This window comes from Python bivittatus, unplaced genomic scaffold (genome assembly GCF_059951505.1).
Source record: "Python bivittatus isolate LINGU-HERP-01145 unplaced genomic scaffold, Pbiv_v1 ctg000220_np1212, whole genome shotgun sequence".
Lineage (NCBI taxonomy): Eukaryota > Metazoa > Chordata > Lepidosauria > Squamata > Pythonidae > Python > Python bivittatus.
In genome coordinates this window covers 24434318-24506406 of record NW_028277048.1, presented here as the reverse complement: position 1 = coordinate 24506406, position 72089 = coordinate 24434318, and the positions used below count along the sequence as shown (strand labels likewise).

The 72089-nt window shown below is 41.9% G+C and overlaps 1 protein-coding gene across 1 annotated transcript; it reads right to left on the bottom strand.

The window, feature by feature from the left end:
- Positions 1-52262: 52262 nt before the first annotated feature.
- LOC103062046 (aquaporin-6) lies at positions 52263-63588 on the bottom strand. Its single transcript, XM_088138536.1, has 4 exons — positions 63201-63588; positions 58336-58494; positions 57381-57461; positions 52263-54480 (listed from the first exon to the last, which is right to left on the bottom strand). Exons 1-4 carry the CDS (start codon positions 63558-63560, stop codon positions 54286-54288), a joined length of 795 nt encoding a protein of 264 aa, XP_087994662.1. The 5' UTR covers positions 63561-63588; the 3' UTR covers positions 52263-54285.
- Between the last annotated feature and the right edge of the window lie 8501 nt (positions 63589-72089).

The window sequence follows — 72089 nt, the reverse complement described above, 5'->3', positions numbered from 1 at the left end:
GCAGAATGTTCACTCTTCTCTTTGTTGTTTTTCCTTACGGAGAAAAAAACATCCAAGGAATCCATTATTGCTGAAATACATCTTATTTAATGCTCCTTGCCTTGAGTCAGCCCTAATTGTGGGAAGTAACAAGGTCACAGAAAATGGGAAAAGGGATGAAAAGAGAGATATCTGATGAAGAACATTTGGATTGAAGAAGGCCAGATGCTTTTGATGTGATGACATTATTAAGAACCCTGCACTTCTGGTGCCCCAGGAAACAAAAATGAATAGATTTTTCCCACTCAGAAAAGAGAACTCAGGGAAGCTCAAACCATTTAAGCTGCTCTCTCTCTGTGTGTATCTGTTTTTAAGCTATCATCAAGTATAATAATAATTATTAATAATAGTAATAATAGCAAGAAAACAAACTAAAACCATCCACACAAGACAAAACAGGTTGGAATAAAGAGGAGAAAACATGAATGCTACAGCTCACAGACAACTGGCATTTAGTGAACTTTCCATTGCTGATGTTATTTGCATCACTACTATGTCTGAACCTGACCCTTCAAGAATGAAACCAAGAGGGACTTCTAGGGGAGAAATAGCAGATTGAGGACAGCTCCATTTTTTGCAGAGCCGACGGCCACAGCAGTTAAGAGGAGCTGACGAAAGGTCTGGCTCTTCAGAATCATCTCTGGTAAAGGGGACGTCTGGATCACCCACAAGTACTTCTTACAGAGGCTCCCTATGAAGAGATCACAATTTTGCAATCCCCAGCGACTTGACTGTTCTGGGAGTTGTGGGAAACACTGAACCCAAGCAACAGCGAGGAGCCTTCAAAAGGACATTAGATTTGCTTTCACTTCCTCTTTTAATTACTATTGAAAACTATCTATTTGTGCTTTATTTGGAAATTAAAAACCTTCTGAAAGGCAAGTTGCTGCACACCAGAAGAATTTCCTTCTCTCCTGGAAGAAAGAAGATTTAAGTAAGTCTTAAGATTAAAACGAATAACTTTTAGAAAACAGCGAAAGTGAGCTAAGAATATTGACTGTGAATAGTTAAGGGGCCAGATGGATTTAAAAGACTAGTTTCTATGGACTGTCCTGAATTTTATAAAAATATGGCTGATGATTTTGGATGTAACTAAGAAATTTTATGGTGGGAAAGTCTCCATTCTGAAAATAAACAAAAGATAAGACTGGGCTTTGAAGGTTAACTAGAGGGAAATAGAGAACAATTAAAGGAAAACATAATTTTTAATATAATGGAGGAATATTGTCTTACTACAGAAGAATTTAAATCTGGGGACAATGTGTTCAGGACTTATTCTAAAACTGGATCTAACAGAGGTTATAGAAGAAGAAAAGATTCCACTGGAAAAAACAGAAGCTGATGATGATTTGAATAAGGATTTTAAAATAGACTTTAAAAAATTGCCAGACTATAAAAGAGATATGGAAGATATGCAAAAAGTTGTGGTGGATGTGAAAATCAATTTAAAAATGCTTAACTACAAGGAAAAAGAAGTGGTAATAGATATACAAGCTTTCCTGACTGATGTTTTAATAATTAAAGGGGGATATCCAGATCATAAATAAAAAAGTGACTTTGAGAATTATTTTACTTTGCATCCACAGAAGGGAAACACTAAATCTCTGGAGTTGTTTCTGAAAACAGGGAGAAAATGATAAGAGATTATTTGATAATTATTTGATAATTATTATTATAAGATCTTAGAGATAATAAGAGAGTCACCCTCTGGGGGAGATGGGCAGCATACAAATTTAATAAATAAATAAATCTGGGACCTTATTTGAAGAAACGATTGAAGATTGAGCTTCCTACAAAGAAGACAAAGAAATTCAAAGTGGACTTATTGGATCAGGTTTAAATTGTATAAGTTCTGACTTTGGGTTGTTATTATTGGAATCTTTTTTTTTTTTCCTGACCAGGACTGTAAGACATTGATTTACAGATGTAAATGGAATGTATCTAAGTTTAAAATACACATGTTATTATGATTAGTGTTCCTTATGCCTATATAAGTTAAAATGCAAAATAGATTTATTTGTCTAAGCTTAAACTACATAGTTTACTATTACTGGTATTCTTAATGCTTTTGCTGAACAAGATTAATTGATGAATATTTTTTATACATTGGCAATTGTTTAGGGATGAGAAATGGGAAGAAAAGATTCTTTTTCTGTAATATTAGAGAAGGTACTAAGTGCTTTGTATGAAGGTACTAATGCTAAGGTACTAATGCTTTGTATGAAGGGAAGGGGAAGTCACTTTATATGTCTTTCTCTTTTCTCTCTCTCTTTCTCTTAATATTTCTCTTTTTGGTTTTGTATTAGCTTTTCTATATTTAAAATTTCAATAAAAAATATTATTTAAAAGATGAAATGAAGAGAGGCAAGGCAAATGTGCATTAGTGGCCACATTTTTGCTTGTGAATAACCAGGAAGTTTAATCAGAGTCTGACTTGGATTAAGTTGGTGGCAATTCCCGCTTATAAAACATGCAACCCACATAGAAGTGTGATTGAGAAGCATTTGGAGGAAGGAGGAGGATAAACACCATTGCAATAATGTTTGTTTTCCAGGAATTATTAACAGTTTGGGCTAAGGAGGACCTTGCCAGTTCAGGCACTCTGCCATGATGGAAAAGTATTATTAAACAGGAGGAAGCAAAACCAAAGGCGTGCTTTAATTAAGCTGCTTTAATAGGCTTTTGTTCCTCCCTTGGAAATTTGGGGAATTACAATTCTGAAACAAAAAGTACTGATTTCTGAGGGAGAAGCCCTCCACTATAATCAGATGATCGTTCCCTATGAATCTTGAAGCAAAGAATGAGAGCTTATGATAAAGCAAGGGTGCAAAACGTGCAGCATCCCGTAACCCTTGGACGCAACTCTCAGAGCCGCTCCAAACATGGCCATTGATTTGTAAACACTGTGACCGTATGCAGAAATTATTTAATAATGGGGATCAATCATTAATGGTTGATTATTATATCTGCGTTGAATTAGATCTAACTTTGTCGCAGACCCATCCACTTTGTTGGAACCCTGCTACTTTCTGAAGCACATTCCCCAGCACGCCGTTCAAAACCCCTTTCTTGACCCAAAGAGGTTTCACTTTCCTGCTGTGGAACAGGAGTGTAGGGATGCCTTGAGATCATGTGGGTTAACTGGAGGTGAAAAAGCAAACCAACTCAATCAAGTGAAGGAATATCATTTCCCACACTTAATCCAGACTCCAAAATGAGTCATTCCAAGGCTATATTCAGCAAATCCTTAGGCCAGGAGCACTCCCTGCCTGGGTCATCAATTGACAGGAAAGCTAAATCTGTCTCTGTTTTAAAAGACCGTCTCTCAGGTCTTAATCAGTGATTCTGGATAAAAATGTAAGATCAGAAAATACCTTCACGGACAGGTTCCATGGGCACGCATGCTCTGCTCGGCTCTCAGGGTTACTATAGCCTCTGACAATGGCAATCTGGTCTGCTGTGCTTCTGCCCTGAGAGCAAAGTGGCTGCAGTGGCACCAGCCAGTGGCCTAATCCAAAAAACTATGGATACAGAAAGAAAAGACACCTTAGTAAGGCCTAGTCAGAATAATGCTTTACACCCAGGAAGCTGCACAGCTACATACCCTGCCTAAGCTGCTGGATGCTGTGGTCAAGTTGATGGTGGAGTTCCCAGAATCTTCTTTGGATCTGGAATCAGAGGTGGCTCAGGATTTCATGGCCATCATGGCAACCACAAACTTGATTCAAGTTTTTGATGGTCCAACTCACAGTGGGATCACACATTATTTCTGGTGTCTGTCTCACAGTTGCGATGATGTGATCTGGAGTTGGAGGATGACTTGGGGATGCTACCATCAGACCTTTGTCATGGGCAGATAATGCCCTGTTAATCTTGGAGTTCTTGGCGGCTGCTTCCTGCTGCAGGGAGGAAGGAACTATTTGATCCATTTGTTCCAGGTGCCTGATGGAGCTGGTTGGGTTTCAGATGGAACTTGGGATTGTTCCTGAAATCTGTTGCACAGTTTGACCAAGGCTTAGTCCCTGCCTGAAATAAGCGGATGGCAGCAAACCTGGATTGGATTGTGCCTGTGCAGACCCTCTGTGGTCACAGATCACAGAGGGTCTGCTGGTTTTCAAAGGAATTCTGGGAGATGAAATGGCACAAGAGACGCCTAGAGCACTGCTGGAGGAAAATGAAGAGAATCCAACTTAGCACAGGGAAGAATCTTTATTAAAGATTACCTTGTGGCAATAAGAGTGGCAAAACATACTTATTATTCTATTCTTACCACATCCACAGATATTTAAGGTGACTCGGTCCCTTCTGGGTAAGGAAGGGCCAAGGGAACCTTTGCAGGAACATCTGTCAGATAACATCATTCATATTTGGACTTTAGGTGTTCAGGTTCCATGGGGGTAACTGAGACACTGTCTTGCTTGCTTGTCTGGGAAGAGGTTGTGCCTGTTGGCCTGAGGAAGCTGATATTGTTCTTGAAGTTCTGTCCACACCCAATAAGTGGAGGAAGCCAACAGGTAAACAAAAAAGTTTATCCAGCAACGATCGTTGGTCCTGTCCTGCAGGAGCAGATACTAGCCCAGGGATGGCTACAGTACCTATAAACCCACAGGCACAGTGTGACCATTTCTCATTAGTTGAATGTCTGCTTTTGCTTTCTATGGTTCAGCTTTTCATTTTTTGCACATACAAAAGCACTTTGTTGCCTAGATGGTTTTTTCAAACATTGACAAGTCACTTCCCCATCCTAGAATATCCTGACATGCGTACTGATTTAGTACCTTGGTTAGCTTGTACATTACCTGTCCATTTAGAGATAATGGAGAAGGATCTTTATTTGTCCTGGCATGACTGGGTTGCTGGCCAGAGCAAGGCTTTAATCTTAATAAAGGACTTTTCTCATCACTGCTGAGTCTGCCATCCTTATTTGCAAGTGTCTCATTTTGTGACAGAATTTCCCCTGTGTTCCTCACCCTCTCCCCTGTTCAGATCCAAGGCAACTTCTTTTCTTGCCTACTGTAGTGGTTAGGGAGGTACCCCATGACCTGAGCTGGATCTGGCTGGATTCATGGAACAACTGGTGGAATAGACCTAAGGAAATGCAAAGAGGCAAATGAGGCAAGTCGGGTAGTTTTCACAGTATGACATTAATTTTATTTTGCACTAGAATATTCTGCTCCAGCTGTGAAGGAGGATTGTACTGAACATATTTCTATTTGTCCATGACAGCATGAAATATACATCTGCCATGATCTAATAACCCTTGTAGTTTAGGAACAGAAAGATCCCTTTCCACTAATATATGTAGTGCCCACTGTATTCCATGTTTTTCCTCTGAGGCTTACATAGTTAGGCTTCCTCCCTTTCACTCAAACATTTTGAGAAATGTTTATTGATATGGCCCCTTTTCTTCACGCAACATTTTTTTTCTCTGCCTGTGTACCTACTTTTAGGAAAAGTTGATTTTGTTATTTTTGTTTATTTGATTTATTTTTTTCAAAGTTTATTTTGTTATTTTTGTAAAAGAGTCAGTGTATTCTAGCGGTCAAGGTGCTGGCCTAGGAACCAGGGGATGGTGAGTTCTGGTCCCGCCTTAGGCACGAAAGCTAGCTGGGGGACTTTGGGCCAGCCCTTCTCTCTCAGCCCAACTCACCTCACAAGGCTGCTGTTGTGGGGAAAAGAGGAGGAAGAAGAAGCATCAGGTACTGTATGTTCACCATCTTATTTATAAAAATAATAAAGGTGGGAAGAAAAAAAATCTAAAAAAAAAAAAAGGAATTGGAGATGCTTTTTCAAAGAGGACCCAAGCAATCTCTTTTAAGGTGACTAGGATACATTTTACTAGAAGGAACTTTCAAACTTTGTAGGATAGGAATTATGACCTTCCCCCTCCTTCTGCATCAAGGGTTCTTTTTGCAATCTCTGTTTTCGCTCTTTCTGGGCCTTCTCACACTGTGAAGTATTATTTACCGCTCCTTGAGCCAGCACAGAGTTTGCTGCCTCCGCTGCCAATCCATTTTCTGATCCTAAGCATCTCCTCTGGCTTGCCATTAGATGCGTAAGACATGATTTGCACGTTAAGCAAAGTAATTAGTTAAGCTCTCTGGCTTTGCTCCCTCCCCTTTTTTGAGTGTCACCAGCCAGTGGGAAATCATCTGTGAATCCCAAGCAGAGTAGCAGATCGTTTTGACAGCTGGCCAGACCTGAGGGCTTAGCCATCTGCAAAACCTGGTACATCTCCATGTTTGCCAGTCAGTTGATTCACTGAATGGATGGACTATCCAGTAAAGTTTCCTGAATGAAGAAGCCCTCTTTGCAATCACTCATGCCTTGGTCACCTCACAGATGGATTAGTGTAGTGTGTTCTACATGGGGCTGCCCTTGAAGACCATTCAGAAACTGCAGTGATGAGCAAGCCTCGCTAAGGCCATGTAACACCTCTGCTCCATGAGTGGCAATGGTTACCAGGAAGCTTCTGGATGCAATTTAAGGTGTTAACTATTATCTTTAAAACTCAACATGGGATAGGGCCGGGTTATCTGAGGGACTGTCAGTCTCCTGTAGAATCAGCTTGCTTCAGGCCCCATTAATTAAGCAGTGTCATCTAGCAGGATCTGGGAAAGAAGCCTTCTCTGTTGTTGCACTTGCGACAGCATTCCCACCCCTCTGAGATTCATAGGACTCCAACACTACCTGCCTTAAAACAAGCCTAAAAACCTGGCTGTTTTCCCAGGCCTTGGGTTACTGTGTGGTCAGGCCCTTTAAGTTTGGGGTGGGCTGAGTGATCTTTCGGATTTGGTCCTGAGTGACTGCTGTTATTTTCTTACTTGAAAATTTTAATCTATTTCATTGTGAAGTCATCCAGAGCTGTTCTGGAATCAGAACCTGGCCTAGAAATTGGATGGATGGATGGATGGATGGATGGATGGATGGATGGATGGATGGATGGATGGATGAATTACTCTAGTGCTTCACCTGGCAGCACCCTCCCATTTGCAGATCAGCTGCCAGCATGCCAGCTGCAGATTTTCAGAGCTGCAGAGTTTCCTGTTGTATCACACAAGTCACCTATCCTGCAATGAGCTGTCCAGAAGACTTGATTTGACAGTGGGTTTTGCACCCTTTCAAAAATGCAAAGTTTTGCTCCTCCAACCACTAATCAGTGTTTGATGGGCTTTGCAGAATGGCAGCTGGCACTCTTGTCCCGCTTCTTTCTCCTGGAAAAAAAGCAAAAAGAATATGATGGGAGTATTGTCCAAGACCATACGTACACCAACTTGAAGCAGCCATTAGGCACTGGGTTAACCCAATCCCTAGAGCAGTGTTTCTCAACCTTGGCAACTTAAAGATGTGTGGACTTCAACTCCCAGAATTCCCCAACCGGCTGATAGAATAGTTAGCAAAGCAAATCAGAAACTATTCATTTTGGCATTACTGAAGGTTACTGCCAGCTTAAGAGGCAAAACACAAATTTAACATCTTTATAGCTGAAGACAACTTCAGCCTGTCTCACTCATGGGCTGGAGACAACTTGAAGGCAACAACATAAGGAAATGGCAGAATAAAGAGATGGTTTGAGGCAAGTGGGGAAAGGCCCCCAGTTTCTCCCCTTGAATGAAACACCCAGAGGGTGGTAATGAAAGGAAAAGCTCAGTCTTGTCTCATGGCTTGGTTTTGAGAGGCATTTGTAATTCAACTGAGGGCCACTTGTGAATTGCAGATTGTTGGTGGTTGAGTGAGCTTATAATTAAAAAGGTGCTTAAAAATGGAGGGTTTTTTTGTGTATACAAAATCACAGATCTTGTCCTGTATGATGCAAGGAAAGGCCTCCTACGGTGTTAGAAAATGTTTAATACAAAGAGAAGAATTTGGCAGTAAAGTCCCCCCATCCCCAAGATTGTACCCATTCAGGTAGCATGTAGATAGATATACCTGACTTGCTGCTCATGCACAGCTATCCTGCATTGTGATAATCTTGTTTTAGGGTTATGCTGAGATTTCCCCCCTTTTTTAATGTGAGTATGAAATGAGTAAGAATACTTGATTTTCCTTTCAGTAACAATAAACAACTCTTAATATTAGACTAAGTAGGGATACTTTTGGCCTTTGGTGTTGGATAAGACTGAAGTTTTGATAAGGCCAGGAAAGTATCTGGAGCCCACCGAAACATGTTGCATGACCTGCCTTTTGTACCAGCTTCAGTGCCACTTGAGTCTTTGTATAGCTCGTATAGAATCTCTCCACCCAGTGGCCTCTCTCTGTGCCATTCTGCACAAAATGTATTGTAAGATCCTTTGGAAAGTGTTTGCAGGGCAACGTATCTCTGAGGAATATCGAATGAAGGGGGGAAAGTGTGTTGTCATGTTCTTTCCCTTTTTATAGCAATTTTATTAAAAGTTACGATGAAAAAGATACAATAAAAACGAATACAAACTTAAAAAAGAAAAGAAAGAAAAGAAAAGAAAGAAAGAAAGAAAGAATAGAAAGTCCAGAAATGAAAAAAGTAAAAATAGAAAAGAAAGGAAAAAATAAGAAGACAGTAAAGAAAAAGAAAAGAAATATATAAAGAAATGGCTTCCCCCTTCATCACAACAAGTATAAACAATTTTAGTGACTTAGCACCTTCTCTTAAAATACAGCAAATGATCTCTTCTTCCCATAACCCATCTCTTAGCTATAAATAAATCCTTAAAGCCTCGTTGTTCAGTCCTGATCAACAAAAGTCCTTTAAGGGTTACCAGAGATAACAACATATCTATTTTAACTGTGATCAAATAAATCAACTTTATATTACTTCCTTTTACTTTTAACAGTCTTGATCTTTAGTTCCTTTAAATAGTCCTGGAATTTGATTTCTTTACATTTTTTCTTTGTCCCTTCTCACAAAATTCTTCAAAGCTTTAATAAGCCTCTTTTGTAAATCCAATATAGGAAAATTATACAGGTCACTCTCTTGGTTTGTTATTTGTATATCCCTTTTAAATATTAAGACATTAGCCAGTTTCTTTTGTATGTCCAGTGTAACATTTTTTTCCATGTCATTCTTGTAGCCTGTCATTTGAAATCCACTTTCAAATCAGTTTCAATCTTTTCAGATAAAACTTGTTCCTCTTTCATAACATTTTTGAAACACAGTCTATCTATAGAGGCAGACATCCTTAAAATTAACTTCTGGGTCCATTGTCCAAAAATATCTTTCAGTATGTCCAGTGTTAAAATATTTTGCTTCATTCTTTATTAGTAAGTTGAGTTAGAGTGTTATTCTCCTTTAATTGTAATCTTTAGTTCCTTCTAGTTCCCTCCTGGATCCAACCTTCAAAATCTCTTCCTATTGTCAGATTCAGCCTAGTACAGCCAGCACCACTGTTCAGTTTCACCACTGCTAGTCAGTTTCACCGCCTCAGGCATAGGCAGGCAGGGAAGGGAAACAAGGCAAACCGCAAGCTAATTGCCGGCAGGTGGTGGCAATTAACACATCTCCGAGAGTAAATTGAAACTGGCAACATGTAGCTCCGGCGGCTCCCTAGATGCCCCAGGCAACGCCGATTACAATGCTTCAGGAATACAGCAATCCAGAGGCAATCAGCGACCAGTTGGAACACAACTTAAGAAACCCCATTTCATCTGCATGTGAAAAGCCCCGCGAGCACACCGACAACACGGACAAAAGATAATGATCATGAGGGCAATGAAACTTGACTGAATCTGCCATTAAGGAGAGGGGAGGGAGATCATGACAAGCAGAAGGGTGACCCGGGACAAGGGCAAGGGCGGAACCCAGGGGTACTACGGGTCAAGGGGGGACCCCTATAAAACACTGCAAGAAACCGTGCCAAGCCAATCTTGGCTTTGTCTGTAACCGTTACGCATTATGTCTGAGTAAACTAACTTTCGTCTGAGCCTGTGTCTCACAAGGGTTTTGTTCAACGCTGAATGCAGCGATCCTTACACCTATCATGTTTTTTTTTAAAGAGAATTCAAAACAAAAGTATTTTCCCATGGGAAGGATTCTTATAATTAATTCCGAAATCTTATTTCAAATCCATCTGGACCATTAGTCCATTTATAACTTTCCAGAATCAAAGTTCTAATCATCTTTTTGTTGTTTATTCCAAAAGAAAAAAAAATTAAGTCCTTAAACTTGTATTTAAAATTTCTTTCTCTACAGATTGAAGGAAACTCGCCCGGTGCTGTAAAACTTGTCGATCTAAAGGTTCCTAATAGCTGAAAAGCAGTTAACAAGCAATTTCAGAAAGTGATTAGAAAAGTAAGTATGGGAACCCAGTGCCCTTTTGAAGGTGCTGACCATGGTTTGAGTAAACCCTCATCCCCCAGAGCTCTAAACCTGCTGGAGACCACTGTCTTGCAGTCTCCTCAGCAAGGAGGAGCAGCAACTATATGGAGCACTTGTGGGTGATCTGAAGCCCTCTCCTTTTCTGGAGGAATTATGAAGAGCTGGTCTACTAACCAATTCTTCATTCTCCTGCGGTTGTCAGCTCCGCTTTTAGCAAAATCGTCTTCAGTTTGCCATTTCTTCCCCGGAAGTCCCCATGATCAGATTTCTCAGGGAAGTTCATCATCTCTCCCTTTTAAACCTAGTCCAAAGAAGTGTCTCTGGTGGCTGAACAGCCAATGGACAGAATCAGGAAGCCCACAGTGCCAGTCCTGCAGCTGTTTGTGGAGCTGCAAAGGCATAGAGGACCATCTGGTGAGTGAAGAACAGCTCATTGATCATAACCTGTCCTGCTGAGGTGCTGTTTTGGGGCTGGAAAACAAGAGCATATTGATGAGGGGAAATATCTCCTGTGCTGTAAGTTTCCTGTTGAAAGCACTCTAGTTTCAAAGTACCACACAAACAGTGTAAGTTGCATGAAGAAACAACATGGTAACCATTTCCTGCAGTGCAGAGCATCACAGCATGCAACACATGTGCTATCACCAACATTTTCATAAGCATCAAATGTTAAATTTTGCATTGCCAATCTTGACTGAGTTTGAATTCGTATGACCTATGTTTCATTTCTAGAAAAATAGGGACAGGATTCAAGAAGGAAAGAAGCCTATTTGAAATAGGTAGCATGTAGCTTTATCTGATGTCCACTATCATAGACTGAGGAAGGGAGTTCTGCTGGAATTCTCTTCCCTTTATCTTCTGTTCTAGCAACACTTGAATTATGTCTTGTCAATAATCTTGTTTGAATTGAACTGAACAGGAGAAACAACAAAGCAAAACAAAAATCACTTCCTCTTCCTCTTCCTCTTCCTCTTGCTTCTTCTTCTTCTTCTTCTCCTCCTCCTCCTCCTCCTCCTCCTCCTCCTCCTCCTTTCTTCTTCTTCTTCTTCTTCTTCTTCTTCTTCTTCTTCTTCTTCTTCTTCTTCTTCTTCTCCTCCTCCTCCTCCTCCTTTCTTCTTCTTCTTCTTCTTCTTCTTCTTCTTCTTCTTCTTCTTCTTCTTCTTCTTCTTCTTCTTCTTCTTCTTCTTCTTCTGTTGTTGTTGTTGTTGTTTTCATATTGATGGTCAGATTTTTTTCCAAAGGCTTTCACGTGACCTGGAATTTACCTAGGAGAGTCTTCCTCCACTGTGTGTTATCTATGTCTTGGATTGCAAATCCCAGGCAATATGCTAATCCAATATTGGATTGGAGATCTAGGAAGTGTTATTCTGTATGTATCAAGAAGACATCCAGTTAGGGATGTCTGCCATTGTCTCCAAACAGAAACCTGCTTTTAATGCAACAGTGCAGCCCTAGAATCACTGAAACTACAATGAATGTTTCATATTCATCAATCAGTTATCACAACCCAAAGTATAATGGTGGTTGTGTGTGTGTGTGTGTGAGTGATAAGAGACTGGTTGCCTTTCAGACTGGAAATTTAGGTCATTTACTGTACTCCTCACTTCAGATCTCTCCCAAATTCAGGCATTCAAATATATATGCTTTCTTCTCCTCTTACAGACTGACAGTAGCATTCAATGAAGCTACTCTTTCCTATTGTTATAAATGGAGAGAAACATCTCTGCAAAACTGCCATCATAAAAATAAAATACAGCTTTCCTCTGTGAACATGACTTCTCAGCAATATCCAGAGCCCTGCTGCATATACCTAACCTATCAAATTACAAAATGTCCTTCAAAATCTGTAGAAGAAAATCACTTCTCTTATTTTAGATAACAATTGTAGAAGTGTCGGAAAGAGAGGGAGAGCAGATTCAGTCCTACCAACACATCCAGTAAATTTTTCCTGTCCAGAGATTTCTGAAATTCAAAGGACTACAAGGGACAAGGTCATAGTCAAGGTAACCAGGAGACATGCAGCCCCTTCAGCATGAACCAGTTTATTACAGCATAAGATTTGGTGGATAACAGTCTGCTTGATCCGATGCGCAGAGTTTGATCTGTAAAAAAGGCGTATAATACTCCATGCATTTGATAAAATTGTTAGTCTTGAAAGAGCCACAATATTCTTGGCATGAATCTCGCTATGTTTTGCTACAACTCTGGACTAACATAGAGATGGCTGCAGAGAACAAATGGGCGAACTCCAGTTTACAAGGCAGATAGTAATTATTGAGTCAGCCAAATGTGTACAAAGGGCATGTGGACTCCAGATTATTTATTGATTGTTTAGATTTCTCTCTGGCCCTTGCTCCAGGAGCAATAGATGGGATAGGGAGCATCTCCTTTTCATTTTTCCCCACAACCACTACTCTGTGCTGTAGGTTGGCCTAAGAGAGAGCACCTGACCCAAACTCACTCAGGGATCTTCCGTGGCCAAGGATGGGTTTGAATCTGGATCTCCCCAGTGCCAGTCCCACCCCTTCACCCCTACACCACAATGGGTATCATTAGTTCACTAAGTGGGCACCATGCCTAATTGCCTTTCTCACAAAAACAATCATTTTCCACTTTTTAAAATTACAGATGCAGGAGGCAGCAAAAGAAAGAGAGAGAAGGGCGTTTGGCCCAATGATTCTCTTTTGACCTAGGCCTATGCATAGGAGGATTTTAGCCATAAGTTACAGTTTGCTTAAAAACAAATGAATAAAACAGATACATGACATGTGTATGTATACCTATATATCTATAAAGAATTCTATTTTCTCTTTCTTAATAACTGCCAGTTATTGCTGTAAAGCATAGGTTAAAATAATAAAATTAAATATAATGACTCATCGGTAAAATATCATAAATTAAAACACATTAAAAAGTCCAGGAAAATGAAAATATTTTTTACCTGGCACTAGGTCAGCATAGCAATGTATGGCTGTGAGAGCTGGACCATAAAGAAGGCTGAGCGCCGAAGAATTGATGCCTTTGAACTGGGATGCTGGAGAAGACTCTTAAGAGTCCCCTGGACTTCTAGGAGGTCAAACCAGTCAATCTTAAAGGAAATCAGTCCTGATTGCTCATTGGAAGGATTGATAATGAAGCTCAAGCTCAGATACTTTGGTCACCTAATGCGAAGAGAGGACTCTTTGGAAAAGACCCTGATGCTGGGAAAGATTGAAGGCAAAAGGAGAAGAGGACGGCAGAGGATGAGATGGTTAGATAGCATCACTGAAGCAATGAGCATGAAACTGAGCAAACTCAGGGAGGCAGTGAAGGACAGGAAGGCCTGGCGCGATATGGTTCATGGGGTCCCAAAGAGTCGGACACGACTTAACGACTGAACAACAAAGGCCAGCAGTTGGGAAAGAGAATGACAAAAATGAGTCTCCATCTCTGAGAAGATCCCCCCCAACCGATGATCCCAATATTTATAAAGTACTTTTCAAGCTTCCAAATTCATCAGCCCAAACATCTCCTGATTATTATCTCTATTCCACTGGGCAAATCGAGGCTGGGAAAAATCATGGGTTGCTGAAGGCCAGCTATTTAGAGCTGAGAAAGTCCTTTGTGCAAGATCATAGTTTACACACATTTTGCTGTCACTAGGCTCTGCCTGCCTGCTGGCCACTGCACTTTTCATCTTCTTATCACCGAGTTGGTATTTATCCCATTGAAAATGCCCCATGGCTATTCTCCCAAGCTTTGGGGCAGAGTAAATGCTGAGCCTAGCTGGATGGTGAGGTGGTAGTGGTGTTGCTGGTTTTGATTATATGTTGTCTTTGGGCTGCCCATGGGTTTTCTTTTTCTTTTGTAATTTTTTTTTTTACTGTTTAACTGTAAGCCATCCAGAGTCATTGGGAATTGGGTGGCCTATAAATTGTATGTATGCATAAATAAATAAAACCCCTGGCTGCCATGGATCTCTGGGGAGTGAAGTCAAAGTGATGAGCATCTCCCACCACAGCTCCCATGAGCTGGGCAAGGATGTGGAAGAGATATCTCTCTTTCTCTCCAGAGGGAGATGGGGGAACCTGGGAAGCAGGCCATATTCATAGTAGGGTTGAGGTGGCCAGCACTGATAGGTTTCACTGCCTGAGCCATGAGGTGATGGCTAAGTGAAGGCTAGTGCAGTCTACTGGAAGGAGGGGAAAGCCAAGGCCAGGCCAGGGCTGAGCCTGGGCCAAAAAACTCCAAGAGTGTGTGCCAATGAATTCAGCCAAGAAGGCCTGGGTCAAGGCCCTGAGCATAGTTCATGCTTCATAAATTCAAGAAAGGCAGCTGATTGTAGGAACTGATGTTCAGCCCGACAGACCCTTGGAGCCAGCACAAAGGACTCCACAGGCCCTTATATATTCCCTTGTTCCAGGTAGGATGCTGTCAATTCAGAACTGACTGCTAAGAGATTGTGAAGGTCATACAGAAAACCCTAATCTGCATCTGCTGTTGGCAGTGGTCAGGTAGAGATCTGTCTGGGCCTGTGTTGTATCCATCTGCTTGCATGCCCCATCCTTTGGAAATGTATACAAGCCTAGCTGTCAGCATCTGAATGAGGAGCCATCAAAAGGTCAGCTTTAGAACACCCTTGCTCCAGTGTTTCTCACCCTTGGCAGCTTGAAGTTGTGTGGACTTCAGCTCCAAGAATTCCCCAGCTGGCATAGACAGACAGACAGACAGACAGACAGACAGGAAGAAAGAAAGAAAGATAGATAGATAGATAGATAGATAGATAGATAGATAGATAGATAGATGATGGATGGATGGATGGATGGATGGATGGATGGATGGATGGATGGATGATAGACAAAGATGCTAAATTGTATCCCATTTGTCCTTTCAGGGTACTAGAACATACATAGATTTGTTCCATTTGTTTCTTCACAACAATCTTATGACATAGGTTAGGATGAGTTGTTCCTGTTCATTAGTACGTGTCTGACCAAGTGGGGATTTGAACCACAATCTTGCTCACAGTGAAATGGAGGTAAACCACGCTGAGTATAATAGGCCATGATCTGAAACAAACCAGAGCCAGTCCAAGGCCTCTTGCCATCTAAACCAAAGGATGCCATGACCTCCTTTCTCCATTCCACCTGCACAGGTTTCTAGGCTTATAATTGATGGGATGGCTACCTCCAATAAACGTGAGCATCTGGCTAATTCTGGGAGTTCAGGATAGGCAATGTAGCTCACAAAGAGAAAGCACATGGGGAGCTCAGGAGGAAGAAACTGGCTGGGTGCATCTGCCATAATCTTTGTTGCCTTCGATGGTTAACCTCACTCTAACAGCCGGACTGGTCCTGAAATAGACGTGCACGGCGTTGCTCTGCAAGCCTCTGCATCCCGATCACCATGTCTTTGTATTGTCCAAACTAAAAACAGGGTAGCCTGCTTTGATCAAGTTCCTTATGCCACTCAAGACCATCAACAGACGCTGTCAACACCCGAGAAAAATAAAACTGGAGCCTGAAGCCTTTAAAAAGGTAGGAAAGCTGAAATAAGTCTGTCTAGAATAGTTCAGCATCCTCCGAATGTGTTCAGTTCTAATTCTCTCCCATTTGCAATCCAGCATGTCTGGGGGAAAGCTCATCCGATTACTACAAGGGAATTCTTACGAAGCCTTAGCATTTATTTTACTATATTATGGGCCTCTTCACATTACATTGCTTATTACCATCGTTCTTTCTATTACCATCTCCATCATCTCTATTTTCCCCTCAAGCCACAATATTCTTCGCAATGCAGTGAAGCTTGCCCCCTCCTGCTGGCACAAACACACAATACACCTCCATACAGTCTGTCCCAAAGGCCACCCAGTTGCAGAAAGGCCAAACGAGCATCACAGGGAAAATTCAGATCTCTCCAGCTGCCCGGGTTTCAGTGGGCGCGCTTGCTTTAAAGCAGCCAAGGACTGTGGATTGGCAACTTAAGGGACAGAGCACCCCTGGAGAAATCATTAAGCAAAATGAGTGTGTTCTTAGGGCCCCAAGGGAAGGGGGGGCACCACAGAGTCCCCCCCCCAGTTATCCTGCCCTTAACTCTTTCACTGCCACACACAACTTTAATTTTCAATAAATGTTTGTATTTGCATTTTTTCACTTATTATATTTAAAAAAAAAAATTTCTCTCCCACCTTTATTATTTTTATAAATAACTCAAAGGAGCAAACATACCTGATACTCCTTCCTCCTCCTATTTTCCCCACAACATCAGCCATGTAAGGTGAGTTGGGCTGAGAGAGAGTGGTTGGCCCAAAGTCACCTAGCTGGCTTTATTATTAGGGAGCTTTTATTTTATTAAAAATGCATTAAAAGTGTTGAAAACTTGCATTTTTTCTATTGCCCTACTTATAAGTAAACAATTAATTTAATTTTATATTGCTTACTGCTATTTATTGTTAAATAAATAAAATGAAATTTAAAAGTTTATATTGATTATAGTTGGGGGGGTCCAGCCTGGGGGACTGCCTGGAACAAAACTGAATTTTTCATCTCTTATCTCACCTTCTTCACTTATTGAGTCTTTCTTTTTAATAGTAATTTTATTAAATATTACAATTTTCAACAATAAAAACTAATCCAAACTAAAAAAAAAAGGAAAAAGGAAAAAACAGAAGGTGCAGAAAAGAAAAAAAGAGGAAAGAAAGAAGGAAAAATCGAAAGAAAAAATAAGAATGTAGTAAAGAAAAAGAAAAGAAATATATAAAGAACTGACTTCCCCCTTCATCATAAGTATAAACAATTTTAGTAACTTATCACCTTCTCTTAAAATACAACAAATGATCTCTTCTTCCCCTATCCCATCTCTTATCTATAAACAAATCCATAAAACCTTGTCATTTCAGTCCTGATGTCAGCAAAAGTCCATTAAGGGTTACCAGAATTAACAACGTATCTTTTTGATCAAATAAACCAACTTTATATTCCTTTCTTTTACTTTTTACAATCTTGATCTTTAGCCCCTTCGAATAGTCCTAGAATTTGATTTCTTTTCATTTTTTCTTTGTCCCTTCTCACAAAATTCTTCAAAGCTTTAACATGCCTCTTTTGTAAATCCAATATAGGAAAATTATCCAGGTCACTCTTGGTTTGTTATTTGTATATCCCTTTTAATTATTAAGACATCAGCCAGTTTCTTTTATATGTCCAGTGTAACATCTTTTCCCAAGCCATTCTTGTAGCTTGTCATTTTTAAATCCACTTTCAGATCAGTCTCAATCATGTCAGGTAGTACTTGTTCCTCTTCCATAACATCTTTGAAACACAGTCTACCTACAGAGGCAGACACTCTTAAAATTAACTTCTGGGTCCATTGTTCAAAAATATCCTTCAATATTTCCAGTGTTGAAATATTTTGCTTCATTCTGTAATTGTAAGTCAAGTTAGAGTGTTCTTCTCTTTTAACTGTAATCTCTTGTTCCTTCTAGTTCCCTGTAGTGTCCAATTTTTAAAGTTTTATCTTTTTTTTTTTTTAAGAATTCAAAGCAAAAGCATATTCCCACAGGAAATATTCTTTATAATTAATTCCAAAATCTTATTTCAAATCCATCTGGACCATTAGTCTGTTTGTAACTTTCTAAAAGCAAAGTTTTAATCACTCTTTTGCTGTTTATTCCAGGAAAAAAAAAAGTCCTTAAAGTTGTATTTAAAACTTCTTTCGCTAAGGATTGACGGAAACTCACCTGGTGCTGTAAAACACATTGATCCAAAGGTTCCTAATAGCTGAAAAGCAGTTAACAAGCAATTTCAGAGCTGATTAGAAAAGGAAGTACGGGAACCCCGTGCCCTTTCGAAGGCACCAACTGCAGTTTGAGCAAAAAGCTCAAACTATTCCCAAACTAATTTGAGCTGTTCCTTCATCTCCCAGAGCTTTAAATCCGCTGGATACCACTGTCGTGTGGTCTCCTCGCAAGAAGCACCTGTCTGGAGCACTTGTGGTTGATCTCAATTCCTCTCCTTGCCCAGAGAGGAATCACGAAGAGCCGGTCTACTCACCGGCTCTTCATTCTGCCATGGTTGTCAGCTCCACTTTTAGTGGAGTCATCTTCAGTTCTCCACTTCTTCCCTGGAAATCAGCATTTATTGAGCCTTAATGTCTTGTCAGTTAAGCAGTGGAAGGGCTGAGGGGAACCACTGTCAGGCTGTACTTAGGGCATCAGTTGGCCTTGATCCAGCCCTGTGGCAGAGGTATTTATTTATGTATTTACAATTTAAATTGCTTCCTAAATATTGTTGTTATCTTTGCATTGGGAAAAATAATAGGAAAAGACAGCAAAAAGAATAGGTTAACTTCCCTCTACAACAGCTTTAAGAAGTGTGGATTTCAACTCCCAGAATTCCCCAGCCAGCATGCTGGCTGGGAAATTCTGGGTAATTCAGCATCCTGGATAATTAGGTTAGTTCAGCATGCTGGCTTGGTAATTTAAGAAGTCCACACATCTTAAAGTTGCCAAAGTTGAGAAATAACGCTCTACAGTTTCAATAAAAATTGACACTTCCTCACTCCGCATGGTCTTTTAAAGTCTGAAAGGACAGAAGATCTGATTAGCTCTATTCGGCTCACAGTTACTGTGAAAAAAGGCTTTAATGTAAGCTAGCCTGTGCAAACTTCTGTTCCACTTGGTTCTTGGGAAATTCATACAAGAATAATAGGAAAAGTGGGCACAATCAGAGTGGTAGGGATAGTCAATGCATGCAACATACATATGTTGCCCCCAAATACCCATACTTTTCATACGTTGCATACACTCTCATGCTTTTAAAATCTACCTTTACAATGAATGGTTCTCCCCCATCCATCTTTAACATGCATTGACTTCCTCCTACAAGCCAGCTCTACTTTTAAAATTAACTGCCTTCCCCATCCATCTTTAAATATATCATTTTTCCCCTTTCATATTTCGATTTTATTTTTGTTAGCTGCCTGGCAAACTAATTGCCTGAATTCTTTGAATTTTGATTGCAGCAGGAAGAAGAAAAACATTAGGAGTAAGAAGGAAGCTACTGGTCTTAAAGTTAAGGTAGGAATTAGTAGCAAGGTGCGGGGGGATCAGTGCAAGTGAAGAAAGGCAAGCAGCAATGGGGGGTTATCAGGAGGCATATGTGAACTTTGGGAGATCGGGTTACAAGTTACAAACCTTTTTTACTGTCCTATTTATCTATGTGAAGATATAACTGTTTTCCAAATTTAGACTGAATTACCACACTTCTCCCTCAGCTCTCAAGGTATTTCGGGCAGTGGTAGCACTTTGGACAGTAATGTTATTAAGGCAGAACGTTGTATCATCAGCCCAGGGTCTTGCCAGTAGAATGAACAAGAGGGTCTCCAGGTATGCCAGAACTGGCCTAGGCAAACAGACACACAGACATGCACGCAGGCACAGACATGCAGCCTTCTCCAACCAAGTGCTTTCTAGAGTGATACTGGACTGCTGCTCCCATCATCCCCAAGTGGCATGAACTTCCAGATGTTCTTAGCTACAATTTCCGTTGTGACCTGCCAGCATAGCCAACAGCCATATTGACTGAGAAATTTGGGAAATGGTCTTGTTGCCCTGGCCCAGTGAGGATTCCGCTAGAGATTCCCTGCTGCGTGGACTAACTCTGAGCCCAATTTATTTCACCTTCCTTCTCAAGAACATAGCCAAAGCAAGAAAATTACAACCCAGACATTGAGAGTGCCCCAGCTCTGAAAGTCCTTCCCAAGAAGTTTGAAGATGAAGCCACCTCACCATTCAAAAGATCCCTCTGGAATTCCTATCCTCATCTCCACCCATCTGTTCTCTTAGCCTGAGTCAGCTGAGCAAACCCAATATTTCTTTCAGAGTACGCATCATGTTAAGAAAAGATACTGTGTTGTGCTGATATCAGATCAACCAAAGATATTTTTTGCTGTCTAAGGCAAATGATTAGATAATACACCTTATCGCTCCAGGTACAGAAAAGGACTGGATTGGAAATGGACTCTTGCTTCAGCTCAGGCAATGGAATGGGGCCTCCTGCCATACTGAAAGCAGAGGCGAGTTTAGGCTGCCCAGAACACACTGTAAGGCATACAGTGCTCTGTCCTCCAACACAGCAGGAGATAGCCAGCAATTGGCTATTGCTAGCACACCTCACCCCTCATCCAAGCAGTATCTGCTGCTTGAATTCAGATAGAATGAAATTAAACTCAAAAACAGCAAATACTTGGTTGGGCGGGAGATGAGTACTTTTTCTTAACATGATGCCTACTCTGAAAGAAAATTATGGTGGCGGCTACCAAAAATGTAAGCACTTTTTATTAATGTATTGACCATTTTTCAAAAATCTGGTAGTTGCTTAACTGGGGATACTTTCCCCCCATCAATTCAAATCTTTAAAAGAGATGAATCCACTAAGGGTGGCAGCTATGCTAAATATTTTCATGGTATTGTTAGGAGCATCTATCATTATTCTCATAATATCTGTTTGCTTGCTCAGAGAAACACTGCCATCTTTTCTTACCGTGTGTACGAATGGCCCATTTGGTTTGTTATGAGGATAGATTGCTTGAGTGTCCCTACAAAGGAAAGTTACAGCATTCCCCTTCTGTGATTGAAGCCCCACATGACAGCGTTTAATGCACCAACCGGAAGGCAGTCGAGCAAAAGGAGAAGTGTGGGAAAAGGAACAGCATGCAGAGAACTTCAACGTTGAGCCCACTTCTCTAGTTGTAAAATTGCCCTCTTTGCAGACAGTTAAGCAGGAGGGGGAGAGCCAGTTTGTTGTGGTGGTTCAGGCACCAGGCTAGAAACTGGGAGACAGAGAGTTCTAGTCCTGCCTTAGGCACGAACCAGCTGGTGACCTTGGGCCAGTCCCTCTCTCTCAGCCCTAGGAAGCAGGCAAGGGCAAACCACTTCTGAAAATGTTGCCAAGAAAACTACAGGAACTTGTCCAGGCAGTTGCTAGGAGTCAACACTGACTTGAAGGCACAAAGCAGGAGGGGAGATCACCTGGAGTAAAGAAGAGGATTTAATGAACTATGTGGGGTCAATAGATTCCCTAGATCTAGGAGACTGTGCCCTAGGAAGAAGATGGCACAGATGATTCTCATGGCATGTAAAGGCTCCAGGGAATGATCTCTCAGGCAGGGCCTCCCAGGGGTCCAACCACCACCAGGCTCTGGCAATTGAGGCTGGAGAGGAGAAAAGAGAGGGGGAAACAGGTCTGTTTCTTCCATGCTAAAAGCAGCAGGCCCGAGCCCTGCAAAGGTCTCCCTGTAGCTCCTCAGTCACCAAATCTCTCTTCCCCCTCTTCCCCTCCTCCTCCAGCTGAGAATGCATGTAGCACTGCCACATCCGTCCCCTCAGAAGACCACTCCCCCTTGGGCAATGGGGGCCTACCACCTCTGGAGTCTGGATTTTGCAGCTTAGATGTGGTAGGCCTATTCTTTCATTCCCTCACCTGCACAAAGGAGGAGGAGCGTGAGAGTGAGAAGAGGAAGAGTTCAGCCAACAGCATCTGCTGGGGAAACCTCCAGGGCCTCTGAGGCCTGAGGGCTCTTCTCCCAGGCTGCAACCTAGCGTCTGGACATCTTCAGCCAGACATGGCACTTATACTCTTCACAACTGGCTTGTTCAAGGCATGGGACAAGGCATGGGTGCAAGGGGGACAGGCAAGATCCTCTGTGCTTGCAGGTCCCAAGGCAGCCACCTCCTCTGCCTTCACTCTGCTTATACCATGTCAGCCCTTTGAGACAGACCAGACTTGGAAACCAAAGTTATGAATACTAAAACGACTTTTATTTTATTATAGGGTTACAGTAACAGAATCTTGCAAGTCTGAATACGCTTCCCCCCTCTCTCCCTTGCTTTATCATCAAGAGAACTAGGGATGGTCAAGTTTGAGATGTTTTCTCAAATTACATTTCTGTTTCAGACTCAGATTCCTCTTATCTGACTGTTGTCTTGGTTGTGGCTCTTCCTCCTGTTCCTCAAGGTTATTCTCACATTCCACTACACACCACTACTAGCAATCTAGTTGCTTTGCTCTTTGCCTTTCTTTCCAGATCCCATCCTGGGGAGGATCTGGTGTTTCCAGTATTCCGAAGAACATAAATCGCAGCTTATCATCTCTTCAACCTATTTCTTGTGTGTAATTACTTACCCCTGCAGTAGATCAGAAGTTTAGAGCTAGGACAATACATGGGAAGGGACCACTTGACTTAATCCACGTTAAGTGCCCAAATTCACTATCTTGGCAGAAGTCCCATTGAATGAGTAGGCCCAGTTAAGAGGACTTAGTGTCCTGGAAGAAGGCAGGGGCAAACCACTTCAGTATGTTGCCAAGAAAACGATGTGGATGCGTCCATGACATCATCAGGAGTTGGGCTTTATGCTTTCATGCAAATTGTGCAGACCAGTTGCCCGGCATGACTGCTGATCAACATGATCCATAGCTGTACCCACATATAGAACTAAAGTTGACACATGAGCAATTGGTGTCTAGGCCAGCTCCAACTAAAGCTGAGTCAGTCCGTGGCTCCTTTATATTTCCCACCTGCCCAGCAGTGATCACACTGGCATTTCTTAGATGGTACAATATGGTGCAATATATATGGATATGTACACACACACACAAACACACACACACATTAGGGCTGAGCATTCTTTAGAAATTCAAATGCAAACTCAGCTCCATTTTTCATGTCATCTCTAAGGCTTCCTTGTGAACCTGAAAAAGCAGTGGTGTCTGTGAAATCACCTTTTGAGAAAGCCTTTCTGTACCAGAGAAGTCTCCATCTTGAAATGGCCTGGCCTTCCAAGCTATGGTTGGGTGAGAACAATATCCGACACTACACAAACTCTCCATCCTCCAAGCCCAAGTTCAGCCAATTAATCCTATTGCTTTTAAAGAACTGAAGGGCAATAGCTCCTTGTTAAATTGTGCCCAGTGAGTCACTGAACACAATGTTGTTAGCAATGAGAATTATGTCACGATTAGTATAACTATAGCCCAAAGTTGTTTAGTAAATATTTTTGCAAGGAAGTCCATTTTGATTGCTCTCATCTCCTACTTCTCAACTGTTTTGTTATTTAAAAAGTATACTGCTGCCTATTTTAAAAATCTCAATGCTTGCAAAGGTCTTTGCCTGGTGCCAAAAAGATAATAAATATGGAGCCAGCCCTACCATCCTGGAGAAGACATTCCAAATCAGGGAGCTACCTCTGAAAAGGTCCCCTCCTGGATAGGGGACACTCTGCCTCAGCAGGGGAAGGTACCCACGCCAGGTCCTCTGAGGAAGACCTTAGGGGTATGAGTAGCAACCCACATATGATAAGTCATGAGTGATGGGCAAAAGGGGTAGGCTTGTTCTGCTGTAATGTTGTACAGGAAAAGTGATCTAACTTCCACTCTTTTTTCCTTGCTGCTCCTGAAGCTTGAAATCACTTCCTAGAAGATGACCATGCTGTTGCTTCACTTCCTTACTATGAGTCCCTCTTCAAGAGGTATTTTTCTCTCTAGTTCTCAGCCTTGACTGGGACTAATGCTATGGATGCAAAATGAGAACAAGAAAATATTCCACCTCTCTTTATCCTGGGCTTTGCCTTGTCTTTTCCTCCTTTTTCTTCATCATTTCCCCTGAGTCACATGTTAGGTTGTACGTTTCTTGAGTTAGGGACTGGTCCTCCTCTCTTCTGTATTGTGTCACACACACTGATGATTGACTGAATATGTGCCAGCAAGGCACTTCTACTAACAACCACACAGATTTTCTCCATGACAATCTGTCCCTAACTTGGTCTTTCAGGGCTCCCAATGGTGCACCCATTGCTACTGCATCTGAGTCCACCCACCTTGCTGTTGGTTGTTCTCTTCTTCTGTTTCCAATGGAAGAGAATATATGTAGCTCAGGGTTGAATCATGGAGTCCTTGGGGTTCTCTGGGCTTGGTTGTTTCCTTGTAGATGTTTTATTACCTGGCTAGGTAACATCTTCAGTGCTAACTCTTCTGTTTCCTTTCACCTTTCCCAGCATTAGAGGCTTCTCCAGAGAGCTAAGATTTTGCATAATGTGTCCGAAGTAGGATAATTTGAGCCTCATCATTTGTGTCTTGAGTGAGAACTCTGGGTTGATTTGTTTGATGATCCATCAGTTTGTTTTCTCAGCTGCTCACGGTATTCTCAGGAGTCTTCTCCAACACCAAAGTTCAAAAGCATCAATATTCTTCCTATCCTGCTTCTTCAAAGTCCAACTTTCGCTTCTACAGAGTGCCACAGGGAATGCTGTGGCTTGCATGATTCTGATCTTTGTAGGTATAGACACATCATGGCATTTGAATATCTTTTCCAAGGCCTTCACAGCTGCTCTACCAAGTGTTAGTCTATGGCATATTTCTTGACAATAGCCAGTGATAATAAAACAAAAATGTGCTGTATATTGGAATCATAGTCCATAAGGAAAACCCATATTGGAAAAAATATGGGTTTTGTCTATAGACAGCATCGGTAACAAAGCTCACATTGGCTATCTTCTCATCACATCATTACCAAAAAAGTATGAATTCAGTGGAGGAAGAAAAGAATATATGTGAATGGACTATATAATGTATTACCAAGGTAATTCTGGTCATATTGCTAAATTGTGTATATGTAGGGACAACCTGCAAAGAAGGGTGCAGCTTTGTAATCAGATCTTCCAGTGTTTATCTTTTCCTTTCACATGTAACCATCTACAAGAGGCTGTAGTATTGACAGTGGCAACAGCAGTGGGGAAGTGGGTGTTCCACCCTGTCTCTGGTTATTATTTCCAAAATCTAAATTGGTAACACTTTGGAACTGCTATTAGCCATCAAGTTAAATGCAAACATATGTGTGAGGGACATACAGCAAACAGTAATTAATAAAACTGGCCAGAGTCATCTACTGCCTTCCAATGCTGCTGGTCTGATCAAAATGGGAGCCACGTTGCTTTAAAGTCTTGCTTCTGTTTTAATATCATATGTGGGGAGACCCAGTCGAAATCTCTTGCTGCATCTCATGTTGTTTGAACCTGAAATGATTTTAAATGCCTCAAAAAATCCATGTATTGCCAAGATTTCAATAGAAATGATGGGATAAGGATCATTCTGAAGCAATATTACAAAATCTGAAAAATCAAGAGTAAAAATCCTCGCTTTGCTGGATTCTAATACAGCCCATTCTTTTTATGACTACAGAATTCCTGGGAACATTTTTCTTCCTACATTATAGATGCAGTGTACTCTTACCTTCATCTCTTTTCATCTTTAACTGGTAGCAAAGGCTGCTTTCCCCCCACGGAGACCTCATGCTGCTGCAATTATCCAGAACCATCGTGCAGACTCGATGCAGAATGGGATGCAACAGGAAGGAGGTAGCTTCAAGACTACACCACATCAAACAATAGGCTTGGGAGGTCACCTTGTTGAATGCTGCCCATGGGAGACAAATAGTTACCTCCCTGAAAGTATCTGAGAGCGATGGCTAGCATGGCCCACTCCTGAATGTGCCAATTTGTTACATACAAAAGCGAGGTCTTTATGTCTACAATCATTGAGAAATGTCAATCTGAAGTGGTATAATCCAGAAATCTGCCATTTACTTCTGCTTAAGTAGCCTCAATCTGAAAGCACAGGATTTGTGAGAGGAAAGGCCAGTCAGGTAAATTCTTGTCATCCAGATGTCCCCCAAAACTGGTTGAGAAACAGTTTTTACAGCTGGCTTTGCCTTTGTATTTCATAGAATCGTAGAGTTGGGACGAGTCATTTGGGCCATCAGTCCAACCCTCTGTTCTGTGCAGGAATCCCAGTTAAAACATCCCCATCTAACCTCTGCTTGAACACATCCGATGAAGGGGAGCCCATTGCATTTCTGTGTAACTGGCTCCACTGCTGATTTCTTGCATCATATTAAATGAGTCAGGCTGGTGTCATGATCCAGATGTTGGATTAGAAGCCAGGAAAGAGTGAGTTCTAGTTCTCACTTAGGCATGAAAGTTGGCTGGGTGACTTAAACCAGTGACTCTCTCTCTCTCTCTGACCAGCCCATCTCATAGGGTTGTTGTTGTGAGGAAAATAGGAGGGAGTATTATGTACACCACCTTGAGCTGTACATACAAAATAAAAGGCAGGACACCAATCTAAGAAATAGAATAAATGATTATTCTAGAGCAGGGCCTTCCAGATGTTTTGGACTTCAACTCCCCAACATCCAAGCCATCATGGCCAATGGAAAGGAAATGCTTAGAGTTCTGGACCAGAATATCTGAAAGGTACCAGGTGGCTTGCTCCTGATTTAGTGGTATGGGGACTATGGATGAGAGGTGGCTCCCATACTGAAGCAATGTGCTCTGTCATCATCTGTAGTCCATTCCTTCAGCTAGGTACATTACTTCGGGGGGGGGGAGGACCCTCTCATGGTTTCAAATTCAGATCTTGTAGCAGTAACTGAGGACTTAGAGTAGCCTCTTCTGTGCCCAGACAGATTCTTGATTGCTTTGAGGCTGTTTTCTGTAGCAGGGCCCACTTTTGGTTTTCGAGCCCAGTGAGGAAGACCTTTGCAGAGGGTAATCAGCTAGCAAATCATCACATACACCCTGCAGAATTAGTAGTCCACGGGAAACAAAGGGATAGAACGTCCTCCCATGGAATGTCCATAAGTTTAGCTGGGAGTGAAGGGAAATCTAAATTAATTCCCCTCCCCACCCCTCCGTCATGCCTCTTCTCTTCTGTTGGTTATCTCTGTGGTTTGCTTTCCTATTAATTAAGCGAGGGGTGTGGAGAGGAAGGCTGCACAATGGCTTGATCCCAACTGCTTTCATAAGATTTGATGTTCACAAAGTGCTTTGAAGATGGTCTCCAAGGGTCATTATGATAAAGGCGGGCTCCTATGCTGCAAGAATGCCGCCACGTACAGTTAGCTTCCCTGGGATAGCATCCTGCCACTTTGTCAATTATCCTCCTAGACAGGGTATACTTCTGGCCTTCTTATCTCCCAATAAACCAGAATGTTAGTGCCGCTTCCTTTGTTTCAAATCCCCACAATTAACACCAGCAGCCTTGATAATGGGCCGTTTAGCCCACTTTAACTTTAGTGTTGAACAATTATTTCCATGGTAATTATGCCGTTGAAAGAATCACAATGATTAAAAAATAGAAATGTAATGAGAATAGCAAGCTGCGATGAGAGAAAAAGGCCAGGAGGAGAGAATTGCTGGAGAGCTTGGTACAGTGAGCTTTTGGGTTGCAGCTTCTCTGTTGGCTGGAAAAGGACTGACACGCTTGCACTGTTATGGCAGCCGCTGCAAAGGAAGTAAGGTGGCTGCCCAGGGCAAGTTGCACTCCATCAGCAGTGAGTGAGCCCTACAGTGCAAGTTCCATGCAGCCAGTCCACTCTCAACCAGCTCAACCACCACAGAAGAGATGGAGATGGTATTGTGTGTCATGTGGAGTCCTTGGGATTCTCTGAGCTTGGCTGTTTTCTTGCAGAAGTTTCGTTACCCGGCTAGGTAACATCTTCAGTGCTAGAAGGGAATGGGGTTGGCTCTCTGTTTATATACTGTGGCATGCCCTGCCAGTGTTGGTGGGGGTATGGGTTTTGTTTTATTTTTCCCCTCTGGTAGTTCCTCGATTAAGGTATTGTTTACTGCTTGTATGTCTGATGGTAATCTTGGTGTTAATCTCTGCTTATCTGGGTGATGATTGTGTATCATGTGCCCAGCTACACCTTACTGTCCAAGGAGGCATGACCTCGGCTTCTTTTCACACTATTGCTAAATGTATCCCTGGCCATCAGAGCTTTGGTGTGCATGGGTAGCAAGCATAAGTCTACCCTCTGGCTCAGGGGTGTCATTGGAACACTCCTACTGTCATTATCTGAAGCTTTTAGGAATCTAAATTGTACATCTAAGCCCAAAATCATAGGAAGCAGTTTCAGGAATCTTTCTTCTTGTCTGGCCTACTGTTACCTTCTTCTTAACCATAGAGAAATGGGAGAATGTTGTAATATCTAAAGCAAAAAACAGGTTTGGGGGGTGAGGAAGGAGGAAGGCTGTATCTAATGTTTATTTATTTTATGGAGGAAATCTCTCCTTTTTCTTAAATTTCATTATCAACTCTGCAAGAAGTTGATACACTTCAACTTTTTTGAAACTGAGGACAATAAGAGATTTTAAAAAGGGGTGGGTAAAAGTGTACTAAACCAAGCATAACTGAAATGAGGATCAAATGCAGATAACCAACTTTGCTCATGTTGTTGCTTTTGATAACATCACGTAAAACAGAACCCAAATATATTCACCTCTTGTATTCTGTACGCCTGCTGGACTTATTCTATAATAGTCTTTTCCTGCAGTCCACTTAAAGTGCTGTCCACCCATCCTAGAATCAACAGTATACTATTCGGCATAACATTTGCTGTCCCTGTTGGTAAACCCTATCCTGCATCTACTGTTTTTGTTTTGGCTTGACACTGAACGGTGGTGCCCTGATTTCCTGCCCCCAGGCATGTTAAACAAAGCAATTGGTTAAACCTTCTGTTTTTGCTGCCCTCCCGGTTTCTGAAAGCCACCAGCTGCAGAGAGTCTCAGAGGTGATCTTGAAGAGACAATGGTTGCACAACTGTGCTAAGCCTGAGAGGGAAGCTCAGACAGGCTCCTTCCAATTCACAAAAGTGTAAGAGGGAGGAAGGGGAAAATTCAGTCAGTCTTTCAAGATTCTGCTCCTATAGCCTCCATCAATAAAGGACAGTTCCAGTCAGACGTGTGGAGGGTATTTTCTGACCTGGCCTATCTGGAAGGGCTGACACCCACATGTGGGAAGCCAATTGCCAATTAGGACAGAGATGAGGGATGGAGGAAGGCCTTGACAAGATGGCGAGTTTTAACAGGGGGCTGGCCCACCTTTCTTGCTTTGTCCCATGTGCTGAAGTAGGAAAATGCACCTGTCAAAAGCTGCCCTCTCAAAACCTGGCAGCTTCCCCTGCTCAGCCAACACCTATTTGATGGGCTTCAGGGAGATGATGGGTTTCTCCCCCTTTACCACACTCTTTCAAAACCCCTGAGCAATGGAAGCACTGGAACACAGCAAGCCTCTGTGTCCAGATGTTTCCACTGGGACAAAGCAAACAAAGATGGCAGTGAGGGGAGCACCTGAAAATCCAGGGGGCAGGAAGTGCTCGCACCAGCCTGAAGTGGCCAATAGACATTGGGCTGTCCCCATTCCCCACAGGTCACTTGAGAAAATAATCAGTACTCGTGGGCTGGGACAAGATGGAGGCAACATCAGGGCCCTGCAGCAGATAAAGGAGGTGTCAGGACAGGTTTCATACCATCATTTAACGCAAGTAGGGATGTGCCTAATTTCTCAAGGCCATGGCTTGCCTTTTGTGTTATTTCTTGCTGCAGACCGCCAGGTATGTTATTGGGGAAAGAGAGAGATTAATTCTTTTGAACAAGATGTTCTCCATGGAAAAATACTCAATGGATTTTTTTTCAGAAAAAGAATCCCTCAAGTTCAATTTAATTAATAGGATGATGCTATACATCTGTACTTAGAAGTTGCACTCTATTCCCATCTTACTTCCAAGGGTTCGGGGGGACTTCCATGGGGATCTCCCTTCCTTTTATCCCCAAAACAACCTTGTGAGTTAAGTTGAGCTGAGACCATCCAGAGAGTTTTCATGGCTTCTACCAGACCATCTTACTCCTACATATGTGGATATAGAATTGCTCCTGCAAAAATTATTGTTCCCATTCTTGGCTAAGGATTGTCTCCTGTGTCTCTACCCCATCAGCCTTAGCCGTGTGACCAGCAGGTGAGAAGTGTTGAGAGATGTAATTCGGCAACACCTGATAGTCACAAATTGCCAAGCCCTGGCGTAAGGGGTTTAAACCTACAGTAAGCATCTTAGCCTGTATGAGAATTAGCATCCTTTTTTATAAGGCAACCACCTGAATGTAAAAAGCAGCACTCAGTGCTAGTGATGAAAGGAGGAGGGAAATCATCTTTACAAAGATTATCTCCTTTTGCAGCAGCACTGAGTGTCTCTCTGCTAATAAGAGATTCAGATCTGAGGCATGATCAGGATTGCATTGCTGCAAAGCCCTTTTTAAAAAACACCACTTTTTGTTTAAAAACCGAGGGAGCCTGGCAATTTGTAAGAACTACACAGTAGAAGGGAAAATGAAACTCACAGAGACTTGTGAGGCTTCTCCTGGCACACATGTTCAATATGGACATGGAATTGAAATGCCAATATCTTTATTAGAGGAAGAGGGTTTCAGGCACTTGCCTTCTCTGCTGCTCCTGTATGGCACCAACATTGATAGGCTAACATGCAGGATTGATCTCTTGGGCTGAACTGAGAGGAACCAAAGGTTAATGAATTGTGCAATTGGTATAAGGCTGCTTTTGAGAGGCCAAATTTCTGGAGGAGAAAGGGGCCTCTCTGTGACAGAAAGCTGCTATTGAGTCACATGTGCTCATTCATCTATACATCTTCAAACTTAAAAATCATTCTTGGCTTTCTGTTGGTTAAAAGAATGGCCCATAGTGTTCAATCACCAGTCAGTTACAAGTGTTTCCAAAGCAAATGGTATTTAGCTTGAATAAACTCTTACATTCGTCCTCCCCCACCCTTCCGTTTCTGGAGAGAAAGCCGCACTGTAGCACAAATGTCGAAGGGCCTTGTGACATCAACAATCATGAGCTATAGCTGGTTTTATTTTGCTTCAGTGTCAGGACACTGCATGTACCTCCTAGTTGTTGGGATGCAGGCCACAGTCCATTGGCTCGCAAGCTGGGTGCGCAGAAAAGCACAGGCAAGCTTCAGGGAAAACCGAGCTTTGATTGTGCTTGTTAATATTAATGTAGGGGAAGCAAAGACAGTTTGTAAGGATAGAAAGCTATGGAGCAGTATAGCAAATGGTGCGCTCCACTTTGGTGCTCTGCATAGTATGACTCACTCCAAAAGGGAATAACATGGGGGGTAGGTTTCACTTATGGCCTTCTGGCCAAGTTGTGCTAAAGCTGATCACACCGAGTCTTCACAGTTAGTAGAGAATGTTTCATGTGGCATCAGTATGGCTAACACTGGTAATGCAGGGTACTCTTTATGTTACTAAAAAGCATTACGTGAAAGCCTTGTTTGACCAAAGCCATGACGGATGGTGGCAGAGCTGTAGAAATGGAGAAGGGAGGGCAGATGGTCCTCTTCGGACCTCCAGGCACTGGAACCATGAGCTCCCCTTTGTCTTGCTGCACAACGTCAGCCTTTTTCTTCAGAAGAACTACACAGAGTCCAGCAGGGCCACAATAGGAACTGTAGCAGAGGAGCAATGGAGGGGGGGAGGGGGGAGGGAGGACCATTGCTGCTGCCCCATCCCCACTTTTGCTGCCTTTCCCAAATCAGCCACACCTTAGTTTTCTTTAATCAGGGAAGTCAAAATATCACAGTGGACTGAGGAGGTGTGGAGAGTCCCCCATGGAAATCAAGCCTGCTGTTGTATGGCAGGGAAAAAGTGGCCCTGTGATTAAGAATACAACATCTGGGTTGCACATATCCACCACTAGATGGTGACAAAGAGATTCAGAAATTCTGGCCCTTTACTGCCACCTTGTGACCATATAGATATTTGCAGCCCAGGTATGGTATGGACACATGTTATTCTCTTCCTCATTTTCTTCTGCCTGCTCTCACTAGCAGAATTGTGACTGAAAGGGTATGAAAGGTCACAGTGAGCAAGATTGGGGAGGTCCACTGTGGGCTGGGTGTGTATAAACCAGATTTTTGCTCTTCAGCAGGTCACTGAGAAATGTATGAATGTGATCAAGAAAGTTTATTATGAGTTTGTTGATTTGACGTAGAGAAAGTATATGGCCAAGCAAATAGATTCAAATTATGGAATATTTTCATAATTATGGAATTTGCTCCTGGGTCCCGACAGATGACACTCTCTTGCAGACAGAACCCAAAGCATGCCTCTCTTACTTGATCTAGACACCACTGGGGAGAGATGGTCCCATAAGTAATTTTAAAGTAATTTTTAAATTTAATTTGCTGACTACTTCCTTTTTTCCCCTGTGGCTTCCATAACTTTGCTTGCCTGGAAAGAGAATAACATAATAAGTACCTATGTGTGCAATAATCATCTCTCTACACCTTACCTCTGACATGATAAGAGCCCTCCAAATTGTCCCTAAGGAAAAGTTGTATGAAAAGGAAAAGCTATCTTGACTAAAGGTCAGAGTGAGGAAGTCTTCTTCTTCCCAATTAAAATAAATAGCAGATATAGATAGCAAATTAATGAAGGAGCTCAGGGTTTGAGCTGTATGGTCTGCAACTCAAGTTGTGCTTAAACATCACTCACGGAGGTGACTAAATAAGCTCCCTTTCCCCTAAGCCAGTGTTTCTTAACCTTGCCAACATTAAGCTATGTGGACTTCAACTCCCAGAATTCTGGGAGTTGAAGTCCACACAGCTTAAAATTGTCAGTGTTAAGAAACAATGCTCTAAGCTTTTCACCCTTCCTGCTCTGCCCCACTCTTGACAAGGAAACTTTTTAAAATTTTATTCATTTATGTATTTATTTATCAAATTTGTCGTCACCCATCTTGTTGAAAAGTGACTCTGGGTGGTTTACAAAAGAGATAAAATCAATTAAAATACAATATAAAAACAATCTTAAAAAGAATAAATAAATTCCAAGAATGAAGGAATTGGCAAATAAGTCAGGAATCATCTGATAACAATGGTTGAAAAGTCTAATTTTTGAGGGTTTAGAAGGTGGTGGTGGGAGGAAGCATCAGCTACATAGGTTATTACAACATGAAGCCAATTTGATGTAATGATGCTAGATTAAACTCAGCTGAAAGGATAGTTACAGGTAGGCGGGACTGACTAACAGGAGATTGACAGATACAACAAAAAAAAAATCAGTGCTACCTTCTCATAATAAAGAACGTTATTCACTACGAGACCTTCCTTCCTTCCTTCCTCTCTCTCTTAGACACACATAGCAATAAAGTGTATCAACCAAAGACAGATGTATATTATAGGATATTAGACTGTTGTTAACTCAGCTTGTTATTCTGCATATGTTACACTAGATATTTAAATAAGTTCCCACATTTCACTCAGAGATGCAGCTAAACTTAATTCTGATGTGAACATCATATAACCCTAAATTGTTTTATATTAATCTGATAGGGTATATGACTACTTTTCTTGAACCAAATTGCTAGCAGTTGTTTATACAGGTAGTTCCCAGGTTAAGAATGTATTATACAGTAATACTGTTCTGGCTTACATACAAATTTGACGTAAGGGCAGACTTTGGGAACAGAACTCAATCTTAAACTGGGGACTACCTGTATTTTGGGAGTGCTGTAGACAGAGAGGATTTTTAATGATATTTTTCATCAGAACTCCTTAATCGCCACAACTTTTATGTAAGTGATATCTTTTATTATCACTGAAAAATTATTAAGTTGCATGAAATCTACATTTCCATCAGTCTCTTGCCATTTTCCTGCAAGGTATCTGCATAACAAACATCAAACTAATTAAAGCAACATTGCTACAAGAATCCTATGTTTATAGATAGAATTACCAAAAGGCTCAGCCTGATGGTCTGGCTGAATGAAGGGGTTACTATTGCTATGAGAAACTGTGTGAGAGATGGGCCCAGTTCCCATTGTCTCCAGCCTACATAACTGGAGATAAGACCTCCATTTTGCCTCAGTTTGTCTCACTGGCTCTGCAGCTAGCTGGTTGACTCATCAGCCACAAAGTCAGAAGAGGACAACCAGCAGTGAAACAACTTCACTGGACATAATTGCAACAGTGCATGAACCAGCAGCATCTGCAGCAAATTGCATTGTCAAAACAGTGGCACCTGTGATGACACCATCAGATCATGCAAAGGCTGCAATTATATACTTACATCCCAACAACTGATGCAAATAAGTAATGGACTGTTCTCTTTCTCTTTCTCTACTGCCATCCAGCTGCTGCCAAATCTTCTTGGCCTGTCGTAGATGAGAGACAGGAAATGCCAGTTGGAATTTGAGGAAATAAAGCCCATACAGTGGCAGAACGTTGCTTGTGGTGTTCCATCATGGCTTCTGATTAGTTCCTCAGAAACTCAGAAATATTACAAAATCTGGATCCTGCTATGGGGCTGGTCCAAGACATTTTTTTGAATAGCTAAAGGACTCATTGCCTAATAGTGCTCCCAGGCTTAGAGTAGTGTTACCAGATATTGGAACAGGCAAAGGAGGACACAGACAATTGGAAAGGAGGACAAATGAGGGGAAAGGGAGGACACACTAACTGTTTAACTTTCTTGGCATCTTGACAAAAATTACAATGAAAAACTGCCAAAAAAAAAAAAAAAAGTACTTAGGCCCACATGTAAATGAAATTACTTTTTCCAGCATCAGAAAGACTGGTTTTTCAATGGCAGGAATGAGAGTCAGCCAGGAGGCAAAAGCCTTCACGGTGTAACTGATTAAGGTCTTGTCAATTTCAGACAGCAGCAGGATGGAGGTTGCTCCAATCAGCTAATTAAGGTCACAGAGCAGAGCTGGTCAATTTGTGGGCAGCACTTTCTAGGGAAGCCCTATGCTAGGAGAAAAGCTGCTCAGGAAGAGATCCTTTAAAAACTGGAGAATATTTAGTTTTGAGGCTATGTATGCCCAATGAACGACATGAGGACAAAAAGGAGGACATGTCCTCCTTTTGCCAGATATCTGGTAACCCTGGCTTAAAGGGAGGGGTCTTCTCTCTCCCTTCTCCTGAGGGCTTCTCTACAGCCCCGATCACTCCACTGCAGACCTGCTGAAATTGGCAGCGGAAACAAGGACACTTCGTCATGTGACCTTCTTCCTTGCTCCCACAGGCTCAAAACCAACCAGCCTAAGTATATTATAAAAGCTGAGGGCAGCCATCCAATCAGCCATACTGTGTGCGTTTTTAATCAAATAATTTTGCAAAATAAAGAGAAGCAGCAAAACCAGATGTTTGGGGGGTGAGAATCCAATAAAGGCACTAGAGCAATGCTAAACCCACCCCCTTGCTATTTCCAGTGTCCTTATTGGTTGCACCCCTTCCTTTAAAGGCAGTAGCTGATTTGGTCTGATATTTGCTTGTTATCATTTGGGAAATATTTGCTTCTAAACATCAGATGCTACAGTAATATCAGCCGTTATCAGCATACTTTTATAGCCTAGTCCAATTATTTTTGACTTGGGCTCATTTGAAATCACAATATCAATTCCAGGCTCTAAGCTAGACTGGGAAGTTGAAAAAGCACCCTGAAATAAGGCAATGACAATCCTGATTTTACTGTTGCCAAGAAAACGACAAGAATGTAATAAAGTTCAGCTTGAGGAAGGCTGTATCTTATTTCTACTATGTGGGGAAGAATAAAATTCAGGTTATATTTCAGAAAGGGCACAAATTCTCTCATCTAAGACCCAAGAAAACGACTTGAATCCTCAGCTTGAGCCCCATGCAAAGAAAGACTCAAAAAAGAGACTACAATTTTGAAAAAGAATCCCAAAGAGGAAATGCTGCAAATAAAATTAAATATTTAACACAATTACTCTCCAGTAATCATACAGCATCTCCCTTCTGTGAAGGATACCAAATCATGAAGGGATAGGACAGAATGAGGAGGAAATAGGGCCATCTTTTAAGAAAATTACAGGTAAATATAAAAAGTAACGAACATAACACAAATCGCAAGGCTACATTGCACAGCAGTTCTGGCCCAGCTAAAACAAGCTGTGACTCCTGACTGCGCCTTACAGAACCACTTGAACCAATTTAAATTCTTTCAGTAGGACTTGGCCACATCTACCTTCAGCTGGATTGTAGCTCACATGTACAATTATCCCTGGGTGACACCGCATAAAAGCTTAGCCAATATTTGCAGAAAGCTGTGAGCTGATGCACACTTCAATCTGTTGATAGATATGGTAATTTCTTAGGATTATTTATTACAGGAATTTTGATACCACCCTTTAAGTGAATCTTACTAAAAGGAAAACATAAACAATTACAATACAGATTTTTTTTAAAAACCAGACAATTATAAATTACAAAGACTGAATGGAAGCATGCTTTTTAAGAGTGAGAGAAAAATGATCAGCATGTCTAACGGTCAGTCTAAAAGACCTTCAGGAACACCAAAAGGGCAAGAAAGTTAAGTGCCAGGCAGACTTTTCTGGAGAAAGCATTCTGTAAGTGGGCTGCCTTCATTGAGGAAGGCTTTTTCTTTTTGTAATAACTTTATTAAATTTTTAAACAAGAAAGTTAAAAACTAACAAGAACTAATATTTAAGATAAAGGAAGAAAAGAAAATACAGAAGGAAAGAAAAAACAAAGCCAAAAGTGCAGAAAGAAAAGAAAGAAAAAAGAAGTACACCTCAGTTCATGAACTTAATTCGTTCTACGATTCTGGTCGCGAACCGAATCAAATTTCCCCGTAAGGTTCAATGTAAATAAGGTTAATCCGTTTTGAACCATATGTATTTTTTTTTTAACCACAAAAATATGAAGCAAAGTACAGTACAGTATGAAGAGAGAGAACACTAACCTTGCTTGAGGCGACACCAAAAAGCTTCACAGCCAGTGTCTGTCTGCGACTGCAATCTTGCCTAGAGGAAGCCACGACCACGTGTCAGAGCAGGGAAGATGGCCGCGGGTTGTGTTTGTCACCCGATGCGGAGTTTGCGAACGGAAGCAAAAATTTGCGAATGCTGCTGTTCGCGAACCGAATTGTTCGTGAACAGAAGTGTTCATGAACCGAGGTATTACTGTATATTCAAAGTACCTTTATACATTTTAGACATTTTTTCCAGTGACAGATGCCGATACATCATCTTAGAAAAATTCTCCTTAAGATTATAACATAATGTAAATTTCATTCCTGTCATCCACATATTCTCCTATTGTTTCATTTGTATGTCATAACCAAAAATTTTGGCCCATTTTATCATACATTCTGTCACTTCTTCTGTTTCAAACCTCAGTAAAAGTTTATACATTTTAGCAATAACATGTTCATCATTTATACATAATTCTGTTTTAAATTCAGCCTTAGAATATTCAAAACTAAAAATCTTTTTATCTACTTTAAATCTTTCTAATAATTGTACATAGGAAAACCATTGACATGTATATCCTCCTAATGTCAAGTCATCTCTTGATTTCAATTTAAATTCTCCCTGGGAAAATTCTAATATATCACCATAAGTTAACCATATATGTTTAGTTATCATTTCTCTCATCTTGCCTTATATCTCTATTCAAAACCTCAAGAACCAAAATAAACAGAAAGGGGATAATAGGCAACCTTGTCTTATTCCTTTTTGTGTCTCACAAGGTTTTGTTAGATCACCATTAACAATAATTTGTGCTCTCTGTGAAGTATAAATCGATTTTACTCATTTTATAAAGTTCTCTCCAAAGTTCATATCTTCCAAAACTTTAAATAAAAAGGGCCAATTTAAATTGTCAAAAGCTTTCTCTGCATCTAAGAAAATTAATGCAACTTGTTTTTCATTATGATGTTCCAAGTATTCTATAATATCCAGCATCATTCTGACACAGTCTTTTAACTGTCTTTTAGGTAAAATTCTGCATTGATCTTCGTAAATAAATTGTTAAAGTTAGATCTTGCCCCTCTTTAGGTATTAATGCTACATTAGCCTCTTTCCAACTCTCTGGCATCTTTCCTTTCTGTAGTATAGAATTCATCGTATTTTGGAGGGGTTGTAAAAGTTCATCCCCAAAACATATATAATAAGAACCTGGCAGTCTGTCTGGTCCTGGTACTTTTTCTGGTTTAATCTTTTTTATAGCTTTGGAAACTTCCCTTATAGTTATAGGTCCATTCATAATCTGTCTTTGGTTTTCTGTAAGCCTTGATAAATTTTGTTTTTTTAAGTAATCATCTATTTTTTCCAAGGGAATATCATGTCCTTTATATAAGTTATAGTGATATTGTTAAAAAGTTTTTTGTATAGCCACGTTATCCGTTAATACAGTATCTCTCTCTAAAGTTTCAAAATCATCTTCTTTTGTCTTTTCTTAATTTATACACTAACCATTTCCCTGGTTTGTTCGCAAATTCAAAATTCTTTTGCTTAGCATAGTTCATATTTATTTCCATTTCTCTTATTGTTAACATAGATAACAATTGCCATAAAAGTTTAATTTGATGTGAAATGCTTGTCTTTCTTGGCATTTTTAAAAAATTCTTCCTCTTTTCTTTTTATCTCATCCAAAATAGCCTGTGTTTTATCTTGAGTCCTCTTTTTAAATTGAGTATTATGTTGTTTAAAATAACCTCTAATAAAAGCTTTACTTGTGTCCCAAACCATTCTTAAATGAGTAGCTTTATTTAAATTGCTTTCAAAGAATTCTATTAATTTCTTTTTGCAGTCTTCCCCTATCAACTCTTTTTGTAATAACTTTTCATTTAATCTCCATCTGAAAGAAGTATGTTTCCTTTTAAAAAATCAAGTCTTTAGTAAAATCTCAACTTTAGAAATCTTAACAGCCAAATTTTTTGAGGTCCAAATCATATCTATTCTTGAAACAGATTTGTGTCTTTCTGAAAAATAAGTATATTCTCTGGAATTACAATTTTTCTGTCTCCATACATCCACTATGAGTTTGTCCACCTTACTAAGGCAAAAACAAACAACTCTATGGCTTGGCATTAAATGTGAATTCTGCCTCTGTTTTCACTGTTTCCTCAACCAACTGCAAAATATTGTTATGTTAGATGCGAACAAACATTACATATACAGAGATATTTTATTTTTTAAAAAAAAAATCTTAATATTTTTTCCTTTAAAAAAGCAATCTCAGAGACCTGTAGCTGAACATTTTGGAAGTATGAAAGCTGGTGATCATTAAGTTCTGGCTTGCAGGTTCATCCCAGATGTGCTGCTCCAAAACTGCAGTTAGAGGCATTCTGCCAAATGCCAGGGTGCCCCTCAGTGTGCCACGCAACTGTCGATCAGGGCAGATTCTATCAGGATGCGCCAAGAACTCATTTGTCAGGCATCACTCAATGGGAGAGGCAGCCACACTTCAGTCCGTTGTGTTCCCCACCAACTGGAACAGTCAACGCTCATTGAGGAATACAGTAGTTGGCGGTGGGAGTCCATCCTCAGCCAGACTCCCTGTTGTCTTTGGATTACTTTTCAAAGGAAACGGACGGAGCCCTGAACCCCTCTCCCTGCAGCTCACTGGGGTTGCCCAGCTGCTTTGTTGGTGAGCAAGTGAGGATTCCAGCCAAAACCCCCCTCTCTTGGGCCTTTGCTCTCTGTGTAACCTCCGCCCTCCAATGAGCATGGTGCCTTCAGCAGGCAACTGGGAATGGAAAGCCCTAGAGGGAGAGAAATATAATTAATCACTATAATTATTACTTAATCCAGTTGTTCCTCTAATTGCTTTTGTGAGTGAGAGTGATAATTAGTAAAGGCGAAGTCCTGCATAATTGCCATGTAACCACTAAACAAACGGTGGAACGGGGAAAGCTGGCAGGTCCCCAAGAGACCTGGGGAAGGAAACAGCAGGGGGAGCTCATAGAGAGTTATTGCAAGACCTTAATTACATGGCCCATCAGACAGTCTTGGGTTACAGCACAAGGCAGACTGTCCATGATGCTGAAAGATTTCCAGCTCTTTCCAGTCTGGCCAAGACTGAGACGTTCAAATTGATCTCACCCATCTCAGTTTTGTTTGATTTGTTTTTTCCCCCCAGAGAGAATGATCCAAGAATTAGCTGCAAGGTCTCATCTCAGCCAACTGCTACCATTGCTCGGGAAGTGGGTGGGTGTGATTTCCAACTGTATAACAAATCCACCAGCATCCAATCAGACACAGCATCGAAGTCAAGTATGAATAGAATAAAACCCCAGCTTGTTGCCATGGCTAAGCAGACCCAGGTTTATGCACTTGAAAAACTGAATCTGTAAGTACAGAGGGCATTCTCCACTGCTCTGGTGGGAGGAACAACTCTTCTCTGAAAGAACTAAAATGCCCTTTCCTTGCTGTTTGAAAAATAACGTTCTCAGAGAAATAAATGCTCTTTTTTGAAATTTAAAATCTTGGTCAGCAACTGGATATGCCAAAGGAAAAGCAGTTCTAAAAAGAGTTGAGGCTACATTTTTCTTTCTCTGGTGTTGCCTAGGCCTCTAATCCCTCTGGTAGTTGGTACTTCGCTTTCTTTGTTTTCCTGGTGCCTAAAAAGAAATTATGGGAATGGAAGGAAAAAATGGGGAGGGGGTAAAATTGTAGACCAGGTGGGCACCCCATGGGGCCCTGAGATTTGACTCAAGGACATTAGCTACCTACCTCCATGGTCTTCAAAAGTAAGCTCCACTGAATTAGAGAGGCTGTATCCCCAGAAAACTGCATCTAGGATTGCAGCCTGAGTAAGTGTTAGAGCTGTGCGCCCTTCAAAAATGGTGTAGAAGAACCCTTTGGACCTTACCTGAGGAGCATACCCCTCTGCTAGTCCTTCAAGCAGCCTGGCTTTTTTCTGGGTTTTGTGGCTGCTTTATGAGTCACATGAATGAGCGTGGCAGACGGAGGTCATGCTGATTCAATAGTGGCAGAGACACGTGGTGTTTCTACAAGCTTGAAGCACTTCCTCCAAATCAGTTTGCTTCTGGGAAAGGGTGGATACCAACTAAGCAAATAAACATCTTTGAAGTGACCCATACTTAATCAATATCAGTCCTCTAACTCATAACTGGTATATCAATTGTTATTGCTGGGATTACTATTATACCATTATTACTACTACTATTACTATTCTTATCCTTGAATGTGGCAAAGCACCATAATTCAAATACCTAAATCTCTGCCTCAAAGAATTTATGATCTTACTTTTTACCATTAGGGAAAGAGGAATGAGAAGGTTCAAGGCATTCCAAGTTCAAGGGATGAATCAATGTTAGTCTCACACGTATTTAGTTTTGCATTTCAGCTGAAGCTTAAAGAGTTGACCAATTTGCACTCAGATAAATTATGAATCAGTGTGGGTGTTTGATACATGTGAAATAAATATTTAAAACATTACCCATGGTTTTACTGGGTCCAAATGGGAAACTTCTGGCTGTTGGCAAGATGATTCAAATCAGCCTATTTGTGCCTTTCAAAGGAAATAGCCAGCACTGGCCTTTACTTCATCTGTAAAACTCTGTGCAAGTAAGCTGGCATAGGATTCAAGATAACTCAAAGTGGGAACAATGTGAAACTATACAGAATAGTTTAGAAAATGAAGCTGGTTACAAAATATTCAGTTATGTCACTTCTAGCAGACATCCCCAAATGATGTGTGTGCATTGTGACCTATCAAGCAAATACTGTACAGTCCACCAGCTGACAGAATACCTCTGATCAGGCAGTCCATCGTACGAAGTGAACCTCAACGTTCTTTGAGCCTTTGAGAGCTGGCTTAGGTTGGGGACCACAAGGTGTCCAGACCTATACCATGCAAAAACCTGAGGGGATGGATGCAAATCTGGAGTGAAGTGAACTGAAGGAAGCTTAGCTCAGCTGTGCTGGTGGAGCCCACAGAATTATTTATGGGAATATTCAGGGACATCTTTTTGCTTTGACTTCAGCTGAAAGCTAAAGAGGGACATAAATCACAGAGCAGAAAAATGGCTGAGTGTAGCATTAATAACAAGGAAGGTCAGGGTTGAGGAGACATCAGAGGCGTGCTTTTCAAAGAGCCTCTGCTTGAGCACCCAGCACCCAGGCCTGCTTCATTTTTCATTCCTTCCCCGCTCCTACCTTCCCACTCTCTATTTCAACCTATCCTTTCTGCAGGAAGCACGGACAGCATGGAGAGCTCCTTGGGGTGTTTGTGCATGGACTTCCCCAGCCATTCTTTCCATGAAGAATGAAGTTTGCTCCTTGCTTGGCTTTTTTCAGTTTGCAGAGTTTTTGGCCACCGTGGCATTTGTTGTACAGGAGACTGGCTCTGCCTTAAATTGACTTTTTGCCCTCCCAGAAACCCTTCAGATTTCACTGGCCTTGGTCTGGCTATTGCCATTCTGATTCAGTCTCTTGGCCATATCAGTGGGACACATGTCAACCCAGCTGGGCCAGGTCCCAACCCAGCAGGCCACCTCCTTGTTGCACAGAAGGTGTCAATGCTACAAGCTGTGGCCTATGTCATGATGCAGCTGCTAGAAGCAATGACTGGAGCAGGGATGATACACCAAATCTTTCTCTCACACACACTCAAAATTGGCTGTCAATTGCGTAAGGGTGACTGAGAAACCCATACAATATATGTCCTACTAAATTCAGCAGGACTTAACTTCTGGGTAAGTGTGCATAAAATTGAGCCACCTAAAGCTCCCATGAGAATAGAGTTATGTTCTACCTGGTGAACTACTCCAATTGATCACCGTTTTGTGCTCTTGAGTCATTACCACCCTTGCTAATTTTAAGCTCTGAGACAATCGGATTTCAGTGTATAACATGATGCATTATATAATGCAGACTAGGCAATCTGCTTTCTCATAACCTCAGGCTTCCCCCAAAACTTTACTGTGCCACCCAGTTGCTCCCCAGGTTGCCACCAAATTGTAAGTTTTAATTACAAGGAGAAAATGGCTAAATAGATAACCTTCTCCAGTACTGTAATACTCCCTATGGGACACCAGTCTTTTCTGGATCTCAGTACTACAGGCAGGGAGATGGAAACTGATGAGTTTATATAGATTAAAGAAATTTTAATATGGCTACAACAGAGATCAAATACTTAGGACCAGAATTGCTACAATATGTACAAATTCTATTCTTCCTCAAAAATGAAGCTGTAAAGGAAATAGTTTATGCCCTCTTACTGATTCTGAAAGAATAATTCTTGAAGTAGAGGTAAATACTAGAGGAGCAGTGTCAAAAATTTATGATGTATTATTAAATGCAAACTCAGGCCTTAAAATATCTGTGAGAATGCAAGCTTGATAAAAGATTGGAGATAAAAGATTGAATGCTTTATGGAAGCAGAAACGGATGAGATTTGCCCCTAGAAAAATTAGAAAAACTTCTCTGAAATTAATATATTGATGGTATTACACCTTGGTTCTTAAAGCAAAAAATTTTTAAAAATTGAGGACTCTGTCTCCAGATTGTTGGAAGGGAATACGTTACAAAACTGGAATATATCAGTATATTCAGGGGGATTGCCCAAAAATCCAACCATTTTTGTGGAGAAAATAATATCTTTACACCACCAGTTCTAGCCACACCAGAATTATGTATTTTATCAGTGTTTGAAGGAGAAAATGAAAATATTAAAAACAAAGACACAATAAGATTTATGACAGAAAAAATATCTATAGCCTAGACATTGAAGGAGGCTTGGATTCTAACTTTAGACTTTTGGTGGTATTCCAGATTATTACAAATAGTTTTAATGAAAAAGCCTTTGGAACCAAAACATAAAATGCAGGGTATTAGGAATAACTTTTCTTCTACTGTATTTTATCAGGTGGAATTTGTATCAGGGGTTTCTCTTATCAGCTTTTTATTTGCTCGTGCATTTTATTTTATTGCATTTTGGTGATGTTTTAGATGTTCGTTTTATATGAAGGTGTTACTTTTTATAACACCGAAAGAATCCGTAACAAATATTTAATTTAAAAAAGGAATAATGTCCCTTTTAATTTAATTTGGAAAGATTTTATTCACCTTGCTAAAAATTAAGAATCAAAAGCCATTTGTGTTCACTGATGAAGTGGATTTTAGGCAGCGAAAATGATTGATCATTCTAAAGAGGAGAGTTTAAAGAGTGTGTCACAAACGAGTTATGAATTATGATATATGAATTTTTATTTAATTATTTGAAGTTCCTAATTATTTTTAATATCTTAATAGTTAATGGTGTACTTTTAAAATTGGTGTTAATAAATAAATGGAAAAACATGGAGATTAAATACAGTAATCATATTCACTTTTAAATCAAATTAAATCAAATGTGGTTTTGTCCTGGTTTCATCTGGCTTTTATTTATTTTATTTGCTGGATTTATATCCTGCCTTTTCTCCAGGAGCTCAAGGATTTGAATTTTGATCTCCCAAATTCTGGTTCAACACCTTTCCCTCCCTAACATGCATCTCAAAGATCAGATGCAGCATTTGGCCTAAAAAACAATCACATACGCCTTCCATAGTTTTTGATGACTGTACCAAATATGGAGCTGATCAACACACTGCCAGCTATTTCCTGCTGCTGGAAGGCACCTCTTGGCTCTCCATAGAACTGGATACTGAAATCAACAGCTGACATCTGGTGTGCAGAAATGCCAACAGAGTTGCTGGAGAAAATCTTTTTCATAGATTCCTCTGTAGGAGCCATGCTGCCAGAGGAGGAAAAAACCCTAAAATCTATAACAGCAATAGGCTTATAGAAGTTTACAAAGTCATTTTAAGATTTAGAAGAACAGTTCATCAGCTGGAAGGTCAGGATGAAAATGAGGATGAAATATATGTGGCTAAACTTTGAGCCACAGAAATCCACGCCCAATTTAATTCCCTGGATCTACAATCCACTGTACTCAGATCTCTGCCCCTCTTGGTTACTAACTATATTCTCTTGAGCATCTCTGTTAAAGAGAACAATCACAGGCGAAATTCAGGGCTCAGTTTTGGCCTTTTTCTGGAGCAGAAATGGCATTTGCCAGCATAACGAATGGCTTGCTGCTAATTATGGAAGAGAGCCGCCAACCTGGGCTACAGTCATTTGGGGCAGAGGGGCTGGACATGTCCATCTCCAGTTTAAGTCATAAGGACAAGAACAGCATTGATCAGTATTGACGGATGCCTGTTAATTCCACCTTCTTCCTAAAACCAGTAGCGCAGAGTGTTCTTTCAACTTCCGCTCCATAGCCAGGAAGCTCATGTAGCCGTTTTGTGACGATCTGAGCAACATCCTGGATTGGGTTCTTTGCGTGACAAGCTGATCTCAGCGCTTGTTTATCAGTTCATTCCACATGAAGATTATGCACGTGAGAGAAAATAAGCTTTGTGAGTTTTGTATTGCTTCAAAGACTCCCATAACCTGTTGACTAAAGACAATCATTCGCCATCCTGGGAAGTGATGCCTTTTCTCTGGTTTTGCTCTCTTAGGAATGACTTCCCTGTCTCCAGCCCACAACAAGCTTTCCTGCAAGGTTTCTCCAGCAGAAGGTGTAATTTGCAGTCTCATAACAACTTCCTCCAATTCTCAGCATCTGGGCCACCATATAAACATGCTGATTCTCCTCCTTCCCCTCTTGCTCAAACCTCGCTCAGGGAATTGAGAGATACCTTTTTGTTTCCCCATTCCCGGCCTTAAACCCTACATTAACTGGTAGCTGTGTCTTTGCTGTGGTGAACGTTGTCTTTGTTTTTCTCTTCTGTCTGAATTTGTTTTTCAATTTTGAAGTAATTGTTTGTCTTCTTTTGACACAAGATGTTGTGTGTGAAGGGGGCGAAGCTGCCTCTTCAACATTCACTTCTCTAGACACTGTTACATGGACAAACCGCTTTGTCTCATCAGCTTAGAGCACCTTTCCTCACCTTGGTGTCCTCCAGAGTGGTGGCTGGGAATTATGGGAGGTCGTTCAACTCATCTGCAGGGGCCAGAACTACCAAGCATGGCTTCCGAGGAGACACGTTTTATTTGATTTCTCTTGTCTCTTCTCTTGGACCACTGACTGAGCTATAGCAAGCGCTGGCTCAGTTTGAGGTACCAGCATGAGATTACTCCATCTTGCCCTGCCAGGGATCTTCCCCTCTCTGTCAGAAAGAACAGTTTGAAAAACAACATGTGCACGGACAGGAAGGGAACGTCCTCAGCTGGTGGTTTCTGTAAGAGAGCAGAGGAATGTTACTTTGGGAAGCATATCTGGTGCTGAAGCTTGAAGCCTATTGACTTATGAATGGTATGTAGCTTCTGCAATCTTGGGATCAGTGTTGAAACTGTATGCAAAATCATATATAAACCCAGCCATCCCACTGAGGCTCACTTTTGGGAGATATCTCACTTGCACTTTTCTTCTGTGCACAAAAAACTTTTGCGGTCTCTACTCCTGGTGTGTGATGATTGGCTATTCACATACCGGGTCAATGAGCTCATTTCAGGGACAAGAAGTTTAGCTCTGTTGTGAACCTTCTTTGCCGCTCCCATTACTGATCACACATGGATATTGAGGCTTGGTATGGGGGAGGCAGGACTACCTTTGGCATGATAGAATTTGCACCCTGGCCTTGCAAACCGTAAGCTGTTCCACAAGGCCTTTCCAATGGCAGGGCAGTTGCTGTACGCGTGGTTGCAAAGCTGCCTTTTTGCAATGCCTCCTCATGGGTCTCCTCATTGTGTCAGCTGCAGAGCAAGGCCACAGTGGGAGAGGCGGTGACAGTGGAGCTGACGCTGACCTTCTTGCTGGTCCTCTGAGCCTCTGAGGACGGGTGGCATGGATTCACCGACCCTCTTGATTGGCCTGGAGATGAGTCCCGTTTCAGTATTCTTCTGTGGCTGCTGGGGAAAAGCTCTTCGCAGCTACTTCATCTCCCAATTTAAGAGTCTCAGCTCCTATGCACACTAAGGCTCGGTCCTCTGCCCCACCAAGCTGTGTATAAAAGGAAACAGGTAGGTTTGTCCTCCTAACACACTAGGCTAGATTAAACAGGGGCGAATGGTTTGTTTTGAAGCCTGTCTGGGAATCCAGTCATACACTTAGCATCTTGTCTGAATCCGTCATATTACTGTATGCAGAACCAGGAATTTGGTTCCTTCATGCATATATCATAAGAATGGTCTGGCACTACAGGGAACCAATATCTAGAAGGGGTAACGCCTCAGAAGAGTTCCACGTGACAAAGCCAGTAGTTCAAGCCTCTTAGGTATCATTCTACCAACCACAACTCTGTGTTTCAGGTTCTTCTACCTTCCAGAACAAGAAAATTGTCCTCTCTGGGAGATCAAGATATGAGATACCTTATAGTCCTCATTTAGCAACTGCCTCATTTAGCAGCTGTTCACAGTTATGACAGTGATGAAAAAGTAACTTTATGACCAATCCTCACATTTAGAACCTTCACAGGTCTGTAAAGCAAAGGAAACCTGAAGTAAGATCTTAAGCACAGTTGCGGTTTCACTTAGCAACTGCTTCACTTAATGACTGAGTTGCAAGTCCCAATTGTGGTAGCTAAATGAGGACTACCTATAGTGAGCCAGATCTAAATGGAATATTGTCAACCTTGAGCGAGAGTTGCTCACTTCCCAGGTTTTAGATCAGATTTCCCCAACCTGGCCACTCCGGGGGTGTGTGAATTTCAAAAATTCTCACAAATGGGAGCCAAATTCCACACATCTGGAAGATGCTCAGTTTAGAGTAGGCTTTTTCACATGAAGATCTTTCCCAGCCCTCCTCCAGATGCCTCAAATATGCAAAGTGTGTGCTCCTTCACTGAGCTACATTGCCTCCTCTAAATCTTATGACTGTGGAGATGAATTCTTCCACTTCCTTATGAAACATTGGAACAGATTTTGCTGTTGACAAATAGGGATAAATCAGCAGCACCGCTCAGCAACTAATATCTATTTTATTTTGCATCTGTTAGAGAGGTTCATTGGGTGAAAATACAGAATAGCACCATCTCCATGATGGTACAATGGGAAGGGCTACCAGATCTAGGCTGCCAAAAATCTAGACATCAAATAGAGGCAGCAAAAAGATGGTTTTCTGTACCTCTTTGCTGCCATCTAGTGGTTATCTGTTTTTTTCTAGCCCAGATAAAGAAGCCATAACTAGGGATGAGAAACAGCTTTCTCAAAAGAGACTTACTACTACACAGCCTAAGCACTGTGATCTGTGCCTCTGATTTCACTAGGCCTTAAACATTGTTTGCACAGAGGACATTTTTTCAGGTTGCTTCTTCCTTGATTTTGGGGATGGGGATGATAGTGTGCTAAATGTTTGGAAGCTTAATGCATATACTGTATCTCCTGAAAACCATGCTCTTGGAGAGTGCTGAGGGCCACATGCATCCTATGGATGGTTCTTCTCTGAAGGACATACGTTGAAAACAGAAAAACGTGGGTTGTCAGTGAGAAGACAGTTTCCAATTCTTCCAGCAAACCGGAACAGGAAAAATAGTATGATGAGCTTTTCCCAAGTTTTCCAATGAGGATCTGGGGCCTGCCAAATATACCTATTGGGTCTGCTGCTAACCCTAACCCCACATTCTGGGAGGTGCAGTCTCAGTACATGTATAAGAACAACCAAGTCGGGAAAGATGGCCAAAGGTAATTTCCAGTAGAGAGTCAAACCACCGAAAGTTATGCAGAGTCACGGAGTAGACCAGCAACGTGCTGATTCAGAAGTAATTTTTAGTCAGGATGGGGGACGGGCTGGCTTATCAGAAGGAAAGGAAAATGTAGCAGGCTCAGTTTTCTAGTCACTTGCTAGAAGAAACATGTTCTTCATCTGATGACACTCATCTTGATTATTTTGCAGATCTGTTTCACTGGCTGCTCCACAAATCTTGTTTGGTCGTTTGGCTCTACTGTCAGAATGGGGAACCTGTAGCATTGCTGGGTAAGTCATATTTAGGTCTCAATTTACCCTGCAACTGAAGCAACCTAGATAGATATTTTCCCTGCCTATACACAGTCTCCCCTTTAATTATGGCCGTTTTCCAGGGCTCTAGAAATGGATGCAGGCAGGGAGAGAAGAGAGCTGCTGTGTTGGTTTCAGGACCTGGCATATGGATGAACAACCAGTGCATTAATTAGATGCAGACAAACTTAATTAAAGTTGGTGGCTTATGAAGTGCAACTGTTGATCATGATATATGAGCTTTAGCCTTACCTTAGGGCTGCTTATTCAGTCTGTTATCTTGGGATAATCATTCCTGAACCTGCTTCAACCTCTAATTTGCTTATATGCTCAAGTGATGAATTAGGAGTTGAAAGAAGGTGAAAGAAAATGAGTTGACCTTGGAAGGATCAAGGATCTTGCCTTGCCTTGCCTTTAGCTGGGGACAGGAGGAGACAGAAATCCAGTGACTTGAGAATAATCCAGTGGTGCAAGTCCCTTTAGAGGTCATTAAGGCAGCCGAAAATGTGAACGTTTCTTTTGAATCTGGGCCTCCACTTCTGTTTGTTTATTTGTGGCTTCCAAGCCCAGGAAGGGGTGTAGCAATGATGTTACTGGAGGGTGGGAGCTGATGTTTTCAACCCTTTCCTAGAGAGGGGTTGGTGATTCCCCTAACTTCAAAATATTGTAAGTTTTAATGTATCTATTTTGAGACTGATCTCATTTTAAAAAACAGAGAATTGTTCCATTGAAGATCACAGAAGCAATAATCAGCCTCAGTCTTGTCACCAGACAGGCAGAGATGACCAGCTCCTCTGGGATTGGGGGTTGACTTTCATTTCACCATCTGAATGCCTGTCCTCCTTGGTTTGAACCAGTAGAGCATGCTTCAGTTCCCATCTGGGTAATGTCTACAGGGAATCACCAGAAGTCCCAGAGTCTGGAATTTCTCCCATCGGTGCTGCCCACCGACACAAAGGACAGGTTTATCCTGAAATCTCCTTCTTGCGCAATGAGTAAGTTCTGCTGTTGACATCAGTCTCTGCAACAACCTGGAAGAGCAGTTTTGAAATTCCAGTTCCTAAAGCGTATCTCCAGCCAAGGAAGTTCCATTGGCATTTCTGAGCAGCCACGGACACAGAAGGAAATAGATGGCTATAGAATGTACCCTAAAGCAGAAGTGAGTACTTGGGGCATATTGAGCCATTTCCAAAGTTGTCATAGGTTGTATTCATCCATTACGTTTAACTAGGTCAATTAAGAGCAGCTGCATTTATACAGTGTGCAATCTTCTTGTGTATCTTAGCACGTTGTACAAATCCAACTCACTAGGTTAGCTTTTGATTCAATGTAGTGTACGAACCTAGAAAATTAATTCAGAAACCCAGTTGTACCATCAGAATGTAGCCTTAGAAACAGTCATTTTTGATGAGACAGAAGGGGACAGTCGTTAAACACATGGGGAATAATAATATTGTTACTTAATTACTTTTATTTCACCCTGATTTCATTTATGTTTTAAATTTAATTTTTATCCTGGCACTGCCCACTTTTTAGAGTAGGGTCTCCCTCCAATAGACCTGTCAAGACCAGGTGTGATCCTTGGACCAAAATAGGTTGTGCATCCCTGCTACATAGCAACCTCTTCCAGCTGGGAGCTCTCCCCAGATTTTGGACTCTTCCTGCCTCCATTTCCCGAAGAATATGGTTTGCCATTTTGGGTAGCATGAACTAAGCAGAAGTGGATTTGTACACAGCCAGAACACTCCAGTGTCCCTGAGACTATTCATGCTGTGTCAATAGGAGAAAATTAAGTTTGACTTCTGAGCAAAACCTTCCTCAATTAGATGCTGGCATCAGAAGAGAAATCTATAAAGCAGGGTGAAAGATTGTGTCTTAAATGGGACCAATGAAGGAATAAAGGCTCACATTTGGCCAGGCTTAGATGCAAATTAACTTTTCCTACTGAGCTTGACTGTATGGGTTTTAGGAAGCATTACCTTTTTGACTCAGAGGAACCCTGTAAACTGGATGAATGTAACGATGTTGTCCCTGATCAACCTTGGAACTGAAACCAACTTGCAACAATTATAAAGCTGATAATCTATTACCGTAACACCACCACTTGAGAAAAGCTCCATGCAGGCAGCTATTCAACAGCTGGATTTTATCCCCGGCATTATCTTTTTCATGCACACACACACACATAAAATTTCCTGACTGGGGTGCTGGTGGTGGTGGTGATGAATGTGTGAGAAAGATGCTAGTTCCAAGACTACACTTGATCTAGCTTAGTTGTAAGGAATCTGAAGCCCAGATATTTCCAAAGTCCAGGTCCACTCCTGGTTCACACAGTTAAAGGTGAGGATTGCTGGAAGCTGTACTTCAGCGATATCCAGAAGACTAGAGGTCCCCATTTCTGATTTATTGGCTGGTCTGAACTCTTACCCATGAATTGCAGTTGCTCAGATCTGAGCAGACAGTCAAGTGCCAAACTATTTCAGAACTGCAGCACAAAATACTACAGCAGATTTGGGGTGAGGGGGAAAGGACAAATTTATTTCACGTCTAATAGTATTCACTGTAATACTGAAACAACACATTTCTGAAAGATGTACAAAATCAGGGAAAATATATTAAAAACATAGACCTAAATTAAAAAAGCATGAACGCTGGCTTTTGTCGGGTGTTGGATAGGGTCACTGTTGCTCCCCCAACTTCATCAAAATATCATAAAATGTTGGATTTCAAAATTGTTCTGAAAAAAAGTCACTTTCTACTGGAAACATGTTCCTCCTTCTCCCCCCCAAGACTCAGTAATGAATCAGAAATTTCATCTCCCACCTGCATGAGGAAAGATTAGTTACAATATCACTCATTGCCTAAAAATGTTGAAAGACCAGGCCTATTTTTTTATGCCAATGAAGCAGAATGGTGGGTGGACGTGTTGTATTTTGGGCTCTGTAGGATCTACAGTCTTGTTCTTTCTTTTTTAGCTTGAGTAAACGTTGGAGTTTGGAGACAAGGACTCGCCTACTACAGCAATTATCCAACTGCAGTTGGGTAGGGTGAGAACTTGGACCGGCTGTACAGGCCTCATTATTCTAATGCGTCAGTTTGAATTTTTTAACAAAAACAGTTTGCAATGTACACTTATTCAGATGCATCCCCCCACCCCATATATATATATATATATATATATATATATATATATTTGTCTGAGATTTTGTCTAATATAAGCATTTTGGCCTAATTTGTCCAAACTATTTTACTCATGTCAGCATTTTCATATCCTGTCACCATCAGCTGGACACTCTCCAGATGGAGTAGATTGAGAATCCTCAGCTACTATGTACTGCTAACACCCCTAGAGAGGCCAAAAGTGAGCATCACAGCTTCAATAGGATTCCTTTTTGTCTACGTTTTTATTGGAGACCTGCATCATACATTTTAGAGAATTTTAAAATATATTTGGATTTCATGTTGCAAGTACAAAATTAGTTAAGTTTGCCTTTAAATGTAAACCAAGAGATTTTTTTCTTAAACTAATGAGATCTAGAAAAGAAATAAGAATGTCAGATGGGATCTAAGTTCAAATCCCAGATCACTCAATAGCCCTGGGATGCCAGTTCTCTCTCACACTAGCCCACCTCACAGGATTATTGTAAAGAACACTTAGTGAAGGGAAAAACCAGCTGCCCCACAGCTTCTTGGATGAACGATGGTCTGGAAATAAATAAATTAATGACATAAAATCTGGAATACATTTGGTACCAGCTGAACACAGGACTCCATTGGTTCCTGTGTCTTGGAAGACGCTCAGCTACTGTCCTCAGCTGAGAGTTGAATCACCTGCTTTCAAAAGAACCCCAATTTAATACCCTTTTTTTGATGAAAGCCTTGAGTGTCGCGTCATTCTGAGGTGTGATGCTGATAGACCTGACTCGCACGAAACATTTAATATTGAGCTTAGAGTGCACTGACAGTTTTTCTCCCCATCCCATTACATAATCAAAGGTTCACAAGTTCTGGGATCATCAGTTTCTGGAAACCAGCTGTTATTGTCATTGTTGTTGCTAGAGTCAATAACAATCTGTTATTGTTATAGTCCACAAAGTGCCCTTGAATGGGTTAATTCAAAGAGGTGAGGGCTCAGCAGCATCTAGCAGACTGTGACTGATCTTGGGAGCTGAACAGTTGAGCCTGGTTAATCCATGGATGGAGAACCAGCTGGGAAGTCCAGAGCTGGGAAGTTAAAAAAAAAAACATCCCAAGGAAATTGTAAGTCATCAGGAGCTAAGCTCATCTCAGAGGTAACATTGCTACTTTTTATTGTATGGTGGGAGAAGAAGGGTGAAACCTTTTGTTCATCCTAAGTTTAGTACACACTCACAGGTTGTATGCAGGGTCCTCACACAAAAGAAACTTAGATTTCATTAAATGTAAATGAAATCCATAAAGTACAATTGGTGTGATTATTCGCCATATAGTTAATATTTCCTTCCTATAAGAATCCAAATGAGAATTTGATGGCAACTTGTGGTAGGACCCAGGGCTATGTTCAAAATGCTCAGGGGCTGCAGGTTGGATACAACTCTACTAGGGATCCAGCAAAAGGCTCTGAACAGTTTTCATGTATGTTTCGGGCAGTTGAAGGTCTAGGCTAGGCAGTGACTCCATTTGATGGGATGAAGTTGCTCTATTGAGGGAAGCTTTGTCTGGAAGTGCAGTATGGAGGTTCTTAGAAGCACAGGGAAAGTTCTCAGTGACAAAAAGATTCACAGGTCAAGATCCTGCCCACGCCTCCTTGCTTGTTGTTTCCAGAAATGTAGGGATGGAAGCATAATTTTATGCAGCATACCCTTATGGTGATTTATGCTGTGTGAGACACTGCATTGGTAAAATGGTTCATTCATCAGCTAAGGATCCAGCCCCCATCCAGGCTATTTATCTAAGTAACTTTTGCTTATCCTCTGAAAAATGTCTGCCTAGAAAAGGATAGGTTTGAACCTCAAGCAAGCTACTAGTCTGGCACTGCAATTCGTAGCTGTCATATTCATGTTCACTTGATGCTGAAGGCAACTGTTTCCATTTCCTGCATACAGTGCTTAAGATGTCCACAGGTCAGCTCACAATCACGTGGTGACACAGATCCAGCTCCTGTGAGGCTCCTCTTGCTGCAAATACATTGAAATCCACAAGGCAATGCAGACTTCAGAGAAAAGGCACCTGGTGCCCTCTAGTGGCTGGTTATGGGACTACCACTCACCGACCCAGCTCTTGCTGAGCCCATCTCTTCTCCACAAGATCCAAGGAGGCTACAATCTATGCGCCAGACTGGGAAGCGACAATGATTGTTTCTGGCGGTCCCTCTCCTCCTTCAGCTCTTCTCCGTCATAGCTGCCCTTGAGAATAGACAGTCTCTGAGAAAAGGACTTTGGGTCATAGTAAAGAACAAAGTTGTAAAGGACAGATGCCAAGACCGCACCAATTAAGGGGCCAACCCAGAAGATCTGTAAAGAAAGGTCAGAGATAAATTCTGTAAAATCTGTAAAGAAAGGTCAGGATAAGGGCAAGCTGTCATCACTAGACCTAAAAGTACAACCCTATTTGACCCAGAGGCAGAAAACGAGACAAAATACCCTGAAGCTTGGTAGGAATTAAGGCAACTGAATGAAGGTCAGGAGTTCTGGCCAAAGAAACTGAACAGCTTTAAAGCTCCACCTGAAATGAACTGGGTCTAAGCTACTAGACCACATTACTTTCTCCCACGGTTTTCCAAGGTTTAATTCCTTTTCTCTGCCTTGGAGTTAGAATCCAACTCACTACAGCCTTTATCATCTACAACCAGGATCAGGACTGCCTGCAGGGTGTGATCAGAAAAGTCAAGATGGTGGCTACAATGGTGTGATTGAAGCTCTGACCCATTTTTTATGTGCATCACCTATGCAACACATATAAAAAACTGGGTAGAGCTTCAATCACACCATTGTGATTGCCGGCTTGACTTTTTGACTATAACCTGCAGACACCCCTGACCAGGACTGTTATGTTCTGCAATATGAGTCAATCCATCTCTTCAAATATTGTGACATCTTCTGTTAAACGTTGCTGTAGAACAAATTTGACAGCAAAATGGCATGAATCTGTCCCATTTTACTGGAGCCTTTCAGCAGAATACTGAAGTATGCCAAGGATTTCCACACAATACTGAGGCTTGAAACTTGCCTGTTATTAAGTGGGGGGGGAAAATCCCCCCTCAATGTTAGATCAGTATTTCTCAACCTTGGCAACTTTAAGAGGTGTGGACTTCAACTCCCAGAATTCCCCAGCCAGCCATGTTGAAGTTTACACCTCTTAAAGTTGCCAAGGTTGCAAAGCCCTGGTCTAGATGGTCTCTGCCTTCCTGGCAGGATCAAAGTCATGCAGTGTTCAAACTCCCATTCCTGATGATCTCCCAGAGTCAGGGTGCAGCATCAGGTGGAATGCCAGCTTTAACTGGGGGAAGCTAAATTTAAATCCCTGCTGACCAAATTCAGCTTTAAGCTCCTTTAAGGAGAGCTGGGTATGCAAAGAAGGAAAGGCTTGCTTTAAAGCCACAGGCTACTACTGAGGTTACAACGGAAGTAAATGACAAGAAGATAAAGGAAGTCAGATCTGCAACTTCTTTCTCTGCTTAGTTGGGTCCTTACATTTTTCACCTGAATTCATCCCCTGCTGGAAACTTACTTCCAAGGTGAGAGACTTCAGTGAGTGTCCACGCCTGCAACTACAGCCCTATCAAGCTGGTGGCAGGCAGCAGGAGTATGTTGTTCCCAGCTGGCTCTACCGCCAGGCAAAAGGAGGCAACCACCTAACGGGGAAAAGGCTAGGAGGGAAAAATGAGAGAAGGCCCCTCCTTTAGGCCTCCATGAAGCCAGCCTCCTGCCTGTAAAGGCTGTGGGGCTTCATTGTCAATGCTGAAGAAAGATTTAACTGCTAATCCAGTTGGTTTCTGCATGTGGAATGGGGAAGGGTGGGGGAGACATGGACCATCTTGCTTCTGACTCTAGCAGCAACATTTCTTAGGCAGCTCTAATGCCATAGTTCAAAAGGAGATGAAACCTGGCCTGAGAAAAGTATCAGGGCCTGCGATTCGTGATAGAAATATTCTAGACAAGACTCCAACCTTCCACAGGGCCACCAAGGCTTCCAGGAGTAGGAGAGAGCCTGTTTATAGCCCCTCTAGGAAGTCAGGATATTTTTCTTGACAACCACTCAAGTGATTATGTGCCATCATTTTTGACTGCTAGCAACCATATAGACCACCACTAGATGGCAGCAACGACTACAGTGGGGCTTTTTTGTATCTCTCTGCTACCACTTAGGGATCATCTGGAACTCTGTGGCCCAGAGCTGGTTACCCCTACCCTTCATCCCGGGAACTGAAGCTAGTTTATATAACCGCAAGGATGTTGCCTCCTCCGACTTTAATCTTAGGAACGGGGTGGGACCAAACTGGGCTGCCATATGCAAGCAGAAGATGGCCATCATCTCCCAGCTTTAAAATGCAGTTGCTGCCGGACGGAGCCACAGTTAAGACGTGTAAAGAAAGCCCTGATCAACTGCAGGTTTTTGGGGAAAGCAGTTCGGAGAAGCATAGCAGTCTTGCTAGCTAAAATCCCACGGTAGGCTTCCCCCAAAGGGCCTGCCAGCAAGTCCTTGCAGGTGGCTGTGGAGAGCTAACCAGCGCTCCATGGGAGGTGCGAAGAAGCCTGTGCACTTGTAGTAGAGAATACTTACTTTTGTTTTGTAATAGTTCCAGACCACTCCAATTGTTCCTCGGGTTCTGTGATGGAATGATTTGGTGAAGGCCGCACTCGGGGAGATAAGCATTTCCTTAGCCCCCAGCAGGAGCGTGGGAAGGTTAAGAGGATGAGACTGGCACCACCCTAAGGAATTCGCGGTGTTTGCTTGCTGGCTTGGGAAATTTAGATTGAGTCTGGAGAGATTGATGTCAGGTTCAGCCCAAAGAACTCCACGAGACAGTACAGGTCTAGTTCGATAGCTTTTATTAGCTTTCACCCACAAGACAGAATCTCGCCAGACTGAATCTAAACTTCCCAAGCCAGCAAGCAAACACCGTGAATTCCTTAGGGTGGTGCCAGTCTCATCCTCTTAACCTTCCCACACTCCTGCTGGGGGCTAAGGAAATGCTTATCTCCCCGAGTGCAGCCTTCACTAAACGATTCCATCACAGGTTCACAGTGCATGCAATTAAATTCTACTGACATAAAGGCCTTCAGAGTCTGGGCAATTGGACAATTCTTTACCACACTTTTCTGCCTTTTTTTCCCCACTTACCCTCCATTTTTTCCCCCACCTACCCTGGAATAACGGGGGATGAAGATACAGAAAGAAGATTTTTTTTTACCCACTGGTGAAGAAACTTCCCAGTTATGACAGCAGGACCAAAGGATCTGGCTGGATTCATGGAGCAGCTAGTATAGTAATGCTAGGAATGGAAAATCAGAAGAAAGCATTAGCACAGACAGCTCTCGCAGGGTTCCTATTCTCTGTTTCGGTTTCCCACTTCAGCAATTCCATCAGAAGCTTTTTCTCAGGCCCAGAGAACTACCGTGTGAGGATGGAATCCATATAGAACAAGACACTGGAGGAAAATTCCTGTGTGGCTTTCTAGTCTTATACCCGATACTGAAGATTGGAGTTGGGGGCCCTTCCCCCCAAAACACCTCTCTTGCTATAGGCAGGCTCTTCTCTGGGTAAAACATTTGCCAATCTGTGGTGTGCTCTGAGCATTGGGATGCCAGTTGTGCATCCCACCACCCACTGTGGTGGGATTATCTAGGAACATAGCTGTAAAGGTGCAGAATGTTGCCCACCGTAGGATCTGCTAGCTAATTTCAATGCTCTCCCCAAAACACCACTGACATTTTTACATTATATATGGGCAAGCTTTGCAGCCAAGAATCCAGTCTCTGCACCAAGCCCAAGTTATTTACAAGGCAGTTAAGACAATATCTGTTTCATTATTCCTTTCTTCTTGGTTTTTAAGAGCCTTCGGCTTTCTCTGACTAATATAGGGTTGGGTGTATTGTATCTTTTATTTCTAACATTCATTTTCATCTTGCTTTGCATGCGTACTCCCTCCAAAAGCACTTTCCATCATTTTAAAAGCTTGCTTCTAGCATTTTAAACAAAACAAAATAAAACAAAGCCTCCTTGGCTTAGGGCTACCAGATTTGGGCTGCAAAAGGCCAAAGGCTTAGAATTTTCTTTATCTCTTCCCTGCTCTCAAGTAGTCACCAGCCAGATCTGGTAACCCTACTCTTGCTCTTAACTTTCCCAGTGTCTCTTCATTTACTTACCCCAACTAAGTGGCCCAGGGCATCTGAGATGCCAATGATGACAGCTGGGGAACCTGTACTACGCTGTGGATCTGTGGATGCAAAATAGCACAGAACCAACTGGAGGGTCAAGATGAGCTCAACTGCAACAGCTTGTCCAGATGAAACATTGGCCCTCACCTAGGATGGAAAAGGAGGCAACAATGAAAGAGATTTTAAAGGCCTGCAGAGCGATATTGCTGGCATTGCTATGACAGTCGTAAGTGCAAGGACTGGTCGTAAACTTATTATTTCAGTGTCATCAAAAGTTTGAAGTGTCGCTAAACATGGCAGTTGTTAAGCAAGGACTACCTGTAGTCTGTACTAATCAATTGTTGGGCTGATTGTGTAACACTGCTCCAGTCAATGACCTAAATAAAGACTTGATTTGATCTTGTCTTTTTTGAACCCCACCCCCCAGGCCACCCTGCATGAGTGGCAGGAGAAGCAGGGAGAGATGGAGGCAGTTGGGCCTTTGGGGGGAATGGCACCCCAAAGACCCCCTTCCCTCTATGGATGGTGACTGAAAAACTGCTTACTTCTCCCCCTGTCCCCCCAACTTCTTGCCATGCTTGGTAAGAAAAGTGCAGGGAAGGAAGAGGATGAATGGCTCCCATCTGGTTTAACTCTGTGACTCTTCTGCTGCCAGTAACTAGCCCCAAGGGAGGCCTTCCCCACCCCACCTCTTTCCTCCCACCTGCTTCTACTGGGAGAGAACCCCATTCTGCATTGTTAGGGGCTGAAAGTGCAGTTAGCTCACTTCTAAGGCTAGGATACTTTGTGCCAGTTCCCGCCCTTTCCTGCTATTTACTGTTCTGTTCTTTCTTTCAAACCAGGATCACCATCTGTACCTGCCAGGTTAATGAGTTAATCCTTGACAAATCAATTTCGGAGGGGGGAGGTATTCAGTGAAGCAGGGAAGAGAGAGTCATCTCTCCATTATTTCACAGGCGCAACACTCCCCATACCTGTCAGCTTTTGATCATGGATTTAGTGCTGTTCTGGACTAGGACGACCCAATATGAAAGGGGCTGAACCATTCCAGCTTAGCGCTAGTCTAGAAGAGAAAATAGGTTTACTGCTATTTAGCTTATTTAAGATACTGTGCATTTTAACAGAGGGCTAAGTCTGCTGGTCTAGCCATTTGCCAAAAATGGTCTCTCACCCCATCTCCATCCCACATTAAGAAAAGCGATTGGTAGATGATTTCCCACTAGATGGTGATATTGGGGAGCCAGGGGAGAAAAGCAAAGCTGGAAGAATCCACCAATCCTTGTCCTTAACATGCCTTGTACACCATAAACAGGTTCAGTATTTTCCAGCATCCTATCTGTGGCAGGATAGGGTCGTCAGTGGAAATAGTAAGTTTTATGCAGTATAACTTTATGCATGCTCAAGGATTAGTAGATAGATGTCCTACTTGGCTTTGAGAAAGCAACTAAGAAACAGAGATTGGATGCTTCCCCTTGACTGCAGGCTTCCAGAAGATCTTTAACAGAGGCAAAAAGAGGGTTAACTTCTAGAAAAGAAGAGCTGACATTAGGATAAAAGAGTGAACTTCCTCCCTCCCTGCTTCTCTTGCCTTCCACCTTCCATTTTACCTTTTTCTAGGAGTCACCTCTTGCATATAAAACTCCTTCTACAAGTCTGTGAATTTTTGTTTTGCATTGACTAGAATTTTCATCTATCTTTTATTTCAGTATTTACAGGAATTATTTATTTTGTAGTTTTCCATTATTGGTAAATCAAATCCTGATTACTGTGAGTACCCCAAGAAGTAGAGCTATCAAATCTCCAGTGCAAAATCTGAGGACTACTAGAGGTTAGCACCAAAGTTTTAGTGAGACATTCTAGTGGTCATCCATCTTTATGCAGCCTACAGGTTGCAGGACTTAAATTTCCTTAAACTAAATATATTTCTCGTGTTTTTCAAAAAATAAGCATTCCCCAAAATATGTTCAAGGAAACAGTTGGTGGGAATATAGGCTTAGGTATCTAATAACTATGAGTAGACTATATGGTTGATTTCAACATCCACTAAACCAGGGACTGGCAGTATAGCATCCATGTCATCCCAAAACTACACATAAACACAAACTTTAAAAATAGTTGAAATCTTGTGAGATAATGGTTTTCATACTTCATTCTGGAAAATGCTAAAATCTCACAGGATTTTGAGCCTGAATGCCCAAATCTCATAAGATCTGGGAAAGAAGGCAAAACCTTGTGAGGTGTTAAGGGTAAAACTGCCTGCATTTCACAAGAATTCAGCCATTAAAAACATGCTTTATTACTGCTTGTTAAATAGTTGCACATCCCACCTGGTCAACTCAGGACCTGATAACTCTCTAGATCTTGCTGAACTATAACCCAACAAAATCCTGCTGCAAAATTCCAACCTCTGATCTACTCTATTTGCTGAAGGTAGATTCCACGTTTCCTTTATCTACACACCCATCAAGCAAAGAGGTTGAGGAATATTGAGTTGCTCAAGGTCATCCAATAACTGGATGGAGGAAGAGGGCATTTCTAATACAGTGCACAGGAGCCAGCTGTAGTGGAGGAGTCCTCCTACAATGAAAGGAAGCACAGTGGGCAAACTAGACAACGTGGGAAAAAACCACCTTGATATCAAGCAGGAAAAGATTTCCCGGTGGGCTGGTAGTGAGTAGAGGACAATAACACGTGTTCCAGTCATTGAGAAACAGTCAGCGTCAGTACTCATGCTGAGGCAACCTGGTCATGTGGATCAGCCCTGAGTCTCCCCAGTCCTTGCTTATCACATGGACCAGATCAAAAGTCTTGACTTCCCTTTTTGAACCACGTTCAGCTTGTAGCCACATTGTGTTGCTTCTCCTCATTTAATGCTGGATCTCTCCCTCTCCACTACCCCCCTTCTCCCAACAAAGACACTCATTCACAGAATACTAATCTCAAGTCCCCATATATACTAAACTTTTGCAACCACCTTTGATTCTGTTGTCACCATTTACCCGCTCTTTTCCCCACAAATATTATTCCCTTCTTCTATCTCTCACATCAGGTCAACCCTTGCATCTCTGCCTTCCTGCACCTGCCTTCCTGCACCTACCACAAACTCCTTGCCCTCTCTTGTAGCACCCTATGGCTCCCCCACTTATTTCTCCAGCTTCATCCAGTGGGGTAAGACCCCACAGTAGCCAGGGAGAGGAGTCCCCATATATCTTCTAGCATTCTTTTCATTTATTTATTTATTTATTTTCATTTATTTTCCTTGCACCTTTTAGTTTTTCTTTCTCTTTTAGTTTGTATTAGATTTTACTATTATAATTAAAATTCTTAATATATATACATATACAGTATATGTATATATATATATATAGAGAGAGAGAGAGAGGAATAGCCTTCTGCCTGAGATTCGAGGGGCCCCTACCCTTTTAACCTTCCAGAAGGCAGTGAAGACCTGGCTCTTCCCCCAAGCACTGGGCTAGGAGAGGGGGTGAGCCTGGAGGTTGATAGCTGGTTGGTCTGGCACCTGCTAGGGAGGGTTGTTCTGTTCTGTTCTGTGTTCTGTTTTTCAGAGTTGTTGTGGGCCACCTAGGATCACTATGTGAGATAACTGGCCATTTAAGCTCTTTAACTAAATAAATAATTTCTTGCATACTGCAAAAGTAACTTTTAGAATACTTGTAGAGGCCTCCATCAAGCTATAACAGTTTTAGACCTATTAGATCATTCCATCATTATTTTCATATATCATGTACTTTAGCTTGATTCTCTTTTGTAAATCACATTATATGCCCTTCACTGACCTGAAGTAGAACCAAACTGAAACAATGTCATTTGCAGCTGAATCTGAACTGAATCAACCCAAAGTATGCCTGACTCTCTGCTCTGCCCATTATAATATGCAGCTGTTATTTCCTTATTTGCTGCCACATTGATTCCTCCCCATCTTAGAATTTAGAGGGAATGCACGTGAAGGCAGGGATCTCAATTTCTAATTGTTATTGCCCAAGAATGGGCACAATCCTTTTCAGTTTGCTTCCCAGCCTCCTATTTTGGCTTCTGAGATTACCAAGTGGAGAGGTCTGAAGATCTTCAGTCCCTTTTAAGTAGGTCTATGGGACTTTCCAGAGTTTCAGAAGCAGCCTTTAATTTCTGCTCCTTGAAGCTAAAAACCATGCTAATAACACCCAGCCATTTTTCAGTTAATTTTGTCAATCCAATCTAGGGATGCTGGGGGGCAGGGGGGATGAACTGGGGGGCTGTGGTTGCATGAAGTCACCCATTCCTGCTCTACACAGTGCCTCCATGCATTCTGATATCACATAGTGCCTCCACTATCACAATAACCATTTTTACAAAAGTGGAATTGCATGGTATTGTAGCCACAATGAAGCTGCTTTATAATGCAGTGCCTGCTGCAAATGCCTCAGGACATTTTGAGTGTTTTGTTATAACTTATTGTTGGTCTCTCCTAAAGCCCTGCCCATTGGACTCTTCCACCACACCACCATTCCAGCGAATCCTTTCTCTTAATTTTGAACCATCATCAGCTTCTCTCTTCCAATGATTTCCAAGTAAACCAACAAAGAATATGCTTTGCACAGCCTTCTTTCAGAGGATGTACCATCAGCGACTGACTCACGTACAACTATAGCTCTTCTGCCTGGCTTTGCACTGTAATCTAAAACAATCAGTGACAATATTTCACACCTTAACAACCACATCACACCCCCATTTGGTGCTTTCCAAATCCATGACTCCAGTCAATCTTGGTATGCTTCCTGGAACACATGGTGGGCTATTTGAGGACTGTTTCCAGTGCAAATGTCCATGGCAAAGATGCCAACCCAATGACATACCGTGTTGATGCCCAAATTTCCCCGGATATTCCCAGGAGTCACTGCATAAAGGATGGCTGCCCCGACAATGCCTCCAGTCAGCTGAGCCACCACATAGCAGACACTCCTCACCAGTGAGACACGAGAGCCAAGCAGGAAGGCCATGGTCACAGCTGGGTTGATGTGGGCTCCACTGGTGTGCCAGGCAATCTGGACAGCCGTGGCTGCTGCCAAGTTGAAGGTGATGGCAGTCTGCAGGATGGAGGGCGTCTCTGGCCAATCCAGCGCTGACCCCAAGCCAAAAAAGACATAGATGGCAGTGACCAGGAACTCAGTGAAGACAGCCCGGTAGAAGGCTATAGAAAGCAGTTCCTTCCACATTGTGCAAGAAGCCAAGAGCTGAATGGTGTGTGCCTCTTTGTGGCCTCTCCCCTGCTGAGCAAGGGCCAAGGAAGCACTATTTAAATGAGTGAGATTGCAACATTGGGCTTGGCCAGGAAACTGAGGAGAGACTCCTGCAGTAGCTTTTCCTGCCTGGCTATTGACTTGGCACTGCCTCTGCTCCTTAGAACAGGGAAATACTCTTTCTGGGAAGGCTGTGGGCCAGCCACGTGAATCAGGTGCATCAGTCAAGGCTTTTGGCAACACATCCTGGAAAAGAAACAGCAGAGCAGGTCAGTTATGCAGCTTCTTTCCCAAACTGTTGCATCCAAAATCCCATCCTTGCCCATGGAAGCCCATCCTTGTTAGCCAGTGCTGGCACCGACAGCAGAAGAAGCTGGAGACACTAGAGTCCCTAGTTCAACGCTGGGCTTCTGTGCGGAGGAGGGAGCACTATTCCTCCCCTCCAATGTTGGTGTGTCCCTCTGCATTAAGGGCAGGCTGCTCCTTGAGTGATAAGGCATTTCTCAGCCCCCTCATCAACTGCATCCTGGTTCCTGCTCTGTCCAATGTTATCAGAAGCAGGTGCTTAACAATATTCAAAGCAACAGCACAGATACAATTATTATAGAAAGACTGAGGCCCAGCATTGTTTTTATTGCAGCAGACTGCTTCCAGGAAGGAAAATATCTTAACTGTTGCCAAAGGGTGGAGGAAATTGCCTAGGCAAAACCTGGTGCCCTCCAATTACCTTGGACTACACCTTTCATCAAGATGCTGGCCAGCTGGGGACAATGGAACTCATAGGCACACATCCACACATACAGGAATCAGATTGGGAAAAGCTGTGCTAATTTACAGCCTGGGAGCAAACCACATTGCTAACTCTGCTACTCCCTTTCACAGGAGGCTTCTCCAACTTTAATGACAGCTGAGAAGACTTTCCTGCATGCTTTGAAAGGGTTTCTTGTTCTTGGGTTTAAGCAATCTATCCATTCATATACATACAACCTATTTTAAAATATTGATATAAGTAGCCTCAGTGTTTCTACATTAGTAAAACACCCCTTATTCTAGGAGAAAGCAACAACTGTTGCTTTGTCCGCGCTATCTAATAACTCCCTACTAAGGAGAACAACCAAGAGGAGCTTTGTTCAAATCCCAATAAATAATTTCTCCATCTCTTGGGGCAGGAGAACCCTTGGAACAATAATGGCCTTTCAGAATTTTATAAAGAAGCTTGAGAGTTGGGGTAGAGTTGGTTAAATATTTGCATTAGGTTTTTCTTTTAAAACCATCCAAGCACTCTGTACAGAAGGTGGAGCTTCCCACCCAATGGTGAGAAAAAAATGGCATTAATCCAAGTTCCCCTTTCAGTCAACAGGGAAAAGCCAGGATCCTGCTCCCTTTTGCATCTCTCAGCAGAGAAAGCTGGTTTGTTCTGAGGAGCCCAATGATCTAGCTCAGTTCTGCCTACCTCGCAAGATAGCAGGTTTCAGGGCCTCCAACAAAGCTCTTCTTTCCAGCCTTCTCTGGAGAGCTATGTTGTGAGGCTGTGGTCCTTCCAATGGGCAGAAATTTGGACAGGGGCTGATGGGCAGGGCATCCATCAGGACATCAAATCACCCTTGACTCTCCCCAAATATTTCTTGTTTGTTATAAGAGTGTGATTGTTCAACAAATAATTTGTTATAAGAGTGTGATTGTTCAAGATCTCATGCACCAATACAGTATATTGCAAGGCCACAGCATTATTACAAGATTTCAGTGGCTTATTTTAAGATATTATTACATGACATTTGGGTGCAGAAAGAATTCATCTTCGCTCTGTCGCAATAAATGACAGTGTAATTACTACATAGATGTCAGTTAGAAAAATATATGAATAGGCTGCAACTCCACCTCTCATGCGAGTCAGCTCCGTTACACTCCGTAGGAGTTACCTCTGAGTAAATGCATGTAGCAGCTTTGGGCCCTGGATATTTCTTCAGACATTATTGAACCTCAGTTCCCAGCAGCCTTGGCAACAAGGTAAATGGACAGGGATTTGAGGGAGTCAGAAGCTGATCTGGAGAGCACCAGCTTGGGGAAGACTCTTTTAGAGAATGTCCCTCTCTCCCCAAAGCTAGTAGGCAAGCCTTGACAAGAACTTTCACCAAACTCTGCTTCCCTGGTTTTGGGTTCATGAATTGTTAGGGGGAAGATTGCTGCTACTCCAGGGGAGGAGAGGATTAAGGGCTCTTTCTTCTGACCTGACAATATGGGAGTGCTGTAAATGTATAGTATTACTAGTGTTGACTATGCTCAGTTGTAGGATTGATAGCTCTTGCTAAAAGTGTTCATGTTCCTCCTCCTCCATACAGTTTGATATTATGCAGAATTAAGGCATGCCCAAACCCATGGAAATCAATGAAGTGCATCTTCAGGCTCCATTACAGGCATCTTGTTTGCTCTTTCTACACAAAGTTAGGGCTTGGAATCAGCCACTAAAGAAGAAAACACAGCAATTACCGGGCTATAAACAACATACAGAAGATAAATCATAACAGGGAGAAGCTTTCAAAGAAAAACACATTAATCACGGACCACTTTCAGTCCAACTTGCTGGCAAGCAGCTCTGATGTCTTCAAATCTCCCAGGGCATATCTATTCTACAAATAAATTTTGCTCCCATTCAGCCTCTTCTCTGAAATAATCCTGAGAATTATAGTTGCATGAGAATGCAGAGAATTCTTAATTCCTAATCCTCTTCCTTTCTGCTAGAAGTCATTCAGTTTATATTATATTATAGCACTTCCCCCTTCAAGGTTGGTACGCAATCTGGGGGTCTTCCTGGACTTGTAGCTTCTGCTTGAAGAGCAGGTGTCACCTGTGGCCAGGAAGGCTTTTGCACAACTCCATCTGGTATACCAGTTGCATCCTTTCCTAGATTGGGGGGCCCTTCTGACAGTCATTCATGTTCTAGTTACCTCGTGGCCTGACTACTACAACATGCTCTACATTGGGCTGCTCTTGAAGACCACCCAGAAGCTTCAGCTGGCCCAGACCGCGGAGACATAAGCAGTAATGGGCATGACTCAGATTGCCCATGTAACACCTCTGCTTCTTAAGCTGTACTGGTTGCCAGCTTGCTTCTGGGTGCTATTCAAGGTGCTGGTTGTTACCTATCAAGCCCTACATGGCACAGGGCCTGATTACTTGAGCGGCTGCTTGTCTCCCATAGCCTCTGCCTGGCCGATTTGATCCTGCAGGGTTAGCGTGCTCTGGGTTCTTTCAATTAAAGAATGTCATATATCGGGGCCCCAGAAGCACACCTTCCGTGTAACAGCCCCTGCCCTCTGGAATAAAGTTCCCCCCCAAGATCCTGACAGCCCCAACTCTGCTATTGTTTAGAAGAGCGGTGAAGACCTGGCTCTTCATCCAGGCCTTTGGCAAGGGAGACCGAGACCCCTCGCTTCATTCCGTCTGGTCTGTCGTGCTTATCTTTTTTTCTTTCTTTTATTAGTTTTATTGTAATGTCTTTGTTGTGAGCCGCCCCAAAGCACATCACTGGCAGCATATTATTAATATTATTAATGGGTGGCAGACATTTGAATTAGATGGCAGCAAAGCTCTCAGCTACCATTTTGTGGTGGTTTGGATTTTTACAGCCCAGATCCAGTAGCCCTAGTTTATGTTAATTTGGGGGCAGTGGGCCCTCTGGATTTTTGTGGGTGCTTTCACATAATGCTTTGCTGGGGACCATGGCATGCCTATGTTTTTGGCTGACTCCAGAATGGGTGGAGAGCAATTCAGCCCAGCAGCAGGGAAGAATGATCAGTAAAAGAGTCCAGTTGCTGGAGATTTGAGGTGGGGGGATCAGAATGAAATGGAGGTTCCTGTATTTAGCTCCTTCCTCACAATCCTATTTACTGAAATTGGTCCCTTAAAATATGCAGGACTATTGCTGTTGCTATCTCCTGATTTCTCTCCAAGGCAATGGGCGACAGAGCCTCACAGATTTCACATACCTATTTTAACTCTGGTGCAGCTATGCATGACTCATGTCACTTGTAGGATAGAAAGGAGATATGGAAGAACAACAGAAGAATCATTTTGCAGGGCCAGTGGAAGATCCTCTTGATATGTCTTAAAACCTCTGAATATGTGCAAAAATATCATGCTATGAGGGAACGAGGGCTTATCATACTTAGTTGCTGCTGTCATAAAGCTATACTCTTGTAGTGGCAATGTAGAAGACCATTGTTATTTCGAGGAGTTTAGGTGACATATTTTGGTTTCTCCTCCATGTGTTAAGAAAGTTCACTCTGAGTCATAATAATGTTTAGCTGGCTTGTTTCTCACTTTTACTTAGAAGTGGCCCGGGGGGGTGGGGGGAGAGAAACCCTCAGGACTGTTTAGGTTAAGCACTAGCTTACCTGTACAGTCCCCAGGCTTTTGAGTCACACGATGAGCAGGTGCAACATCTGGTCAAAGTCGGGTTCCACAGCCTCGATGCCATGGAAACAGAGTCATGAGACTGCAGTGCCAGGCTTTGATAAAAACCCTGGCATTGCCCCGTGGGTCTTGGGGCATGGACACGGGCCTTGGGACCAGGCGCTGTGTTATCTGCGCCATCTTGGGGTCTCTGTGCTAGCGCCTTATGGTAGCTCCCGACAGTAGGGGTAGAATTTTTATCATCTTGCTTGGGATGTTATGCTTTTATACTATGCTCTTGTATTTCTGTTTAATGCTATCTTATATTCCTGTTTAAATCTGTTTGCTAGAGTTAACAATAAAGCTTAAAAATCTCCTCACCTACTGGTGTGTTCATTGTCTCTGGATCTAAAAGGACTAAAAGAACCAATTGCTTGGGCACCTGATCACAGCCTTGACAATGGCAATACAACTGTATGCTATTGTCTAAAAATCTAGAGAGCCAAAAGGAAGTGTTATAAAAATAAAGCATTCCCGCCCCCCCCCCCCAATGCTGTTTTAAATACCTTCTACAACTTTGTAAGTTGGCAGCTTATTTTACAATCTGGTTGCCCTATTAAAAATAGCCCTTAAAACAGGCTAGAAATTTTGTCTATTAAGGTTTTTCAGAAAGGCATTTATTTAGCGTATCATGCACCAAAGGGAAACAATAGTGAAAGGGTCAAGCTTATGAATGTAATGTGAAGCTGAGGAGATAAAAATGAGATCTGTGCTGTTCCTCATGATTTATACACAGGATCCACCTGAAACTATCATCAAAGTGCAGTTCATGTCTGCCTGCACACCGTGAGCCATAGGCACTTTCAAATCCAATACTTTGTGATGCCATGATGCAAAAATATGGACCCACGGTGTGGAAGCTCATAGTTTTACATGGGTTCTACTTGAAACCTCTGTCCGAAAGAGAGATTGTATCTGTCCGCAAATGGTAAGCTATAACAATAATGGATATGACAATTTTTGACTCTCCCATGGAAAAGAGACCATTGGCCATGCACTAGTGGCATTTGTCATTTTTTAAAATTAATTTGTGTACAGTCATAGAGCAAACACAGTTAAAATATAAAACATTCACCATAAAAGACCTGTTCGTAGCAGAAACCAAGCATACGTAAGTTCTATTCTGATCCAAGAGTTTCTAACAGCAGTTGCCAAGGCATAGAATATGGCAACATTTCTGTGTTTTTACAGACTTTACAGACTTGTCATTTAATAAGAAGTACACAATTGTCTGTTGGGACCTATCTGCATACTTTAAGATTAGAGGAAAAATCAGCTCCACCCTCCAAGAATGCCAGATAAGACATTTCAGGAGTACAGGTAGAACAATCTAAATTTCAATGTCTAAATGTCTGTATACAGTAAATACTTTTGGTAGAGATTTAATATTGTTAAATCTCCCCATCAGCACCATCAAGGGCAGAGTGCCTAAGTATGCTGTGTAAATGCCCTTCTGTGGAAGGGCACAAGGATATTTGGGGGTGATAAAAAGGTAGATATTTGAGCTTTCTATAACAGAGGTATGAGGTGTTAATTCTATCTCTTTGTACATCAAGATCTAGACTTCTCTGCTTGACCTCACTCCAGACTACCTAGGTACAGCCTAGATAAAGACTGGGGGATGAGCCCACAGTGAGCCTGATAAAAAATAATTTGATTCTCCCACAGAGAAGTATACACTAAAAACCTGTCCCCATATACTTGTTTAAATCAGCAGAGCCTCAAATGGACCTCAACCAAGACCCATCCAAACTTTAACTAGAGAGGAAAGTAATATCTTCTGAACAAAACTGGTTATTTATTCCTACTCCCCATTTGTGTGATAACTCAAAAGATAGCTAAATCTGTAATCAGCTTAAAATTTATAAAACACTGAACCTAAAATTAAGAACCACCCCATATCATGTATCTTTGCAACAGAATAATCAACCATAAATTGTAATTCACTCCTAAAAAACAATGTGTGATGTCCAAATTACAAAAATAAATAGTTCTATCTTTTTCTCCCACAATCCCAGAGGCTCAACATCTCATCATTTTTGCCAGTGAAACAGAGCAATCCAGAAATATTTCAGCCGCTTCTATATAGATTCATGTCCATAAAGTCAAAGGAACAGCTAAAGAAAGATATTATCTAGCAAAAATTTGACAGATGAATATGACTCAAGGGAAAAAAATAATTTTGAATGCATATTGAACTCAGATTAAAATCTGCAGCTCCTGACATTATGCACAGAAGAGTTGCAATCAATGCCATTTTAAATGCTTAAGGAGCTTCAAATACCTTCCTATCTATCTAAATCATGATAGGTGTAGTGGTGAGTACTCTGAGAATCAATCTCAATTAAAAGGAAGTATTCAACAATTCAGGAGACACAGGAGTTAAAAAGGATACCAACATTCTGAAGGACAAGAAAGAAATGGAAGGGGATAAATTCACATTTTTCAGAATGTTAAAATCAAGACAGCCAATATTCAGAACACTTTTGAAAGCCTTTTGGAATTTAGAGTATGCCCAAGCTCCAGTTTTCAGTTGATCGGCCTACACATTCATTCACTCACTGATCCAGCCAGAGTAGAAAAGGGGGCAGCCTAAACTCATTTGTATAGCCCAGGGTTTCTCAGCCTTGGCTGCTTTAAGCTCTGTGGACTTCAACTCCCATGCTGGCTGGGGAATTCTGGGAGTCCACACATCTTAAAGTTGCCCAGGGTGAGAAATACAGCTATAGCCTTTGCTCTGTGGTCATTTAAGGCAAAAATGAGCACGGTTGGTTTAGTTTAATGGTATGCTTGGGCAGAGTAGGAGAAATACCTAGCAAAATTGCTGTTAAAAATAGTAGTAGTACAAAGCAACATCTAATTTGCTGTATCTGCTTGAAAGCACTTAGGCTGGCCGTAGAGAAGTGGACTGTAGCGTGTTTCATGCCTATTGCAGGAAGAAGCGTGGAATGTCTTGGAAAATGTATCCGTGGTCCTGTTCCTTACACGGAACACGCATCCATGATTACTATGGATGAGGGATATGCCTTGAAACCTCAAGGTCGAAGATTATGGCTTTGGAGTTGAGAGTTAAGTAATAGCACCTGTAACATCTGAAAGGGCTGTGTTGCTTCTTTTTGCTTCTTTTTAAACCCAGTCCCAGTTTGGGGAAAAAAATATTTCAAGCTATGGAGCGTCTTTAAAGGAGGAACGATAAACTGCTCCTCGATATTGATCGGGAAGGTTGATTGTTTAATTAGATTTCCCTCCCATTTTTTTTAAAGATAAAGACTTAAATTCTAGCGTTGATCTGGATACTTGGAGAAGTCCGAACTGTTCCTGCTTTGAGCCCTTCTCCACGGTGACACCTGAAAGTCCTTGGACATTATAGCGATCCTTCAGAAGTGAACTGCGAAGTATTTATAGAAGTCAGCAGTACTGTAAAAGGAAATCTCTCTTGAAAATTCAGAGCACTCCCCTACCCGAGACGCTGGAAATGCAGCTTCCGGGTAAACAGTTCCTCGGATTTTGAGTGCTGCATCTCAGCTAAATGTTGGGAGAGGAGCTGTTAGTTAATTCACGCGACTAGGCGCAGGAGCTCCGATTTCCCGCCATGGCTCTACTCGCGCATTTAAACAACACGGAGAAACGCATTTTAATGCCCCCAGGTGCGGCAACGCGCTGCTTCTCTTTGGCTCTGCAATGAATCCGTTGGAGTATTGGGAAATTCCCGGGCCTCATACTGCACTGATTGGCCAAAGTATTTCCCGGGTTGTTTTTTTAAATCCAAATCGAGAGATCGGAAAGGTTAGGGGCGCGCTCCGTTCCTGCTTTGCCGTCAAGATTGCTGGGTCGAGAGTGCACTTTAGGTGAATTATTTGAGAGGGCATTTTAACTAAATTGGTTTACACTGAAACCCAGATGTGCAGGGAGTTTTCCGCCCTACTGCTGAAAAACTAAAATAGTTCCGGGGTGGGGAGTTTTCTTCCCTGCCGAGTGTTTTATTTGGGCGGGAAGAGAAGGCGGGAGCGGGTTACCAAGGTCAAGCCTGCGTCCGGCTTCTGTTCCCTCCAG

Bases quoted from the DNA above. Each gene is read 5' to 3' on its own strand.
- LOC103062046 (XM_088138536.1), bottom strand. From the start codon at position 63,560: ATGTGGAAGGAACTGCTTTCTATAGCCTTCTACCGGGCTGTCTTCACT. The intron at 58,495-63,200 runs GTATGTCATTGG...TTTCCATCCTAG, and splicing joins GAAATTTGGGCATCAACACG to GTGAGGGCCAATGTTTCATC. The intron at 57,462-58,335 runs GTAAGTAAATGA...TTCCATTCCTAG, and splicing joins CCCTGGGCCACTTAGTTGGG to CATTACTATACTAGCTGCTC.